We start from the raw sequence: 72,089 nt of genomic DNA, 5'->3' as shown, positions 1-72,089 counted from the left end.
CAGCGAATCATATGATTGAATCCTTTCACCTAGAATTTGAATTCTACTCGTGAACCTTCTTTTATTTCCATCATTGTTGCTTCGATGCACGGATTGAACAGTAAGAACGAAAGACTACATTCCTATCTTACACCCTTTTTAATCCGAGCGCTTCGTTCTTGCTCTCTCACTCTTATTATTCCCTCTTGGTTTTGTACATATTATACATTACTCGTCTCTCCCTATAGCTTATCCTTATTGTTCTCAGAATTTCGAACATCTTGCACAATTTTACATTGTCGAATGCTTTTTCCAGGTCGACAAATCCTATGAACGTGTCTTGATTTTTCTCTAGTCTTACATCCATTATGAACCGTAACGTCAGAATTGCCTCTCTGGTGTCTTTACCTTTTCTAAAGCCAAACTGATCGTCATCTAGCACATCCTCAAGTTTCTTTTCCATTCTCCCGTACATTATTCTTTTCAGCAATCTTGATGCATGAGGTGTTCGATGATTGTGCGACAATTCTCGTACGTGTCAGCTCTTGCAGTCTTCGGTATTGTGTGGATGACATTTTTCTGAAAGTGAGATGGTATGTCACCAGATTCATACATTCTACACATCAGGGTGAATAGTCGTTGGTTGGCACCTCCCCAAATGAGTTTAGAAATTCTGATGGAATGTTGTCTATCCCTTCTGCCTTGTTTGATCTGAAGTCCTCCAAAGCTGTCTTAAAGGGAGCTAGAGAGCCCTATCCCGACGATATTTAATTTAGTGACTTGGCTTCCTTGTATTTCAGGAACGACTGTAGCCATTGACATAAAACTTTTACAGGACATTAAATTGTATGTTCTGAGTCTAATGAACTACAATAATTTCATTTCAGCTTTCGGAAATACAATTTTTTAATTACGTGGTTAAAATTTTGTTTACCTTTTTTGTACGTTATCCTACATAATTTTAATTATACATAACGTTATGTTCTTATTTTAGTTCAGTAGACTCAGGATATGTATGTTATTACTCACTGAAAATTTTAATTCTCTACTCGAAGTGGTTTCTGAGATTTAGGAAAAAATGAAACAGAAAATGTAAATTTTCAGGATCGGCTTCTACAGTTCAAAAGATGTTAACTCACTTAATATGTGCTTAACTTTTTTTTAATTTTTAGTCGCTCAGAAGCATCCTGCACCATACTGCTTACCATCCTCCTGATCATTTTCCATGTTTTTTTTTTCTTTTTTTCTTCTTTCTGGACTCGTTAGTGGCCAACTGTGCTGCATATTCTGCTTTATCATTGCGAACCTTGTCCATCCATTCAAGTTCTCTGTTGCAGTTTGCTCCAGGATGGATTCCCATATGCTGTAGCACCTTCACCCTACTAATGTTCCCATGATTAAAAGGAATAACAGCATTACTGACCCCCACTTTAGTGTCTTCATTCCAACAAAAACATTTTTTTGTAAGCGAGTCCATATAAGATTACTGAATGACTCATGGGAATATTTAATCTGGCCATGCAGACACTTCTTGAGAAATTAATTATTTGCCAGGTCTCTGTAAATAGGTTTTATGATATCCATGACTGCTGCTGGGATGGAATGTTGATGGTTGTATGAACTGTTTGAGTACTGGGCATTGTGGTAATCGCACTATGAACCAGGTCCAGGAGGGAAAAGGTGGTGTACTGGTTTTTCATCAGTTGACAATCTGTGAAAGTAGGTATCCCATACTACCTGCTTCATTTTCAACAAATCATCAGTGTTATTTCTAATGGCCATCCCATAATACTGCTGTAGTTAATCAATCATTTTGTCTGTCAGCCTGCCACTTATGGTCTTGCCATCAGGAAGTTTCTTGTCTCTCAGGCCTTGCTTCAACTTCCACAACCTGGTGCCCATCCTCTTCTGGACATGACCAACGCTTTTAAGTTTATAACACAGCAATCCATACCCTTATATATAAAAATTTCCGATTTTATTAGATCTTGAGGTAATGCACATAAAAATTTTAACATTTTCAACTGGTGTAGATTATATTTAAAAATAAAATAAAATACTTACCACGTGAGTTTGTAAGTGATACCTATATCATCTTACATGGAAAATTGCAAATTTTATAATGAGATAAAAGGCCGAAAATGTGTAAAAATATTTTTTTGCGTTCTAACTCCCCTTAAATTTTTATTCTAATACTTATAAATCAACTCCTGTTTCTTCTTCTATCACATCACACAGACCTTCCCTCTCATAGAGGTTTTCAGAGTACTGTTTCCATCTATCTGGTCTCCCTTCTGTATTTAATAACGGAATTCCCATTGAACTCTTAATGTCACCATCCTTGCTTTTAATGCCATTGACAGTTATTTTGACTTTCTTGTATGCTGAGTCAGTCCTTCCAACAATCATATCTTTCTCAATTTCTTCACATTTTTCATGCAGTCATTTCACCTTGGGTTCCCTGAACCTCTTATTCATTTCATTCCTCAGCGACTGTATTCCTGAATTTCCCTGAACATTTTTGTACTTCTTCTTGCCACGATCAACTGAAGTATTTCTTCTCTTAACCCTTGGTTTCTTCGCAGTTACTTTCTTTGTACTTATGAGGACTTCTCTGCGTATTGATTCTTCCTGACTAATCTCTTTAACTTCAGCCTACTCTTCATCATTACTAAATTTTGATATGAGTCTGTATCTGTTCCTGGGTACACCTTACAATCCAGTATATGATTTTGGAATCTCTGTCATATTCTGATGTAATCTTACCGAAATCTTCCAGTATCAACAGGTCTTTCCCTAGTATACCTCCTCCTCTTATGATTCTTGAGCTATTAATAGTTGAAATTTATTACAGAATTCAATGAGTCTTTCTCCTCTTCCTCTCTCAGTCCTTGTCCCAAACCCATATCCTCCTGTAACCTTTTCTTCTAGTCCTTCCCCTACAACTGTATTCCAGTCCCTCATGATTATTAGATTTTCATCTGCATTTATGTATTATATTATCCTTTCAATATCCTGATATACTTTCTCTATATCTTTATCTTCAGCTTGAGACGTCGGCATGTATACCGAACTATCGTTGTAGGTGTTGGTTTGCCGTCGATTCTGATAAGTACAACCCAATCGCTTAACTGTTCACTGTAACGCACTCTTCGCACTACATTTCTATTCTTAACGAATACTACTTACGTTGCGCCATATTGTGCTTCTGTTGATTTTACCCTATGCTCACCAGATCACTAATCCTTGAGTCCTTTCCATTTCACTTCACTGTCTCCTAGTATGTAGGGATTGAGCCTTTGAATTTCCTTTTTCAGATTTTCTAACTTCCCTGCCACGTCCAAGCTTCTGAGATTCCACACCCCGAGTCGTAGAACGCTGATTATTCAGTCTTTTTCTCATGGTCACATCCTCCCTGTGACTCCCCTCTCGGGGACCAAATGAGGGACTGACACTTTTTCAATTAGAGGCCACATGTCCTGTGCATACACATTATGTGTCTTTAATGCAGTGGTTTTAATTGCCTTCTGCATCCTCATGCCAGTGATCATTTCTGATTCTATCGCATTATGGACAGTTTCCCACACTAAAGACAGGAGAGTGCGCTGAACCTCGGTCTGCTCCTACACCCTTTTTGACAAGGCCGTTGACAGAACGAGGATGACTTCGTATCCTGGAAGTCTTCGGCTGCCATTTCTGGTGATTTTGGTTCAAAATTTAAGCGGTGATGGGGATCTTTTTGTATTGCATTTGATCGTGACTGACGTCATATGACACCCCTTGACGTTCGTCGTTGATCCCTTCACCCAATTATTTTTATTACAGAGAGGAACCAGTTCTCTGATCGAACATGCTGAGCTACCGTGCCATTACGCTACCCTTAGACCACAGGTGAGCTTCTTCCGATAAAATGTGAATTACACAATACAGTTACCACTCGAGTACACGTCATATGCTATATTATAATTGGATGTTTTTAACAAAATCAAACTATGTGGTTCCAGGGACTTTTTCAAGTCTCAAACAAGTGTGACGTATATCTACATACTGAAACGAAGAATGAAAGTTTGCACTAAGGTCGGAAATAGAACCTGGATCTCCTGCTCATTAGGTAGATGCACTACGCCACTCTGGGGCAGTAGCTTTTCACAGCTGCAAAGACTACCTTAGCACAACTATCTCATTTCTCTATGCCAATGCCGTTTGTGCACCTCTACAATGCTGTTGAAGTTTACAGTAGCTACCGGTGGGCTGAGGGATGAGTGGGAATCTGGATGGAGGAGGGTGGCATGCTAGGATAGTTCGTGCGGTTATGTTAAGCCAGTGTGCGAGGTGGAAAAGTGGTTAGCGCATCTGCCTAGTGAGTGAGAGACTCGGCTTCAAATCCCGGCCTTGGTACAATTTTACATTCATTGCTTTCGTCTCCATATATACATCACAGATTCTTGAGGCTTGAAGGTCTCTGGAATAATATAGTTTCATTTCATTATAGATCCTATATTTGTGCTTCAGATGGGATCCTTCGTTTTTTTCAATGCTGAGTAGATACTCCATTCAAGTTGGAGTGTCTCCACGGGTCGTCCATGTACTTGTACAAAGCCGCTGTGCCAGGGTGGCGCAGTGGTTAGCCCATTTGCCCCCTAGTGAGCAGGAGACCCGGGTTCGAGTCCTAGTATCGGTACAGGTTATCATTCGTCTCTTCATTGCGCATAAATACATCGGATGTTTTTACCTCGGTTTTCTTAACTACTCACTGAATTTCAGTTTCTCTTTTCACAATGATCGCGGGTGGTGGCTTTTTAGGCGCAAGAAAGTAGATACTAGATTCCGCTGTAAGAAGTACATTGCCTGGTCGACGCAGTCCTGGTTTCGTCGCCACCTTCACGAAATGTCTTGCTTGTTAGCTCTTTGAGTCCCACATCCGTAATATTACGTTGTGTTCAACGTTGGAAAAAATGCCATACTCGTAATATTACGAACACATCATCTTACAAGGGAACCTCCCCATCGCACCTCCCTCAGATTTAGTTATAAGTTGGCACAGTGGATAGTCCTTGAAAAACTGAACACAAATCAATCGAGAAAACAGGAAGAAATTGTGTTGAAGTATGAAAAAAATAAGCAAAATATACAAACTGAGTAGTCCATGCGCAAGATAGGCAACATCAAGGACAGCGTCAGCTCAGGAGCGCCGTGGTCCCGCGGTTAGCGTGAGCAGCTGCGGAACGAGAGGTCCATGGTTCAAGTGTTCCGTCGAGTGAAAAGTTTACTTTCTTTATTTTCGCAAAGTTATGATATCTCCGTTCGTTCATTGACGTCTCTGTTCACTGTAATAAGTTTAGTGTCTGTGTTTTGCGACCGCACCGCCAAACCGTGCGATTAGTAGACGAAAGGACGTGCCTCTCCTATGGGAACGGAAAACATTTGATCGCAAGGTCATAGGTCAACCGATTCCTCCACAGGAAAACACGTCTCATGCATTCTACATGACACTGGTGACGGCATGTGCGTCACATGACAGGAATATGTTGTCGACCCACCTAACTTGTACACTTGGCGAATGGGTAGAAAGATTCTTCTACCTTGCCCGATTTAGGTTTTCTTGTGGATGTGATAATCACTCTCAAAAAAGTAATGAAAACGTAAGAGTTCGTCACATAAACTGCAACAAATGAGTGCAACAGTTTCACAGTCGCACAGTTTTCCCTGTGCTCTGTCAAAACATGTTTTTAACGTTTTCAAATTTTTCCGTGTGTAGACAGTCAAATCCTGCATATGTCCAAGCAAATCTGAACATGTCCTGGAATTTTGGAGAGCGAAGTTGATTATGCGTGAGTGCCTGAACTTTGGTAATTGTCTGAAAATAAAAAAATTAAAATTTTTGCTCTAGGGAAGATTCGATCCAACAACCTCTTATTCCGCAGCTGCTCACGCTAACCACGGGACCACGGCGTTCCTGAGCTCACTCTGTCCTCGAAGTTGCTTATCATACCCATGGACTACTCAGTTTGTATATTTTGTTAATTTTTTTCTTAGTTCCACATAACTTCTTCCTGTTTTCTCGACTGATCTGTGTACAGTTTTTCAAGGCCTATCCACTGTGCCAATTTATAACTAAATCTGAGGAGGGTGCGATGGGGAGGTTCCCTTGTTAGTAATGAACGCTACGCTCGTTATACAGGGTGTTTCAGAAGTGGTGGTCAGTATTCAGGGATATGACAGGAGCGATCATTCTGAACAAAAAAGTCAAGTAAACATGGGCTGTAAAATGCATACATTAAGAGCTATAACCAATTCTTGATCTTCGAAACTGTGAATCAAATCTCTTCTGCTACAAGCTCTTTGCTTTCGATATTGTGGGCAGTGGTAGTATGGACCAAAACAAGGAAAAATGTCCAGTAAACATGTGCTCGAAAACGCATACCTTAAAAGTTACGAGCACTTGTTCATTGGAAGACTTGTTTCAAAATAGTGAAGATGAACAAGTGCTCGTAGCTCTTGTGGTATGTATTTTAGAGTACATGTTTACTGGACATGTTTTCCTTTTTCTGGTCCATACTACCACTCAAAAATGTGGAAAACAAAGAGCTTGCAGTAGAAGAGATTGGTTTCACAGTATCGAAGATTAAGAATTGCTCATGGCTCTTAAGGTATGCGTTTTAGAGCCCTTGTTTACTTGTCTTTCTTGTTTCGAACGATCAATCCTCTCATATCCCTGATTATTGACCACCACTTTGAAACACTCTGTATTACGAGCATGGCACTTATTTCTGGTATATTTTGCCTGCAGTGTTACAAGTATGGAATTTTTCCAACATAGAAGACAGCTTAATTTAATATTATGGGCAAGGCACTCAAAATGTTAACCTTGCAAGTCAACCGTGGACACAGCTATTCGTGTCAGCTTCTTAAACGTGCGTTTGTACTCAGGCATTGATGTTTCAAAACTAAAAGCGCAATGCAATCTTGTAGTAGTTATATTCCAGATCTCTGAGTATCATTTCTTATTTATTTCAGCTACACAAAGTACAACCTGTTAGAGGCGTGTAGAATTATGTCATTGTATTAACAGCACAGTGCGTTATGTCTGAATACATACTACACTGTATCTGAACGTTTCACAACCAACTGTGAATACAGGGCAAGAACAAACCCGGAAGGTCACCAAAATTACTCCTCTTTTGCACAATTGTACAACATACTTTCATGCCAAATGGTGCTACACTGCGATGCACTTGACATGGAATTCGAGAAACTGAATTTCAAAGACTTTAGAAGCTATCGAATATATTACGGAAGGCCCACCCCCGCGCAATATTTGCATCTCTACAAAGAATTATGTTTCTTCTGAAAGGAGAAATTATACTAATAGATGTCATTCTGATCCTCTCGAGGCAAGGTGTAATCGAGGTTTAATAAGAAATCATGTTGAAAAGAAAATTAACTGTCTATCGATATATTCAACGCAGTGGGATCATACCAGACTACATCTGCTTCGAATGATGTATGCTGTGTGGCGTTGGAACATCAGAATTAGACAGCTCTATTCGTTATTCGTTGAATGGGCCATTTTTGTCCGCTCTCCTGTCTACTGTGTTGCGGACATAAATTTCGAAACAGAAAAATAGACTGGTAACTTAACTCACCATGAGAACTCAAGTGCTCGTTCGTTGATGTGCACTGCACAGGTAAATTTTTTTTATTTTTTATTTTTTTTATGGCTCTGAAACGACGATTGTGGAAACATTTTGAGGGTTTTTAATGGAGAATTAGAACGAAAGATGACTTCTAAATATCGCTTCTCGACCGTTACCGCTCTCGTATGGTATTAAAAATGGTTCGCAACATTTTCAGCCACGATTTCTCGGAGAACTTGAGAAACACACCGAATTAGAGCATATTTGTTAACCTAAGTATGTACCACAGTCGTGTGAAAGATTAATGAAATTGTTGATTCGTTGAATGGATACCGTCATTGTCGTTTTTATTGTGCTTGCTGGGCTCTTCAGACCGAAGACTGATTTCATATAACACTGCACCTGTCCAAGGCTCTTCATCTCCAAATAATCACACACACACACAGCATTAAAATATTTATTCCTTGCCTCAGAACGTGTCCTGCCAATTGAGTCCCACTTTTAATCAAGTTTTGACATAAATTCATTTTATTTCTAATTCAATTCGGTAAGTCCTCACTAGTTACACGATCTACCCATGTCATACTCACCTTTCTTTTTCAGCGTCGCATTTTCGAATATGCTCTCATTGTCAGTGTTATTAAACCCATACTGGAGGGTTATGTTTTTTGTATATATTCGAAGGCCGTTACTTCAGTCTTTTTTTCCGCTGTATGTGTATTGACAAGAGAATCTTCGTCAGTTCTATACAGTATGATATATCATACCCTAGATCGACCTCAAACCACACACACACACACACACACACACACACACACACACACACACACACACACACAGGAAGTGCAAAATGTTTAAGCAGGGATGGCTAGAGGACAAAGGTAAGGAAGTAGAGGCTTATCTCACGAGGAGTAAGATAGATACTGCCTACGGGAAAATTAAAGAGACCTTTGGAGAAAAGAGATCCACTTGCATGAATATCAAGAGCTCAGATGGAAAGCCAGTTCTAAGCAAAGAAGGGAAAGCAGAAAGGTGGAAGGAGTATATAGAGGGTCTATACAGGGGCGATGTTCATGAGGACAATATTATGGAAATGGAAGAGGAGGTAGATGAAGATGAAATGGGAGATATGATACTGCGTGAAGAGTTTGACAGAGCACTAAAAGACCTAAGTCGAAACAAGGCCCCGGGAGTGGACAACATTCCATTAGAACTACTGACAGCCTTGGGAGAGCCAGTCCTGGCAAAACTCTACCATCTAGTGAGCAAGATGTATGAGACAGGCGAAATTCCCTCAGACTTGAAGAAGAATATAATAATTCCAATCCCAAAGAAAGCAGGTGTTGACAGATGTGAAAATTACCGAACTATCAGTTTAAGAAGTCACAGCTGCAAAATACTAACGCGAATTCTTTACTCACGAATGGAAAAACTGGTAGAAGCCGACCTCGGGGAAGATCAGTTTGGATTCCGTAGAAATGTTGGAACGCGTGAGGCAATACTGACCCTACGACTTATTATGAGGATAGATTAAGGAAAGGCAAACCTACGTTTCTAGCATTAGAGAAAGCTTATGACAATGTTGACTGGAATACTCTCTTTCGAATTCTGAAGGTGGCAGGGGTAAAATACTGGGAGCGAAAGGCTATTTCCAATTTGTACAGAAACCAGATGGCAGTTATAAGAGTCGAGGGGTATGAAAGCGAAGCAGTGGTTGGGTAGGGAGTGAGACAGGGTTGTAGCCTATACCCGATGCTATTCAATCTGTATATTGAGCAAGCAGTAAAGGAAACAAAAGAAAAGTTCGGAGTAGGTATTAAAATCCATGGAGAAAAAATAAAAACTTTGAGGTTCGCCGATGACATTGTAATTCTGCCAGAGACTGCAGATTACTTGAAAGAGCAGTTGAACGGAATGGACAGTGTCTTGAAAGAAGGATATAAGGTGAACATCAACAAAAGCAAAACGAGGATAATGGAATTAGTCGAATTAAGTCGGGTGATGCTGAGGGAATTAGTTTAGGAAATGAGACACTTACAGTAGTAAAGGAGTTTTGCTATTTGGGGAGCAAACTAACTGATGATGGTCGAAGTAGAGAGGATATAAAATGTAGACTGGCAATGGCAACGAAAGCGTTTCTGAAGAAGAGCAATTTGTTAACATCGAGTATATATTTAAGTGTCAGAAAGTCATTTCTGAAAGTATTTGTATGGAGTGTAGCCATGTATGGAAGTGAAATATGGACGATAAATAGTTTGGACAAGAAGAGAATAGAAGCTTTCGAAATTTGGTGCTACAGAAGAATGCTGAAGATTAGGTGTGTAGATCACATAACTAATAAGGAGGTACTGAATAGGAGTGGGGAGAAGAGAAGTTTGTGGCACAACTTGACAAGAAGAAGGGACCGGTTGGTAGGACATGTTCTGAGACATCAAGAGATCACAAATTTAGCATTGGAGGGCAGCGTGGATGGTAAAAATCGTAGAGGGAGACCAAGAGATGAATACACTAAGCAGATTCAGAAGGATGTAGGTTGCAGTAAGTATTGGGAGATGAAGAAGCTTGCACAGGATAGAGTAGCATGGAGAGCTGCATCAAACCAGTCTCAGGACTGAAGACAACAACAAAAACAACAACCTTGTTGTTAACCTTATTTGCAATTAGTTCCAAATAAAGTATAAGTGAAGAAAAAATTGATCAACCAATGGTAACTGAGTAAGGCCCCGTCCACATTTAAATCCTGTCTTCCCTATTGTATTGTATTGTATGTCAACCGGGGACCTAGAAACGACGGAGAGGCTTCGTCCCCGCCGCAGCCGCAGTGGTCCACAACCCCACGACGACTACTGCAGTCCACTTCCCCCCTCCACCGCCCCGCACCGACTCCAGGGTTATTGTGCGGTTTGGTCCCCGGTGGACCCACCAGGGAACGTCTCACACCAGACGAGTGTAACTCCTATGTTTGCGTGGTAGAGTAATGTGGAGAACTTGTTTGCGCAGCAATCGTCGACATAGTGTAACTGAGGCGGAATAAGGGGAACCCACCCTCATTCGCCGAGGAAGATGGAAAACCGCCTAAAAACCATCCACAGACTGTCCGGTTCACCGGACCTCGACACAAATCCGCCGGCTGGATTCGTGCCGGGGACCAGGCGCTCCTTCCCGCCCGGAAAGACGTGCGTTAGACCGCACGGCCGACCGGGCGGGCATCTGTCTTCCTTAAGTCCCATGTTTCACCACAGACAGAGGAAACACTGCGTTTTTTCTCGGCATAATGTCCTATTTGTCCGATTGCTGGCTTTGTCCTTTGACTGATAATTCCATGTTGATCCGCTGGGTTGAGTATCCATTTTACCCCTAAGACTCCTCTTAGACCAGCTAGCTGCTTATGCCAGCTCTCAGAATTGGAAACTGTGTGCATTCTATGTACAAGTGGCTTAAGCATACTCACGTCAACTCAAAGAATAAGTGTAGGTCCGTGTGACTGGCCCACAGAATCATCATTCTTATATCTAATCTGAATATACAAGAACGACAGACAGCCATGTTTTCCTGTTCCCACGGTAAAGCTAGATGTTTTTGTAAACGGAATTGTGATGGTGCAGAAACTGCGTTAATTTGTCCTTTTCATGTGGCCATACTATGAAAGTGTCATCAGCATACCTACTAAAACAATTTAAGAGCTGCTGATTTAAGGGCTCTTTCCACAAAGTTTCGTATAATAAATATAGACATCACGAAACAGCTTGAGAAAGGACATGGTGGAATAAGGCTGTAATGACTGAAATTTGTTGCCACTTGGTTACGTGGAGTCTGTGGTATGAGCGTCCTAAATAGAGAGATTACATAGTGGCCAACGAACTAATGTAAGTTACTTAAATTAAGGATTCCAGGTCTAGCGGTGAATTCCGTCGAGATGTAAATGTGGTGCGAACACTTTACCACAGATCTACTCCATAATGTGGCAAGATGTTCTGCCAAATCCTATTTAGTAACACCAATATTGCTTACTATCGGTCGCAATAGTAGACCTCCTCTATGAACATTGGGAAAATCATATAGTCAGCGTCAAACACAAATATTTGGTTTTAGCCACTTGACTATTATTTCCCATAATGAAGAATCCTGGGATGCTCAACTTTTCCGCTGCACTCATTGTGTAGGGTCGCGATCTTCAAAGTCCCTCGACAAAACGCACATTTTGGTGACACAGGGGTACGAGGTAACAGTAGCGTCGCATTGCCTTTGGCGGTCTTGGTATTATTACGTCTGGATTTTCTCGATGGCTTCCTGCGGAGGTTATATTGCTTCATACAGTAGGAGTTTTCATAAATTCATGGCGAGTTCCCATTTAATCTCTTCTGTAAGGCAGTCAAAGAAAGATGTTGCACATCTTCGCCAATACCATTTAACAGCATCGCATCGTCCGAAGTTTTCTCTCTAATCACTGACTGTTGCGACGTTATATGCTCTAGGGGTGGCTGCACTTTTGTACTATTACTCGCACGTCTAACGCTTTCAGCAGACTGAGGTACACACTTTGCGGAAGGACATTATCCACTGATTTCTTTTATTTTATTAGTGAAACCGAGACGGTCCTAGTCGAACGCAGAGAGTCTCGCTACCAAACTACGATGTGTCGGTCGGCGCGAGGTGACGAGCGTGCAGAGCCAAAGCTTGAAAGTGGTAATCAGGGACCGGCAGAGACAGTTGTGAATGTGGATGTGATGATGTACAACCAAGTGGGTTGCAGTTCTTCGTCAAAGCTGAATGTACGGCAGTCACGAGGTGGTGTGGAGGCGAAGTATTCTTTAAAACTTGTAGTAGACTGCCGAGGAATGTCGTGACGTGTTATTAAGTCGTCGTGTACGAGCTTAAATAGAGAGAAGGCGCTCGGCGTGAAGGTAGTTGACCGCTGCAGCGGTTTGAGTTGGCCGTTGTAACCGTACTAAACGGCGGCATTTGGTGGTACGCTGAAAGTGGATTACAATCAATGCTAAGCGCCTTCAGTTGACGTCACATTGGGAAGCCATTGTGCACTGACGGAAAATATTTTTCTTTGTTTCAGCATGATATGAGCGAGCACCTGCAAGTCTATAGAACTTCGTTCATCACCCGGGCTTTATTGTTTTAATTTGTTTTGCCTTGCTTCTAACACCACTGCGCTGAGTTAGCTTTATGTTAATTTTGTACGTCTCTGTGCTGGTTGATTTTCAACAAGGTATTTTATTTTCATAAGTATATCAAGTTCCTTTTAAAGCTTTTGTGTGGTTGTTTTTGAGTTATATTAAACGGGCCGAGTTTATCGAAAATATTGTTGTTTAATAACTTTAAATTTACAATCATTGGCCCATTAGCTAACCACAGCAACAGTCCACTAATTGTTTGTTATTGGACGGTTATTCTTAGAGCGTGTGTTGCCTTTTCGAGTAAAATAACTGCTGAGTATTCGTGCGAAAGCTCCATTGACAGTCGCCCTGTAAATTTTATTTGTCGTGTTTGTTATTGTTGAAAATATTTTATCAATTATAGTTATCGCCAGTGTGTTACGATGCCGACCTCGGAGCGGGTTATCGGCTTGTGAAATCGTTATGTCTGTTGTTACTTGTATGTCTATTTCCTGTTTTACAAGTTTCCTGTACCAACCTGTAATCAGAGCGTTCATGATACGGCAGGCAGCAGCTTGGCATAATGTGGGACCTGGGAGCGTGTTGTGCCCGTTTGTAGCATCCATTGTAATTAACAATGTTTTTTTGGTAACAGCTATTTATATTGCATTATATATATATATATAATGTGTGTGTGCGGTAGTTTCAAGGAAGTTTCACATTTTATTATTCTATTTTGTTAATGGAAGGGGGGAACCATTCAAAATCGTTGCGTCCTTGTAGCATCCCATTCTCTTCATATCATTGTTTCTTCGTTTAAATGAATGAAGAAGAAATTATTAGTAATGCTACATTCTACACAAATTCTGTTCTTCACTGGCTGTTCCAGTAACTTTCCGAGTTTTTCTGTTTCAAAGCTTCATTCGTTTAATTACATGTTGCTCTCCACTTTCAAAAATGGCTCTAAGCACTATGGGACTTAACATCTGTGGTCATCAGTCCCCTAGAACTTAGAACTACTTAAACCTAACTAACCTAAGGACATCACACACATCCATGCCCAAGGCAGGATTCGAACCTGCGACCGTAGCAGTCGCGCGGTTCCGGACTGAGCGCCTAGAACCGCGAGACCACCGCGGCCGGCGCTCTCCACTTTCCACCACTGAATCTCCTACTACAATGCCTGCAGAATGCTGACAAGTAACGAAGGTAACATCGATTGTACGGGATAGAAACATAAGAAAACTGAAAAATTTGCTTATCTATTTTTCCAGTTTTTTATTTTTGAGGCATCATCCCAACATCCATCTTTTAACACATGAAAATCGAAAACATTGCATTATACAATCACCATTCAAATTTAAATTTAATAATTATTAAAATGCTCGCACACACACACACACACACACACACACACACACACAGAGAGAGAGAGAGAGAGAGAGAGAGAGAGAGAGAGAGAGAGAGACCTTCGGAATGTTTGAATCTAGGGTGCAACTCTTAACATATTTCTTCACGATCTGGCAACTACTAAAACGATGAATGTCTTTTTACATGTAGCCATATCATTTTTGGCTCATACAGTTTTCACACCGGTAGGACATTGCGACCCAGACTTCACTAAACGCGAGTTTTCTTAAAAATCCAGAGAACAGCGAATGACAACATGTCCTCCGTAATGTACTCGGACAGTAGTGACTGTGTTCGTTGAAATCGATGAGACGGCGGAGGGTTATTACGATATGAACTGTCAGATAGGATTAGCAGAACGCTAAAAATTTCTGCTGATAATACTACTGTCTAATGTTTGTGCTGAGGGTTTTCGTGACATTCTCTAGGGGTGAGATTAAACGCTAGATAATGCCCACCAAGAACAGAGTGAATTCAGTGCTATTGAGCTGTATGCTTAGCTATACACTCCTGGAGCCCGTCACACTGCACATATATTTAGATGTTAAACTTAAAAATGGTATGAAACTGAATGAACAGGTGAATTCAGTTTAAGAGGTGTTGAACGGCATTGATATAGAAAGTGTCATGCGTCTGTAAATGAAATCACGTTGTCGACACTATAGGGATTACAGGTTGACTCTTACACAGAAGATCACAGCAAATAAGCCACTTTTTACAATGGTATTTATTTATTTTTTTAAACAGCGCCGTTACCGGTTTCGGGCCGATAGGTTCATCTTCAGATGGCTAGATCACGTTTTACAATGGATTTCGTGTTTTGTTTCCCCACCTGACCAAACTTCCTTCGGGTGGTGATGCCCTACAGCCAAAATAAGATGTGGGACAGTGTCTTTTTACTTGTAATTGTACCTCACGATTATTTTAAGTGATGTAAACAAATAATTATTATTATTAAATGGAAGATGTTTCAGTTACTTGCAATGAAGAATCCGCGCCATTACGTTCCAGTGCAGGTTGCTTATCGTCTTGCAGCACTGGAACGTAATGGCGCGGATTCTTCATTGTAAGTAAACGAAACATCCTCCATTTAATAACAATAATTTGGTTACATCGCTTAAAATCGTCGTGAGGCATAATTAGAATTAAAAAGAGGTGGTCTCGCATCTTGTTCTGCTTACAGGGCATCACCACACCAAGGAAGTTCCGTCAGATTCGGAAACAAAACACGAAATCTAATGTAAAACGTGAACTAGCCGACTGAAGATGAACCTATCGGTTCGAAACCGGTAACGGAACTGTTTAAATAAATAAATAGCTTTGTAAAAAGTGGCTGATTGCTGTAATCTTCTTTGGAAGAGTTAACCTATATTTTGTACACAGCCACGGGCCAAAATGTCAGTTTTTGACAAAATAGCACTATAGAGATTGTTTCTGCGATAGTACAGCTGTAGAGTTTGGAGTCTTATCAGCCAGAGACGGCAGCAGATGTCGAAAAATTTCAGAGATACATGACTGCCCAGAGGAAATACATGTCAATGTTTCACGATTACGTGGCCTTAATCTCGCAAACTCTTGTTGGAGAAGTTAATAGAATCCGGATTTTAAAAAATACAATACATAATTCTGTTCCCTTCATCATATACTTCACGTCAGGTCAGTGAAACTGAGAGCAGAGAGATTAGAGTACTTGCGGATTCCTACAGACAGTTTCATTCGCAAATGGAAGAGGATCAAATGTGTATAATATTAAATATGAAGTAGCGCCTGTTCATGCACTGTACATTGATTTGCAGGGTATAAGTGTGGATGTAGGATCGTCGGTGATAGTTATGAATGTGCGTGTTTACAAGCTTTACTTTTTCTATTTCTTATTGCCGCTTTCTCATACATCTTTCATAACGATGGCCGAAGACTTATCGTTAGGGGAGACCGTGGCATTGTATGTTCAGAAGATGTGCTTCAAGCGACGGTAACTACACCAGGTGACCGCCGGCAAAACTGCTGGTCGACTGGGGAACTACGAATGTGTTCGCAAATCTGTCAGAAGTCACTGCTCCTGGGGCAGCCACCTCAAGCAGATCATCGCCTTCAACGCAAAGCCTTCTTATTCTAACGGCCATTGCCAGTGGCCTCTGAATAAGAGATCGCTCCATTCTGCTGCCGAATTCGTCGTTCAGCCTTCTGTACTGTTGCCGGGACTTTGTATTCTGTCAGCAGTCTTTGACTGCAGATTACAGACTACGAAAAAAGTCCTCCAGATCGCTGTGTTACAAAAGCTTATGACGTGTGGAACACTATGAACTGCCTCATGCTATTAGCAGGTGTCACCAACTGCATACTGTAATAAACTCTGAAGGCCTGGAACTTCAAGTGTCAAATTTTGCAAAATACCCGTTGACTACAACCGTGATTTTCATTTGAAGACAGTTCCTTCTCAGCAAACCGAGTTTGAAGATAGAAAACGGGAAGAAGTCTTTTGGGGCTACATTTGGCAAATATGAATGAGGAACCAATTCAAAATCCAGTTCAGGCACTTTCGCCTTTGTAATACCTTATGTGTGAGCTGGCGCCTTACCCTGATGAAAGAGCACTTTTGCGTGTCAACCTTGGTCTTTTTTCAGCCAACAGAAGTTTCAAACATTCCAATAACGAAGCATAATAGGGTTCTGCCTTTTTCCAAGTGATCTATAAGGAATATTTCTTGTGAACACCAAAAAAACAGTCTCATCACGTTACCAGCTGACAACACGGACTTTGTTTTCTTTGGTGCGCTTTCATCAGATTTCGTCCATTGTTTTGACTGCTATTTTTCTCTGATCTGTAATGATGGATCCAGATTTCATCAAAAGGCACAGGTCGACCCAAAATGCCTTACAGACTGGGATTCAACATTGTCAGACATATTGTTGAAATGTTACGCCGGATCGATTTGGTCGAGTGATCAATCCCGTCCCTCACCTCGGACACAGTTCCTTGACAGCCAATTTCCCATGCTGAAAATTACGCACTCGCTCAGTTGAGAAGCCTACTGCTTCATCAATGTCGTAAATTTTTATCGATTCCGTCAATGGTTTCCTTTGTGGTGACCTCAGTTGGACGGCTGGAGCACGATTCTCCTTCATTGCTTGTCCAAACCGGTTTAAATTCATTAATACAAACGTAAATGGTCTTAAGTGAGGTGCAGAGCTCGGATGAACTTCACTCACTTCTGTTTTGATCTGTATGGCAGCCCGACACTTCAAATGAAAGCATTTAACGTTGTTGTTGTGCTCTTCAGTCCAAAGCCTGATTTGATGCATCTCTCCATGCTACGCTATCCTGTGCAACCCACTTCATTTCCGAGTAGATACTGCAATCTACATCCCTCTGGATCCGCTTGCTGTATTCATCTCTTGACTCTACGATTTTACCCTTCCGCCCCCCCCCCCCCCCACCCTCCGCCCTCACCACCGCCCGCCATAATTACCTCCAGTACTAAGTTGGGGATCCGTTGATGCCTCAGAATACGTCCTACCAACTGATCCCTTCTTTTGGTCAGGTTGAACACAGATTTCTCTTCTCCCCAATTCTATTTAGTACTTCCTCTTCAGATACTTGATCTACCCATCTAATTCTCAGCATTCTTCTGTAGCACCACATTTTAAAACCTCCTATTCACTTCTACACATGGCTGCCCTCCATATAAATACTTTTACAAAGGACTTCTGGACACTTACATCTATACTCGATGTTAACAAATTTATCTTCCTTAGACACGCTTTTCTTGCCATAACCAGTATACATTTTATACCCTCCCTACTCCGACCGTTATCAGTTATTTTGTTTCCCAAATAGCGAAACTCATTTACTACTTTAAGTGTCTCATTTAGTCCGCAGCTCGTGGTCGTGCGGTAGCGTTATCGCTTCCCGCGCCCGGGTTCCCTGGTTCGATTCCCGGCGGGGTCAGGGATTTACTCTGCCTCGTGATGACTGGGTGCTGTGTGCTGTCCTTAGGTTAGTTATGATTAAGTAGTTCTAAGTTCTAGGGGACTGATGACCATAGATGTTAAGTCCCATAGTGCTCAGAGCCATTTGAACCATTTTGTCTCACTTCCTAATCTAATACCCTCAGTATCACCTGATTTAATTCAACTACATTCCATTATCCTCGTTTTGCTTTTGTTGATGTTCGTCTTATGTTCTCCTTTCGGGATACTTTTTATTGTGTTCAACTGTTCTTCTAAGTTGTTTGCTGTCTTTGACAGGTTTAAAATAGTCACCGGCAAACCTCCTCCAAATTTTTCTAAAGTGTCGGCAGAAGTGCCAACACCGTGTTGTTTGAGGAAGCCGAAATGCACGCTATAAGCTCACGCAGGATGGCGTGAGGTCTGAAACGGGATACTTAATGAATGCTATAAAGAAAAGTATGTAGCTTCTGGAATACTTAACTTTAATCCACAATTGGTGAACATTGGTCTTGTTACTGTACATGCTTCATTAGATACATAGCAAAGGATAAATGGCGCCTTGCTAGGTCGTAGCAATTGACTTAGCTGAAGGCTATTCTATCTATATTCTCGGCAAATGATAGAAAGGCTTCGTCAGTGTTGTCGCTAGCAAAGTCGTCTGTACAACTGGGGCGAGTGCTAGTAAGTCTCTCGAGACCTGCCGTGTGGTGGCGCTCGGTCTGCGATCACTGACAGTGGCGACACGCGGGTCCGACATGTACTAATGGACCGCGGCCGATTTAAAGCTACCACCTAGCAAGTGTGGTGTCTGGCGGTGACACCACATTTCCTTTTGTTTCTTTTACTGCTTGGTCAATATACAGGTTGAATAACTTCTGGCATAAGCTGCAACGCTGCTTTACTATCTTCCCAACCACTGCTTCCCTTTGGTGCCCCTCGACTCTTATAACTGCCGTCTGATTTCTGTGCAGCTTGTAAATTGCATTTCAGTCCCTGTATTTTACCTCTGCCACCTTTAGAATTTGAAAGACAGTGTTCTAGTCAACATTGTCAAAAGCTTTCACTATGTCTACAAATGCTATAGAGGTAGATTAGCCTTTCGTTAACCTATGAGAAGTCGTAGAGTCAATATTGTATAGTGTGTTCCTACACGTCTTGGAAATCCAAACTGACCTTCCCCAATGTCGGCTTCTACTAGTTTTTTCATACTCCTGTAAAGGACTGATATTAGTACATGGCAGCCGTGACTTATTAAACTGGTGATTCGGTAATTTTCATATCTGTCAGCACCTGCTGTCTTGGAATTGTGATTATTATATTATTCTCCAAGTCTGGGGGTATTTCGCCTGTCTCATACATCTTGGCCACCAGATGGAAGAGATTTTGTCATGGCTGGCTCTCCCAAGACTATTAGTAGCTCTAAAGAAATGTGGTCTACTCCCAGGGCCTTGTTTCGACTTCAGTTTTTGAGTACTTTGTCAAATTCTTCACGCAGTATCATTTCTGCGTCTCATCTTTCTCTACGTCCTCTTCCATTTGCATAATATTGCCTTCAAGTACATTTCCATTGTATAGACCCTTTATATACTCCTTTCACCTTCCTGCTTTTCCTTCTTTGCTTAGGACTGGTTTTCCACCTGAGTTCTTGATATTATTACAGGTGACTCTCTTTTCTCTAAAGGTCTGTTTAGTTTTCCTGTAGGCAGTATATATGTTACCCTAGTGATATATGCTTCTGCATCCTTGCATTTGTCCTCTAGCCGTTCCTACTCATCCATATCGCACTGTGTCGTTTCCACTTTTTAGACGTTTGTGTTCTCTTTCGCCTGATTCACTTACTGCGTATTTATATTTCATCCTTTCATCGATTAAAATCAATATCTCTTGTGTTACCCAAGGATTTCTACTAGGTCTCCTCTTTTTACCTACTTGATCCTTTTCTGTCTTCAATATTTCATTTCTCAACGCTACCCATTCTTCATCTACTGTTTTCCTTTCCCCTGTTTTTGTCAATCGTGACCTAATGCTCCCTCTGAAACCCTCTACAATCTCTGTTTCTTTCAGATTATATAGGTCCCATCTCCTTAAATTGATACCTTCTTGCAGTTTCATCAGTTTTAATCTCCAGTTCATAACCAATAAATTATAGTCAGAGTCCACATCCGCGTCTAGAAATGTCCTAGTATTTAAATATGGTTCTTAAATCTCTGTCTAACCATGATATAATCAATCTGAAATCGTCCTGTGTCTGCAGGTCTCTTCCACGTATACAACCTTCTCTTATCTGCGGAGCTAGTTGGCATATAAACTTGCACTACTTTGGTGGGTGTGGGCTTCGTATCTGTCTTCGCTATAGTAATGTGTTCACTATACTGTTCATAGTAGCTTATTCGCGTTCCTATTGTTTTTCTCATTATTAAACCTACCCCTGTATTAGCCCTCTTTGATTTTGTATTTATAACCCTGTATTCACCTGGCGAAAAGTCCTGTTTCTCCTGCAACCGACCTTCACTAATTCCCACTATATCTAACTTTAACCTATCCATCTTCCTTTTTAAATTTTCTAACCCACCTGCTCGATTAAGGGATGTGACATTTCACCCTCCGATCCGTAGAAAGCCAGTTTTGTTTCCCCTGTTAACGACGTCCGTCTGAGTAGTCCCCGCCCGGAGATCCGAATGGGGGACTGTTTTACCTCCGGAATATTTTACCCGAGAGGATGCCATCATCATTTAACTGTACAGTAGAGCTGCGGGCCCTCAAGAAAAATTACGGATGTAGTTTACCCTTGCTTTCAGCCGATCGCAGTGCCAGCACAGCATGGCCGTTTTGGTTGATGTTACAAGGTCACATCAGTCAATCAACAATTTAATAACAGTGCGAAACTCGGCGTTCTCCAATTTTGATGGCAGTCGACACACAAATCAGTTCAGCCGGCTGTCAAAAACGAACTGTGTGTTGTAAATTTTTGAAGTTTTTTATACGATCCTTGGAATAAATAAGCTTACCAACTACGAAGATACAACAAAAGTGTTCCATTCTTTCACGGAAATTTACCAAACTCTTCAAATCACTATAGTATTATTATTTGTTGGATAGAAAGTATTGTAAATATAAAAGAGTTTATTTATTGCTATAGGTTACAGCACTTTATTTACAGAACTTAAAGCTAAGGACTAGAAACTTGGTGCGTATGACTTGTGGTTCAGTGTCTTCCGCTCTACCGCGGCGTCAGGCGGACGTAGACACCGTTGACTGGCCTCAGCACCAGCTCGCCCACCACCCTCAGGTCCTCCAGTTTCTCCACCGTCTCTATACGGAAATTGCGTAAGATGTATGACAGCACTGTCTTCTCTTCCAGGATGGCGAACCTCTGACCTGCAAAAATCCCATAATCATTGGCCAAAATGGTACTCATTGGTATTACTTAACCTTACTTTAAAAAAATTGAGCGTTTGGTATGTGTAATTTAGGAGTACCAGATAGCACAAGAGTCTGTTCACTACCGTTGAAACCAACATGTTTTGTATGAATGTGAAACGCGCACCGTGAGAGATTTTGAGAAAATGAAACTGGAAACTCTAGTATCTGTGGTGCAGAAGGACGTTAAAAGTTAGGAGAAACTGCGCGTGAAAAATGACCAGCAATTTGAGAAAAATACGTCTGCTCTATAGAAAAGTGCATTTCATGCCAATTACAAAAAATGTATAGTTTATAAACATTTTCATTTCCCGGTTGTTCGTATAGTTAGTTTGAACGTAAAGTTGCTCAGGTTCCACGTCCGTATGTCATTTTAAAATGCACCAGAATCCTTGATGCCTTCTTCTTTTCATTACTTTTTCAGGTTTTAAATATGGGTCGTAACACAGTCGTATTCTAGAAGACTCTGACTATCGGAACCCAAGTATACGCGTATCTAGAAACCTGTGACGTATTTGGAATCAAAGATCTTATGACAAATTTGTTTACTTCTTGTTTTAGGCATATGAAACACAGTGAATGGGTTTTCTGTGGTAGAAATGCCGAATAGAGAAATTTCACCCCGAACGGATGTTTCGAGCCAACCAGCTCAAAGCAGCATCGAATAACGCTCATCATTTGGTTCAACAGCCACCAACAGAAATTCGGTGTACAGGCATACAATACATTCGCAAGCATTCCTTGCTGTTATTGAGTCTATTAAGCCTAACTAAAACCGCTGCATAGGGAAGTGGATACTGGAAACTCTGTTACTGATCAGCTGAGAGTAACCGAAGCCGAGAGAGCTGCAGAAGCTATTACCAAGGGAGCTAGGATAAATGAACGAAAGAAGAGAAAGAGCATGGAGGAAAAAGAAACAGGTGACGAACAGGAACATGGAACTTGAATGTTCTAAAACAGCGTAGTGCTAAGCTAAGAAATTTGTAGATCCTCTTTTCCGATTTACCGGAAACCTGAACTTTTATCATTCAGGCACACATTCCTCTTAAATGAATGAAGTTAAATTCACCAAACTTGTGAAATAGTGTTCTGTTTTTTAGCCTTTTGTAATTTGTTTGTCAACACCATAATATAATACACATGTAAACGATTTTCTCAAAAATACTTTGCCTAATATCGGTAATTATTTTTACAAAATTGAGCTACTTGTGCGTTTTATATCAGTATTACTGTGAGGGGGTAGGGAATTTTAAAAAAGCCGTCGGTTCAGGGACGAAGCCCCTTAAGTGCCGAAATGAAGACGAAGTATGAAGAAAGGTGAGAGAGACGGTCAACAAAGCATGTCGCCGGAAAATATTCTCCTGAGGAAGCCTCCTAGTGCAGCTTTGTAGTTACAGAAGGGATCTGTTACACAGAATACGAGCCCAAGGACTGGGAGATTTGTGTTTCCACGAAATATGGAAACTTGCAGATTCAAACAATGTAATAATCTGAAAAGCTTCTAGACAGAACTTTTCTTTTTTTTTCAGAAGGAACTGACCAACACGTAATTCAAACGCCTAAATGAAGGCTCTGAACAGGTCAATCAGACAAATCATATGCCTTTAGGATATATTGTCGAGCAACAACGTAGGGGACACTTCGCTACCAAACCTAACTTGAAGCAGTTTACTGCGATTGCGTTGACTTTCCCGGCGTAATAATTCTTAATAGTCTCCTCGGGTTTGCTACCGGATGCTAGTATCCAGTAGCTAAGCCGAGGAAACTACCAGGAACCATTTCAATGTCTGCCTGAAGGTCGGTCAAGGCACTGGTTCTTCGATGGGCAACGTAGCTATTACTACTCTAGCCTTGCCTAGTTAGGCTGCAATACGTGCCAACACAACAAGCTCCTGGAGCAGATGCCGTTCTATTTACATAGTATGAAAACCATAATTTGTTCAGAGCCGCACATATCGCCAACTTGTGGTGAAATACATTAATGCCTTCATCATAACCATCATCTCCTTCCAAGAGTTAGGTATTATAGTCTTATGTTCCATCCACCTCTTAAGACGTTCGTCTTGTTATCGCTTTATGATCGGCCGTTACTTTCTTTGGCAATCCAATTTCTGTCATTCTATCAACATGATCCTTCAACTTATTTCTATTTTCTGTTATCTTGTCAGTAACCGAAACGATTTTTAAATCTAATCTTATTGTTTCATTCTTCATTTTAACCTTTTTATTACAATTCCTTACATATCTTGTGAGCATCACTCCTACTGTCTATAAGCGTGATTGTTCTGTTTTCGTTACTGTTCATGATTTGGAACCATATGCAAGAGTACGTATAGCCGTATTTTTATAGAGAAGACAGCTTGAAATTTATTAACCTTATTCTAAATGTCTTTGTCATCGTTGAAGTCAGTATCACATCCTAGATAACTGTAGTGTTCTAACATTTTCTCATTTTCGATCTGACTGGATTCTTCCCTGTAAAAGCCATTGTCATTGTATTATTTACAGATATAGTGAAATAGTGTTTTGGTTAAATGTATATATTGTTCTTTGTAAGAACAATCAGCCTTTAGGAAAACCTATGCAATGATAAAATATTTATGATAAGGAAACCATTGGAAACTGTTGAAAAACATAGGTAATTTGACCAGAGACACAGTTAAAGTTTACTGTCTACAGAAAACCTTTGATAGAGCAGAAAGGCCCTAATTGTGAAAAAAATTAGAATAAGTTAATTTACCAGAGTACAAGTCACCCTGCCAAAGTCCTGGTTGTCTGAAAGCAATAGTAACAACTACTAAAGTTACACATTGATAAGTTTTACAAGGGTGCACATATTATTGTTTTATCTTCAATTTTAGTGTATTATGGAAAGATGTGTTGGATGATGCACTCAAGAGTAAAGTGACCCTATGATTAATTTTACTAGAAAAGCAGTGTTTTAGTCTCAAATTAGTTATGGTGTATCATGGTAAGGTGTCGCTTATTTTGGATTTAAAATAAGTAAGTCATTGTTTAGTGTGTACTTTCCATCAGTTTCGCCACGGTAAACGTAGATATATTTTATAAGTATGAAATAGTTGTATTTTACTTTAATTACATCCTTCCAATTGATGTACCTAATACTATTATTGATCAAAAATGTCACATTTAGGTACTGTGTTAATGATCCATAAATATCATTGATGTAAGTTAGCCTTTTAAGGTGGAAAACATAATAAATCCATCACTAAATAAATAAGTTTCTAAAGTTTCGTAAAGGAGTGCACTACATACGTAGATGCCCAACATAGGACTAATTATTACAATGTATAACGTATCTCGTATTTGGGGAAGACGTCGGGGACTTGAGCTAAGACAGCCTGCAAAGACCTCGTCACACAAAGAAACAGCAGAAAATATGGATTAAAATCTGCAGAGATGAAGAGATTAGCTAACACATTTAAGATTGTATATAACATGATGTAATATAAATGTTTCAAAATGAGGTATCGTAGAGAAATTATTGTTGTCTTCATCACTGATGTTACAAGTTTGTGGCAGATTACAAACTATAGCTCTTAAGATACGCATCAGACACTGTCTCAATAAACAAGCAAACAAGAAATTGGCCACCACTACGTCTACTAACTACTTTCTCAGTCTCATGACGTGACGTAGTGGAATTAAAGCTTTATCATGTCAATTTTTTTAAGTACATGGAGTTGCTTTGTAACAGTATGTAATCAGAGCCTACCATAATATTTTAATATAGAGCCCCTTTGTGGTGCAGAATGTAGCAACGTTGTCGTTGGGACTGCTTACCTATGCAGTTACGAAGTCCAGCGCTGAAGGGCACGTAGGAGTAAGGGTGCCTTCCCTGGGCGTTCTCTGGCAGGAAGTTGTCAGGGTTGAAGCGGTCCGGGTTCGGCCAGTGTTCAGGATCGCGGTGGACTTTGCGGATGTGCAAAAGTATCGTTGTTCCCTTCGGAATGTGGTAACCACCTGCCAGATGGACAAATCAAACATGAGGCTTATCATCACCATACATCACCATGTTGAAATTAAACCGCTGTGCGATAAAAAAAATTGAGATGGTCGAAGAATTCAAATATCTTGGAGACTGGATCAGCTGGAATGCCCTCGAGAAAAAGTTAATGGAGTCAGAATAAGTAAAAATGAATGACGTTCCAGCTCACCCAAAACACATATAACAAAAAGTCCCCGTCATGGAACGTAAAAATACGCATTACAATAATGCCAAAAACTACACTGAAATGCCGCGCAGGATTAGCCGAGCGGTCTAGGCGCTGCAGTCATGGACTGTGCGGCTAGTCCCGGCGGAGGTTCGAGTCCTCCCTCGGGCATGGGTGTGTGTGTTCGTCCATAGGATAATTTAGGTTAAGTAGTGTGTAAGCTTAGGGACTGATGACCTTAGCAGTTAAGTCCCATAAGATTTCACATACATTTGAACATTTGAACATTTTACACTGAAATTTTTACACCGGAAGGATACACAGAAAAAATGCTCTGTACAAATTAATGCTGCTAAGGCGCACTGCAGTATTCAATTTACTCATTTCTGCTGCACGAAGAACCGCTTATGAAAGCGGTTTGTGGAGTGCTAGTGCATGAATCGGCGAATAAGCAGATCCAGCCGTGACAAGCGAACGCAGCGCCATGTAGAGCGAAGTCAAAAGTGCAGACGAACGAATTTTAAGCACTTTATCAATGCCAAAAATGTCCCAAATCATCGATTTTTTGAATAACTAGCATTTCATATAGTCAATTAAACAATGAAATTGTTGTAGATTAATTGTTGCTCAAGCGACTAGCAGAGGAAAAAAACAAGGCAATTTTTGATGTTACAGGCATCTCCCACCAATGGGAACTTGAAATTGTTGACATTAAATATTTTATAACAATTTCTGTAGCACAGTTATTATGATAATTTTTGAATAATTTTTCATTTTACTAACAATGAAACAGCTCAATGATTATTATATCCAGTTGTTACAAACATACAAGGTGTCTGTTAGATCAGTAAATAAACATTTTACTTACATCAAGCACAATTGACAAAAGAAAAAATTTATGCTTACAGATACTTCAGTCATTCCTAGGTTCAGTTAGGCAAGATTTGAATTGAGTAAGAAATGGTCATAGCGTTGTTCGGCGTATTGTGCTGCATGGCAGGTGTACTGGATGAAATTCGTAAAATATGGAGATGCAAACATACGATGAAGAAATGATTGAAGTTAACTGTCTGATAACTTTCTGAATAATGCTCCTCATTACTGAATTTTTTCATTCTATTTTTTTAAATATATAATTTATGCGGGGCTGAACCACGCTATTACTTCCAGATGGTATCGGAATTTCTTTTCGTCGTCTTCCTAAAGACAGGGGTGTCATTATGTCAGGCCAACAAAAGCAATGACTTATTTTCTGTAAATGGTAAGGTAATAATAATAAAAAAAGTTTACTGAGTAATAATTTGGCAGCATGCAGGTAGTCATTCTACACAGATTTTGGCTTTCTGCACAATGCAACGTAGTATGGCTTACTAACTGTGAAATCATGAACACATGGGGTTGATGGCAAACCAAGGTTGGCAAATCATTCGCAACGAAAAAATCATTTTAAGAGTTTATTTATTTTTTCTCTTTTCTCTTTTTTTGTAAGTGAACCAAACCAACCAGGAAACACAATGGGTTGTGGGTGAAGCCTATATATTACATATATTACTGTTAACAAAGATGTCGAATATTCAGAAAAATAATCACCAATTAATAATGCGTATGGGGTGTAGGCAGTCGTTCTACGTGGATTTTAATGTAAACACAACGCTACATGTTATGTTTTGGTAGCTGTAAAATCATGAGCGCTTGGGGATGATGGCGAACAACGGTCTCCATACTGGACGCAAAGAAAAAGTCATTAAACTGGGATAAATTTCACCCAAATTTATACGTGAGCATCTATGGACAAACTACTAATGAACTATGAATCCTTATTGATCAACGCATGAAATATCAGTGGTTCAGTCTCACACGATGTCAATAGCTCACACTATACTCTTGCCGGGAAGTTTACTAAAAGGAGCAAAATTAATGTACCTAAACGCACTCCTATAGCGAAAATGACGCTGAAAGATACCTGAAACTTAGACGAGACAGCCCTACAGAGAATGTCCGTTACCTTACCACGCCGAAACCATAATCCCTGGCATCACTGATGCACAGAAACGGCTCCACTTTCTAAAGAATGGAGGGGGAAAGGACGCGTTCGGCCTGACCAATCATCGCACCACAAATAAGTAACATGACGTATATCTTAGACTCATCTCCCAGCAGTCACTCCGTGCTAACCTTGCTAAATTAGGGTTATCAATGGCTCTAATCTACTCGTCCTCTGTGATTACCCACGCAAGCGTTCAAACTTAAAATATTCTCATTTTCATTCAGTCACGACTACAGAAAGCGAACACAAACGCGGAAAGGATGTGTATCAATAAATAAATGAACGAGTAAGCCCAGCCATTCTCCGGAAGCTATTGGTTTGCGGAATAATTAAATACGTCACAAGAAAGTCTCCGTTATAAATAATCAACATGCCTCAGAGAATGTAATCGTAATGAAACGGTACTTACGAAACCCTTTCATGTAACAAGCTGGTACAAGGTTTCAACTTCATGGTCGGCATTGTTTACTTCTGTTCTAATAGCAGACAGTGGAGACTTGCAAACTGGAATACCAGTAGGCAAGTGGATTATTTGACAAATAACATAGAACGTTAAGGCATATTCATAACTAATTATATTCTGTGAATGTTAACGACATTCTTCCTGAACGTACGTACTGCAAGTGGTACGCTCATTGGTGAAAGAGTCGACAGATGAAATATTAAACAAAGTGTTTTACATACCTACTTCTACTTCCTGGGTAACCTTTCGGCCTACGAAAGGCACGCTGGGATAGAGCCTGAGCGATTCCTTGATCACCATCTCCAGATACTTCAAGTTGTTGAGGTCCTGCATCGATGGATTCCGCCGGGCATCCCCTCCGAAGACATCGTTTAGCTCTGCGTAGACTTTCTCCTGCAATCATTATTGCAATTGTACGGATCAGATAGTGAGAGAAGGAAGTAATGATTACGCAAAAGCGAACAGTTGCTGTAATATGCAGTATTCATCCGTGGTTATGTCGTAAGCTCCTCCGCAAGGTACTATATAGCCTGTAGTATGAATTATTAATGGTTTTTCCTACAATTAAGGAATACGTTTCCCTCAAACGTGTTACATTTTATTTATAAAGTTTCTGGTTTGATCACTTTGAAGGTGTGGGTACATAATACATTGACGGCAAAAAAATCCCAGCAGCAAGAAATAATTAACGTAGATTACAGACATTTCAGGGATTCCTTTCTCTAGGTAATGTGTTTAATTGATTGACATCCTGGGTTACTGGAAGCTCGAGCTAAGTCATTGTAAGTCTGAAATGCTGGTACAAGAATAACTGGTGTAACGACCAAAATGTTGAATGCAAGCCTGCAAGCGTGGATGAGTTTTGTTGTACAGGTGGCCGAGGTCAGTTCGTGGCATGGAGTTCCAAATGTTCAAATTTGAATGAAATCTTATGGAACTTAACTGCTAGGGTCATCAGTCCCTAAGGTTACACACTACTTAACCTAAATTATTCTAAGGACTAATACACACACCCATGCCCGAGGGAGGACTCGAAGCTCCGCCGGGACCAGCCGGATGGAGTTTCATGCTTGTTGCATTTCGTCCGTCAAGACAGGAATGGTTAATGCTGATTCTGCATGGCGCTGGATTTGTCTTCTCATTATGTTCCTCACATGCTGTGTTGGAGACAGATCTAGTGATCGAGTAGACCAATGCAACACGACAACAATCTGCAGAGCATATTGGGATACAATAGCGGTATGTGAGTGAGCGTTATCCTGTTGGGAAACACTCCCTGGAATTCTGTTCATGAAGGCAGCACAGCAGATTGAATCAGCAGGCTGACGTACAAATTTGCGGTCAGGGTTTGTAGGATAACCACGAGAGGGCTTCTGCTGTTATACGACATCGCACCCCAGTTCATAGCTTCAAGTGCACGTCCAGTGTGACTAGGACGCCGAATGCTTGCACATGCTCACCTGGCCTCTTACTAACAAACACATGGCCATCACTGCCAGCGCGGGAGAACCAGATTTCATCAAAAAACACAGCAGACCTCCACTACTCCCTCTAATGAGCTCTTGCTAGACTCCACTAAAGTTGGAAATGGTAGTTGTTTGGGATCAGTGAAATGCATGTTACAGGGCGTCTGACTTGGAGCTGCCCTTGAAATAACCGATTTGTAACAGTATCAGCTGTGTCGGAACCGCGCGACCGCAGGTTCGAGTCCTACTTCGGGGAAGGATGTGTGTGATGTCCTTAGGTTAGTTAGGTTTAAGTAGTTCTACGTTCTAGGGGACTGATGACCTCAGATGTTAAGTGGCATAGTGCTCAGAGCCATTTGAACCATTTGAATCAGTTGTGTCACTGTGGTTCCAACCAGTGCTCGAATCCCTGCCATACACCTCTCGGTAGCGCCACGTGGCTGTCCGGAACCCGGTCTTCTCGTGACCGTGCCCTCCCGCAACCACCGCTGCCAACAGTCACGTACACGGCAACTAACACTTACGACCATTACAAGGTGTAAACCTGATTTACATCCTGTAAACATAAGTAACGCCACTCTTGTGCGACTGTTGCTAAATTTGAATATATATTATTTTTCAGATGTAAAAACAAGCCTACCAACTTTCGTTTGTGTCACTAAACTCTTTCTTCGTGTTGGGATCTTTTTACCGTGTTCTGGTGTTTTAGATGAAAAGCAGTGCTTCTTTATAAAATATGCGTACATTTCACTTATGGCATTCTTGGCTCTTTTTTACCTATTCTGAAAGCCACTGCTTTTTCCTTCTTTTTTATCCTAGAATCGAAAAAACGTCGCAATTTTTCGCGTTTTTTAAGCTCCTTGTTTCTCACCCAGTGTTTATGTTACCTTCACTTCGTCTCACTTTTTAATACTTCACAAGAGAAAGACTCCTTTAGTTTCACTTGTTCCGCACTCACCACAATATTTATTTTTATTTGTTTGTTCTCTTTGTAGGTTGACAACTTGTGAATGTGATAAAATAAACCTGAATAAACCACAAACACCAACGTCAGTGTATTAGTAGTGTAACGTAGATTAGTGTCCGGAGACGCTCTCTGGGGATGGATCCTGTGACTACGGACACCCATACTCCTATTTATTGGCCTTTGGAATTAACTATTTAGCCAGAGGACTGAGTAGCTACACATTTGATATACAGTGTGATATATGCAGCGTAGACATTGGAAATTAATTCCAGGTAAATTTCATGGTGCACTTTGTACGTTGACGCATTCAGTGCAGTCCATTTACCACAACTTCTTACTCTGTAGCCTTTATGTCTGACTTATAAATGTGATATCCGCTTCTTGCAGAAACTGAGCAGTACTGACATAGTCTGTTGTGGTCAGCTGTCGAAACAGGTCCGTCACAGATGAGGGTTTGGAAATTAAGGCTCTGATCAAGGCCTTAAGAAACTTGTGCCGGTACCTATCATAGCGTGAACACCCTAGTGTTACATGGTTGAGGTCTGTAATCTCAGTTGTGTGGACTTTGCAATTTGGAGATGGCTGAACTTTTATCTTATAAAGATGTGAAGGGTAACAGCTGTGACACAACCGGATGCACATATGGTAATAGTATGACGTCTGGGTAGCTTTATTTGAAAGAACCATGTTTTTCGCGAAATATTCTGCATTTTTGCGACATAACATCTTCCTTTGGACTGTTGTGAGTTCTCACACGTCTGTGAATGTGCTAATATATGTAACACTACTAATCACGTAAATAGGTTGTTTAAGAGCCGAGAAATCGGTCGCGAATAAATTATCAGTTAACATCGGTGTGTATCTGTTGACAGAGGGAGAGAGAGAGAGTCAGAGAGAGAGACAGAGAGAGAGAAGAGAAAGAAACAAAGAGATTAGATTGTGGCAAAAGGGGGATAGAGAGAAAAGTGTGTGAGTGCGTATGTGTATGTGTTTGGGTAGGTGTGGGCGACTGCAGAGCAATGAGGATGTCTTAGATGTCCAGCAGAGATGTGAGCGATGGCGGTGGGACAACAGTTTTAGGTTCGATTGTAGAAGGTCGGAAGGTGATTATGGGAAAGAAACTACGAGAAGATAGTAGAGGTGAGAGGGAGGAGAGGGATGGCGTTGGTGATGGTGGGTGGATGACACTTATAGAGGTTTGAGCATATGGCTAAATTTTATGTTGTATTAATCGGTCTATTAGTTTAAAAAGTACATGGTTAGCTAGGTTGGTCTCATCGTTTATGAGTTGTTTCTTTTCTGTTACAATTGAGTGAATTTTTTGGTAGCACTTTGTTGGGCGACAAGCTTTTTGTTTGTTGTTTATCCTTGTGTTTCTGGTTGTAATTTTGTGTTGGTAATGGTGAATGTGTGATTTGTCCTCTACTTCCATTCTCTTACATGTTCTTTGTAACTTATGTCAAATTTTCTCCTAATTTGACCTATACATTTCCCATTACACATTACATTTCAGTTGGTGTAGTCGTGATTTATGGTACAGACCTGATTTTCTGCTGATTTTGGAAGGAATTTTAAAAATGAATCCCACTTTTTATGAGCTATATTCACGCTTTTGGTATTTGAAAATATTTCATATCATGTTGTTGTATTTGTATACTACCTTCTGTTTTCGTTTTCATTCTCACTGAAGTATAATATAAAATACAGGTATATGATTACATCTCTACATATGTCACCCACTGACTGTCGCTCCAACCCTCCCACTCAGTTCCTTTTCACCACTACCATCTTCTTCCAGTTGCTCTCCCTATAATCATTTTCCCACACGCAAATTCGAACTACTACCCTCGCTTCCCACTTCACTCACATCTCTGATGAACTTATAAGACATATTCACTAATTTACGCTCACAAACACAATTTCCCCTCTCCCCCGCACACACACACACACACACACACACACACACACACACACACACATCCACACACACACACACACGCACACACACACACACACACACACACACACACACACATGATTATGACAAAAATCATTATACCCACTTCTCTGCTGAACATCTCAGACATACTCACTATTTTGCACTCATCACACTTCCACTCCCTCGCCGCCCTCACAAACAAGTCTTTTCTCTCTACTGCCCCACCACGCAGTTTAATCTTTCCCTCTATTTCTCTTCTCTCTCCACGCGCGCATAAACACAAACACACACATAGAAGACTATGATGAAAAAACAGCGTCATTCACAGGTTAGTAGCACTCACAACATACACGGAAAACAAATGAATAAACATGAACACTGAGCTGAGTGTGAAACACGTGGAAGTTTTACAAAACTGAGGTGAAATGGAAATAACACCAAAGCATCGTCAGCAAAAGTGGTTTCAAAAAATGCGTAAAACTGCCGGGGGTTAGTGTGTAACTGAGTTTTGTTTCGACTTCACCCTCCGCTAAAAAAGAAGGAAAAAGCAGTAGTTTGCAGAATATGTGAACAAGAGGCATGACCACCGTAAGCACGCTAAACACAAATTTTATGCGGAAATTAAGTTTTTAATACAAAAATACAAAAATGTACCAACATATTATTTGTCCGTATTTGAAGAATGACTGCAGAAGATGCTTTATTAGTAAAAACGAAACGCATCTGGTGTAAAATACCATTTTATTGAAGTATGGTTCAAATGGCTCTGAGCAGTATGGGACTTAACATCTATGGTCATCAGTCCACTAGAACTTATAACTACTTAAACCTAACTAACCTAAGGACGTCACACAACACCCAGTCATCACGAGGCAGAGAAAATCCCTGACCCCGCCGGGAATCGAACCCAGGAACCCGGGCGCGGGAAGCGAGAACGCTACCGCACGACCACTAGCTGCGGACGACTGAGGTATGCTTAAGACGGGAAAACAATTAATAGTTGATTATATCAACTGTTGCGGAACATGGACATGGAAGCGAACATGTAATCTATCACATTTTGGGAAGAGTGTTAATGTCCACAGGTACAACACCTGGCGTAAAAATGAAATTCAGTATCCATAACTAAGTTCTCAGTGACTAAGGATGGAGTTTAATACTTATCTTCAATCATTTGCCAAATAAAATAAACTTTACGAGGGGTAGCAAACAAAATTTTGAATCATATCTTAATTAATTTTTTCGGAATAGTTCCTTTGGTTCAACAGATAAATATTTTGTTAGGCAATGGAAGCATCTTTAGTGCAACAGAAAATAGTTTTCCATTTTTAACATGAGTTAAGAAGAGGACTTATATATTGGTTGTTATTAATTATTCAAGAATCGTGCTGCTCAGTAACACAAAAAAGTCATATATTAGTGGTCTGTAAGAAGTCACATTTCTGATAACTTCGACAGAAACTATTCACGTATCTATGACACCTACTAAAAAGGGAAGTACATTACTAAGGAAATGTACTCATGTATTTTCCATTTCACCACTAATTTGCTCACCTGAACATCTGGATGATGGCCCAGCAGAAAAAGCGTCCAAGCCATTCCAACCGACGTAGTGTCATGGCCCTGGAAAACAAAAACACTGTGTTACAGTCGGCGGCTCCACGTCATTCATGAGGTAAAACTGTAATAATTGTCTATGTAATGATAAATTAGACGTGAAAATGTTTTCAACCGCATACGAATGAAAACCACATGATCAATTAAAACAGATACCTCATCCTCTCGGAAACGACTAAGCTAACTCCTGGAGGAAATACAATCGATATTCACTGACCCCCATGTATGCTGCATCATTTAAGACATGAACTTACGGCATGAACAGTGTTGCTGTTCTCGCATAAATTACAGGCAGATGGAATCCTATTGTATATCGTGGGTACATCTGCCTGAAACCTATCGAATGGATGACTTCGACTGAAAAACGCTGTCTGTCGTTACCACCCCCTTCACAAAATGTAAACGGTCGCTTGGCGTAATGGTGTAGTGGTTATTACCACAACGTTATAAAGAGCCAAATTGGTTTTAGCTATGGATATTTTACTTTTTGTGTGTTTTTAGAACTTTACTCATTTATATCCTGCAAGAGAGCCCACTCCTACTTTTTTTTTTTTTTTTTCGAGGGTAAAGTGGAGGTCCAAAGCATTCTAACCGCAGGTTTTGGACGCTCTATTTTAGTACCAGCCTTCCCGTTCATAGGGCAAAGATTAAATGTCAGTGTGACATTAGTAAATAACTGCCTTTTCATCGAGCAAAGGTAAATGCAGAAATATAAAGATTAAGTTTACCTGCAGATGAAGAATGGCTGTTATTTATATTTCTTGTGTACCGCCGAATAATACGAGATGATAACTGCACCTCAGTCCTCTGGGCAATGAAGTTGTGCTTGGAACTCGACACGTATGAACTGTTTCTCGTTAAACAACGCGAGAATTAATGTTTTAGATTACCATGGCTAAATACGTAACATGATAATCGATATTTTCTTGATTTCATGTCCGTATCGCTTAGATATACGGCTGGCAACACTTAAGAGTCCTCACTTAAACGTTATCATTAAATACGCCCCGCAGACCAAAGGAAAAGTATGAACTTAGTTTAGTTTGAGCTATTGTATCTTTACAGATCCAGCGAGTGAACATTGTGCCTGAACTGTGGTGGACGACCTGCTTAACTAAGGGTCTACGGGTAACTGAGAGATTAACGATAGTGATATGAGAATCTAATTAATATCTCATTGAGTTCAATAGTGTTCAAGATATTTAAACAATGCTTCTTAAGTAACTCAGTCGTATCAGACAAAATGAAACAAGAATGCCGAAACCAGGGTCAACGTGAATTTCGAATTAAGTTTCATTACATATAATACCGTCTATATCTGGTGAACGTTTTAGGCAGTCCTGTACGTTACAGACAAAGAAAAGGATAATCTTCCTCTCAGCGATGGCCACCGTTAGATTTCAGAAAAAATTATTCTCTTAAGTTCATTTGGTATTGGTAGAAACAAGTATTCTTCGCTGACCTCAAACATGAACGTGTCGACTTCCTCTTGTATCGCCTCATCAGTGAGTTTCTGTGATACCTCAGAAGCTTCCAGCAGCATGTCCAGAAACGCCACTCGCCGCTTCCTCCCTGTAAAAAATGATATCATTCGTCGGAGAACTTCACGTAATTTCGCTTATAAGACACCAACGGAAGTCGACTTACCAAATTCGTCAATACTGTCTGATGTTGTCTTCTGCTTATTTGATTGCCTCGACAATCTCCTTTCATTAATTACCTGAAAATGAGAGAAAAAGTTATTTAGCAATTTATTGTGAAACAATGGACGTTTATGGGCGCAGGAAATTGAAAAATAACCTATGACTCTAAAACTCCATGTAACTCATTGGAAAAATAAATCTTTCTTAAGTAATTCTCTTTGAGCCTGTACGAGATGTATGATGGACGAAGCAAAAGTGAAGCACAATCTACCTCGAGTACCGGTGCTCTAACTTTACTCGTCAGTGTTTCGCGCAAAGAATGCAGCCCCTCAACCGTATAAGTTCATTGAACATTTCCGTTGGGCTTTCTTCCGGCCTATACTGACGGACGTGTTACGATCCTGTTAGAGTGCTCTGAATTCATCCGATGTCTTCTGTGATTCCTGGCCGAATTAAATTCCAAAGACTTTACTGACACTCCATAATATCTCGCAGTAGTGTCTTGCATGCTGTTAACTTTACGGATGTACCGCAACATTCACGAATACAAGTGTTCAATTCACTTTCCCTACGGCTAATATAATTCTTCGTTCCAAAATATGTAGCTTACAAATATTACTCCTACTGTTCTAGAAACGACGAAACTTTCTTTCTTTATTTTACATGCATCAGAACGGAAAATTAGGTCCAAACACTGGTAGACACCACGACACCAAAGGTTCTGAAATTCAGAGACTAGGATGAGAATTTTTGTGCTCCGGTCAGTTTGCTTCTCTCAGTTTATGTGGTGAACACTCTGAGGAAATGAGATGTGGAAGGTTTTAACTTTAGAGAACGAATTCCATGTAAGACGTACTAAATGAAAAGAATATTTAGTTAGATTGATACCGGTGTAAAAGAGAAACGTTGCTCTTTCTGCGGAGCTGTGACCATAACTTAGTGACAGCGCGGCTTATAATTTTGTAAGTAGAGCATTATTTTACTCTATAATGTATCACTGAAAATATTTGAGCGTAGGTTGCCTAGAGATTAGTGCGTCACCACTCGCCAGTCACACAGCAGATGATATTTCGTACTGAGCTGCAACACGATTGAGTAACATACTAAAATCTATATTTCAAGCTCAGTTCGACGTGTTGCTCTGCAGGGTTTGAGAAATTTTTGCTACCCACACATGACTTTTGTTATCATTATAAACACAGTCCACGGTTTCTTGCGTTCTTGAAACACGTCGCAGACATTCAGCTTGCTGTATGCATTCTGAGTATTTACGTTAAGCTGTACATTCGGACATGCTCTGCTTACTTGTGGCGTTTTAGTATGAAAGTACCTTTTTAGTGAACCCTTGTAGGATTTCCACATTCTTAAAGAACTGTTTTCCCGTAGCAGTCTTCTTGTAGATAAAATCGCTGTGTAGCCACGGCGACAGACCTCGCTTGATAGTCATCTCACTGGTACTGAAAAGAAGTAAAATTTCCCTCTTTTAAAACTATGATCAGTTTATGGTTGCTCCGGTAAATCTTTCTGATACTACTGGCATATCTAGAATCAGCTCATTTAAGGATTTGCTTATTCTTATAAATGAAGTTTCCGGGTACTGAATCTTGACATGTGATTAGATGCAAGTTACGTACAAGTTCCATCTCTTTCCGACTTACAGGGTGAATAGGGTGCTAAGACGAAAGTATAAATTAATTCATAGACGCAAGCAAAAAGCTGCGAAAGCTTACCTGTAGACGGCAGACACGTACGCAGACTGAGAGCCTCTCTGGGCGTCTACAGAAGTTCCCATCGCCGATTCTAGAAAAAAAAGACAAATCAGCTGTACAGTTAACATTACCACTCCAAGAACTTAAAAAAAAATTGGGAACAGCTGAATGGGTAGCTTATAGTGGCAGTCGTTATAGAGAGTGTCCGGGCTAGAGGTATACAAAAACATTTGATAATATTTATTTCGGCTGGAGCCATAGTAATCGTAAATTTTTTGAATGATGCTTCCGCCATTTGGCTATAATAATTTTTATTTTATTGTTATACCATCGTTAGAAATTGTCTGGTATTACTCGATCATTTAGCTTGTCTCATACGTTGCCAGTTTAATGAATAACCTACCGATTTAACCACTGAATTTTTAGATACTATTATCAGAGTGACCGAACAATTGTTGTTTTATACTTGAGAAAATACTTTATACTGTGCATTTATTTTCTTATAGAATTTTACCATTTTCTTAACCGCATGCAAATTGCAGTGCAGATGTTGACGAAGAACTTACTCAAGCTATTTCACAATGCATGTTATGGATGAGAGTACACTAATTTGATTAGTACTTCAATAAGTTTTATAACATGGACTCTACAGAAGTTTTATTTATTCGTCAGATAGAATGGATTTGAGTCCAATAATCTCGTGAATTTTGGTTCCCATCCTTTGGGGACCCACTTCTTCAGACTACCCCTTCCCCCTCTGTTCCCTGTCCCTCCCTTCCAGTGTCACGTCTATCTGGTTTGAATTACTTCTCACTTTCTGTTGACTCCACAGCTGCATCCATGTTCTTCCCCCTTCCCACCATTCCGTCACCACTGTGTTGTGGTTTTCTTGGTGGACTGTGCTGCTGAGAGGGACATTTGGGAGTGTCTGCGTACTGCTGTTGCTGTTTGCAACGATACATATTACTACTCGCCTATACAGCGCATCATGATTTACACAATTAACTGTATTATAAGGTAGAAATTCCATGTTTGTTACAAATATATCATGACACGACTCTTGACGATGTTTACATGTGAACCCTAATAATGGACCTCCATGTAAACACTGTTAAGTACCGATAAATACAGAGATAACGTAACCATCACACGAAATAAAAAGTTCAGCTGCCTTGCTCCCTAGCACACCACATATCACATTGGGCACACTGCGATGTCTCTCTGACGATCTCTGGAAGATCACTTCATCTATGCCCATGTCACTTGTTTTCCACAAAGAATACTGTGGCGCATACCTGTTTACTGGTTAGCAGTTCATATAACAGCTACGCTTTAGGGTCCAGAAATGAAGGTCTGCAATGCATTCAGGCATTTTAGACTTGTTCTCACTTTTATTAATTACAGATCGGGCCTATGACCAGGTACGCTTTATCTACAAGAACTTGTAATTCATATCTGTCTGACGTATTTCGAAATATAAATGAGATAAATAATCACGGTATTTTTATAGTATTTTTCATGGTTACCCTGTTTCTTGTTTATGTGAATTATACTTCTATTGTTTTTGTACTTGCCTAAGACTGAAATCTGGATCGTATAATAATAAAATAAAAATTATTAGAGTCAAATGGCAGCAGCATCATTAAAAAACTTCTGCCTATATTTCAGTATCTGTTGAGGTTTGTAACCATATTTCTCTAACATTGCACGCAGGACCTCAAACATTTTTACGCATGTATGTACACTTCAGCGTGGGCACCGTCTGGAGCTCGACAGGTATCGAAACGGTACTCCATTTCGAGCACATGTTCATAAGCATGAGGGTGTTATGGCCTCTACTGCATCGTAGATCCGTTGTCTCTGGTCTGCCAGATATCGAACAGTTTCCTCAATAAGCTCCCACGCACCGAAATCCAGTGGAGTCAGATCGGAAGACAGAGGGGACCAGGAAATAGGATCCCCCTTTTCTGCCCCAGCACCGGAAACGTCTCATGGAGCGATATGGTGACATCACCATAATAATGGGTCGGGGGGTGGGGGGGGGGGGGGGGGTGGCACCATACTACTTGGAAATGACTCGGGAGGCATCTGTGGATCTGCATAGTTCACTGACATGTCGAGATAATTGTGCCCTCTGATTCGTGCGCATACGCCATACTACTCAGTGATGTACATGAAACGGCGAGGAACACGTCTTGAAGAGTCTCCCTACCAACAGTGTATTTACCCAACAACATAAAATATTCATTTCTTTCGTTATAAGGAGTTGTTTGTATATACCTCTATCGCCGGCCGGGGTGGCGCTACAGTCTGGAACCGTGCTACGGTCGCAGGTTCGAATCCTGCCTCGGGCATGGATGTGTATGTTGTCCTTAGGTTAGTTAGGTTTAAGTAGTTCTAAGTTCTAGGGGATTGATGACCTCAAAAGTTAAGACCCATTGTGCTCAGAGCCATTTGAACCATTTTTTATAACTCTATCCCGGACACCTTTTACCTGAAAATATTCTCATCCACGTTATGCCGCATCGGTGGTAAAGAAATCAAACATATACAGGCGAGAAAAAGTGTTACTAAAAGATCTGTAAATATGGACGTAAATTGTTACTTCAATTAGAATTGAAGGTTGCTTTATGTATAGTTTTGAACAAAAGGATAACGATTAACTTCGAGAGGTTATAGACAGCGCCTTCAGAAACAATTTGGGAATAGGAACCAATGGCCGACAACGTCATCCGACAACTCCACATGGCGTCGAAGATACAGAGGCCAACGCTTGCCGCTATTCCACCATTTCGTTAGGAAAATTGCGTTTGTCCACTGGCGGACTGCAAGAGGAATTTTACAGTGAGACCGATAGTATTCAGGACCTAAGACAACTTAGAAAGCGTTCGTGCCCGCCGCAGCAATGCTGTAAAGACCACTTACTGCAGTTGTTACGCCAACATTGTGTTTCACGTTTACTGCATAAGGACAGTCTAGAGGCACGTACTGCATCCTATAACTATCGACACCGGATAACACATGACGTACAGTTTGAACCTCGAGACAGCTCGCTACAGCCCATCTAAGTTTGTCGATATCCGCACAACGTCAGCGTTTAGGGACACTGAGCGTAGAGGAAAGGTGGAACGTTAATCTCCGCTGCTCTGGCCAGAGACTGTTATTCGGCACTGACAGAACGCTGGCACTGAAGGAACGCTGTGTTTTTCTCCGCCAATGACTACATTTTGATGATACGTGGGGTCAGCACACCGCTCTCCGGGCCGTTGTCGGTTTTTCAGTTGGAGCCGCTACTTCTCGATCAGGTAACTCCTCACGCCTTTCGAGTCTTCCTATCAAGGGAAAAGCCCTGGCAGTGCCGGTAACTGAACACTCTCGTACGGGAGGGAGGGGGGGGGGGGGACTAGTTGAAACATACCTATGGTTATATCTCGTAAGGCCGGTCGTCCCGTTCAGCACATTTGCTCGATGGGTTTTCTGTGAGAACTCTCTGAGGAAGTCAGTCCTTTGGCAGTGTGCTGACAAATTGCTGCAGACAGTCGTGTATGAAAAACACATGCTCCATCTCCAACATACAAGTACAAAAAGGTTGTTCTCAGTTTCAATTTAAGACTGTCTTGCGATACTTGTACTCTCGATCTGTATCTCTAAACAGCAGGAGCACTTCAAACTAAGGACTCGATCGGTTTTCACGAGGTGTCCCACTCGACTCTTTTATATAAATCATCCATGTGGCAAGTGATTCTACTCGCCTTAAGTTCTGAGGGAAAATCGAATCTCCCTCTGCAATTTACAGTCAGTTGTTACTAAATAGTGATGTTAGTATAGTTGTTACGAAGATTACGATTATATTCAGGTCAGTCTTCTACGAACTACTGGGACCTTTCGCCTGACTGAAAGCGGTTGTCTAAAACATGTCACTTCCCGATTTCTGGTGTAAAAATAAAGTGAGACACAATACACTTATTGAGTCGTTTACGGAAAATATCCATTGCCTAAATCTGTAAGTCCAAACAGCTGTTTGAAGATCTCACAACGAGAATTTCACTCCATTGAAATCATCATCAAACGAGCCAACTCCGTTAGTAGCGTTGAAGGGAACGATTCTTTGATCTGTTGCAGCTGAAATTACTATCTACAGAACCACTTCTTTATGCCCCTCCCGTTTCACACTGTTTTACACAGCACACACACACACACACACACACACACATATATATATATATATATATATATATATATATATATATATATATATATATATATATGAGGGCTGTCCAGAAAGTAAGTTACGATTGATCGCGAAATGAAAATCACAGTGAAAATCAGAAGTGTTTCATTTGTAACAGTTAGCTACACCTTTCAGCTACTTCTCTACGTAGTCACCGTTCTGACTCAGACATTCGTCGTACCGTTGTACCAACTTTCTAATACCCTCATCACAGAAGGCAGCCGCCAGTGCTTTCCGCCAATTCTCTACGCTGGGCTAAAATTCGTTGTCTGTGCCAAAATGTTGTCTTCATAGCCAGCGGTTCGTGTGAGCAGAGATGAAACTCCGTGGGAGACAATTACGGGATGTATTGTGGATAACCAAACATTTCCAATGAAACGATGCAGGAACATCTTCATTGCCCCTGCAGAATGAGACTGAGAATTGTCTTGAAGAAGAAACCGCACGACAGTTATGTAATGTTGGTTGCATAGCTTCAGGGGAAAATTCTCACCAGGCCCTCGTACTTGGCGGGAGAAACTATTTTCTATAACATCTTTACGCGCTTACCAAGAGCCCAGGAATGAAAAGAGCGGCATAATTCTACCTAGAGTCATACTAGAGACACTGCCCAACACATCTTTGCAAAGCTTTATCGGATTTTCATAGTCGTTTACATTTCGCGACCGATCGAGAATAACTCAGGAAGTATGATAGGAGCTAAAAAGTTTTGGGGGGACAAGAGTTGCATGGGGCAACGGGGGCTGTAAAATGACGTTGGTTTTTCGTTGCTAGGTGGGGTCGCTTCAGAGATCCGAAGGTCATCCTTGTTTTTTTTTTTTTTAATGAGATGCTATAGTTTGAAACTTATTTTCAGATAGCGGCTACCGAGGCGAATCCAGTGATGTGTAACTTGGGGTTCTTGAAGGTCAACGTCCATTTACAGAAGGTGTTCGAAGTGATGAGCATTGGTATCAATGCAGTGCTTCATCTTCTTATCATGGATTTAGTGGTATTCCTTACCACATCGGCCCTTAGCGAAGAACATGCTCTCACAATTCTCTCTCAAATATCGACAGGTGTAGTTGGAACGTCTTTATAAACAATGACTTTTACGAATCCCTACAAGAAAAAATCTAGAGGCGTCAGGTCCGGCGAACGAGCCGCCCACGATACATCTCCTCCGTGTCCAATCGAGCGTTTTGGGAATTGCCTCTGCAACTCATTTCTAGTAATCAGCGAAAAATGTGCCGTACACCCACAGTGTTGATACCACATTCTGTTCCTTGTTCCTAAAGGTATTTCTTCCAACAAGAGACCTAATGTTTCTTGTAGGAATGTGGTGTACTTCGCACCATTAAGATTTCCTTCGATGAAGCAGGGGCCTATAGTTCTCTCCTCTAAAATCCGACACCATACGTTCACCGACCACGGTTTTTGGTGTGCAGCTTGCCGCACCTAACATGGATTTTCAGTTGCTTAGTAATGCATGTTATGCAAATTAACGTTTCCATGGTTAGCGAGTGTAGCCTCGTGAGTAAATAAGATCAAATTAATAAGTTGAGCCCATCGGCAGAATTCAGTGCGACGCATACAATCCGTATCAGTTTATTCTTGGTGGAGACTGATGTGGTAAGGATGATATTTATGGCGATGGAGAACACGAACAACACTTATCTGTCTCATGACAGATTCCCTTGCGATTTGAAGCGAACTAACACAAGAATCTCGAACCACCGTGGCAAGAATACCAATTTCCGTTTCCTCGTTAGTAACTTTCCTTTGCCGGATGAGTTTCTGATGCGTTAAAGATCCAGTTGTTCTTAATTTATCATGCACATATTTTAATGTACGATGAGTAGGGCGAGTAAGTTGAGGATATCTTTCAGCGTATAAGTCTCTAGCTCTAACCGAATTTCGTTGGAATTCTCCGTAAATGTGAAGCAAATCGAATTGTTCTTCGAAGGAATACATCAGTCACATTCGCTTGATTCGGTGATACTAGTCTTACCGTTCATATTAGTGCTGTATTGCGAAACCGTCGAATGGTGTTTACATGTCAATGCCACATTACATGAATATACCGCATTCGGCGAATATTTACTATTTGCACGATATACGAGAGAGAATTGTCAGAGTAAGTGCTTCGATAAGTGCCGAACTGATAAGGAATATCACCCAATCCATGATAAGAACTGTATTGATACCAATGGTCGTTCACTTCGAACACCTTCTGAAAATGGACGTTCATGCCACCTTTTTGACCTTCGTTGACCTTCAAACAGATTACTGTTACACATCAGGGGATTCGTCTCGATAGCTGCTATCAAAAAATAAGTACCAAACTATAGCTTCCCACATAAGAAAACAAAGTTAACCTTCGTATCTCTGACGCCACCCCATATAGCAGCAAAAAGCAAACGTCATAATATGGGCCCCATTGTCCCATGCAACATTTGTCCCTGGAAACTTTTCAGCTTCTATCTTATTTTCGGAGTTATTCTAGGTGGCAATAGTTAGTGACTCACCCTATATATATTAATTTTTGTCTAGGACAAAGGACTACATTGTCCCAGAAATAAAGTAAAATAATTGTGATCCCACAGTCTGACCGAGATTTTCGGTAAGTTCCCCTTGGTCACCAGGCGAATGCTGGAACTGGAAATAGCCTCCCGCATATTCCCAATTGAGATTTTCTCTGTTCTCTTCCACCCTTATGTGATATTTGGCTGAAAATAGGTTCTAAAACAGATTCCCCCCCCCCCCCCCCCCCCTGCTCTCGTGACTTGCGATTGAAAGAAGTAAAAAAAAATGTTTGAGCTGCAGGCTGACAATTATTATTATTATTAATATTATATATTTGAGTTTAAACAATTATTTTGAGTATTTTAGGGTACATGATTTAGCCATATCTAATATGTATCACTAATGTCATATTCTTGCTATCGGTTTATTGTGGAACGTGCACAGTCTTTCAACGGATCATAACTTACCACAGATAATATCCAGAGCACATCGGGTGATATATGGATAGATATCGAATGGTTTTCCATCAGCTTTGGTCGTCAGTATGTCGATCAGTATTTCCGACTTCTCTGCGAAGACATCAATGAAGTTGTCTAGAATTTTGAAATGGAAAGCTGGCGTGATCATCTTCCGCCGAGAATGCCATTTTGCTCCTGCCACACAACAGTAAATTCGTTAGTTCTGGTACAGCCAACACTGCTACATACAAGTACAACCAAACAACAGGAACATTGGTAAAGTTCGTGAATGACATTGAGTATTGGTCATCAACGAGTCTATTTAAGTAGTAGTAATTATGTTAATTAAAATTGTGATGATCAGCTTTAGCAAACTGAAAATAACTTTAGAAAAACAAACTGATTATTGTGACTTTTATTTAAAGTGCTTTACCCGATGTTTGGTAATTATGATCTAGTGCAAGACAGTTTGATAATAAAATTGTGTGACTACTAAAATTTATTTGCGTCTGAACAACCTCCCGTCATTTCTACTCCTCAGCCGATTGCTGCAACTAAATTAGACATTTATTAAACTCTCACGAACCTATAGAATATCGTGTCGCCTCAATTATTGAAGGGAACTACTCAGAATCAAAGATGTAGAATTGATTTAAATCATGAAAAACAACGAAGAAGGGATGAGAAAGGAATTGTCACGGTGGCTCATAGATTCACGAAAATCTGTTCCGTACGTTATAACGAATGCTCCAAAACATGTGACTGACTGAAGAGATTTCAGAAGATTCTAAGTACACATTAACTGATTGTCTACATTAGGCAGGTGATGGAAGTGACGTCGAATACAACAAAGAGGTCTCAGCTTTGCAATTATTTACAAGAAACTTTCAAAGGACTACTTAGCAGACTATAGAAACGTGTAGATGACAGGAATAGGGAGTATTAAGGGGAATTTTGGAACTAAAAGTCTTATTAGGAGCACATCCTAAGTGTTAAGCTCACAATCCAAGACATAATACTAAAGTTCTTCTTCCACGCTTAAGTGTCTGTGGGCTTCAAAAAGGCATGGACTCTATTGACATTACTTCTGAACTTTTAAAACTGTAATAGTTTGCTGTGAGTAATCATACAATTACTGATAGACAAAAATTTAAGTTTTTTTGAAGTACTGAGGTCCTAACGGATGTTAATCAAGTACATGATCATTCACCATCTTATTCGATTATGTCCTTCAGAAAGTAATCCAATAGGTTGCAGGAGAACTAAGAAATAGCGAACGGAATAACGAAATGGAACTAGGCTAAAACAGTAGATTATTAGTATTCGGTATTCGGGATTAGTTGACATCCTTGCAACATAGTCTGGAGGTACAGCTGTGGAACGTCAGGGTTCCAAAAATAACTGCAGAAAGAAAAAAAAACAGATCTTCAGGTGTCATACACAAAGACTGAACATATGACACCAATTATCCAGGCTGCAAAAAATGGATAATATAAATATGAAAACACAAAAATAATGCCCCTGAAGCAGAAATTGTACAGTAGAGTTAATTATCTTCTTTTTAGCATTCTTCTATCCTTTAGGTATTAAGCGAATTTGCCTGTTAACTGTAAGCCACCTTCGCCGGGTTCTTCCCCTATCTCCTCTTCCTTTGCGCATGTAATTTCTAGCCTTTAAGGGGAGTCTCTAAATCTCCATTCTTCGTATGTGTTCGTTCGATTTCTTCTACAACTTACATTTTATTAAATTAGACCTCTTTTTTAGTTCTTCTCTGTTATATTCATTTCTTAATCTGACTTCTATTGTGCGGCCTTTATCGCTTCTCGGAAATTTCATTTCTTGTGTCTGAACACGGCTTTCTCGTTTCTTGCTAATCACCCAGAAAATTTAATTACAGCATCTTCAAGGTTTCTATTAACTGAATTTAATAAGCTTAATTGTCATAAATTTGTTGTAGCCACTTGTCTCCTGGCATCCAAGCTAACTGGAATGGTTTACTCATCCTAAGATTTTCTGATTCATCACTACTTTTGTTCTAATGTTTTCTTTCTCAATCAAGGCTATTATCTTAGTGTTTTCTGTTGAGATCTCCATGTCACATTAAGCGTTGACGGTTTCAGTTAGTAAATTTCTTTCTGGATGTAATCTTCTTGACCTGCTAGGATCACTGACAGAAAATGATTTACAAGAGTCCTTCTGTCTAGGTATATATCTTTTCAAAATTCGGTTTTCTATTGTACATGTACGTAAACATTAAACAAACATGGAGAGATACAGCACTGTTGTTGTAATCCTTTGTTCGTTGGTATCTCATTACTCGCTTTTCTGTCGAGATCTGGAATGATAGTCGTGTTCCGATATAAACTTTATACCACGTTTATTAAATCTTCCAGGTTTTCGCGATTCGTCAATATCTTCCAAAGTTTCTGTGTACTGACGTTTTCAAAAGCTTTTTCTTAAAAAAATCGGTAAGAGCGGTGTGTGTTTCTTTACAGCATTTTAGACTTTTATGTGTTTATACAGCTGTAAAATAAATACTGCTTCAATCATCGAGCGTCCTTTTCTAAAGCCCATTTGTTCCTCATGCAGTGCTACTTCCAGTCTGTTTTTAAGTCTTGTGTTTATAATCTTGGCATATATCGTGTGTGCTGAGTCCAGCAAACTTTTATTCCTCTGCAGTTACTGTATAGGCTTTTATATGCTTTTTTGAAAACCGATATTTCTTTAACAATGTTCTAGTCTTTGGGGATACTCTTGTTCTTCCAACATTCTTTTAAGAGCTGTGGCAGTCTTATAAGTAGTATTCCTTCGTGTTTTAACAATTCACCATAATATCATCTCTTACTGTTGCTTCTCCGTTCGTAAATGACGTCAGGGTAGATGCTATTTCGTCTGCCTGTATTTCATCTAATCCCATCTCAGTTACTGGTTCAGTTTCAGTTTCTTGTGTTGTACCGTCACATCAAAAACCTATTTAATAATTTAACCATTGTTTTTCTTCAATATTGTTTATTAGTATCTTCTCATTTTCCATTGTGTTTAAAGTTTTAAAGAACTTATAGGAAATTTAGTCTCCTGTGAACATAACTGTCGATATTAGAAATAAATCTGTTCCACTGTTCCTGGTGGGTGCGTGGGTGTGTTTTTTTCTGCACTTTACGATATTTCTTCTACCGTTATCGTATTGCTTCTCCTCAGCTGTGGGGTTGTTCGAGTATTATGGACATGCATTCTGGTTTTCTTTAACAGCTTTCATGTTATCAACATTGCAAATTTTTAAGCCCTTTCTCTGGCTTATTGTTTTCTTTTTGCTGAGAGCTTCTCCTGCTACTCTACATATCACATTACTTAGATTTTGCCATTCTTCTTCTATATTATCATTAGTTTGCAAATTTCCTAGCTCTTTATTTCATTTGCTGTCTAGAAGATGTTTCTTGCTCGCCTCTTCAAACAAGTCCACTTCATAAATACTTCGACCTTATTGGTTACTCGTTTATTTTGTCATTTTCTTCCATTTCGCAGTAAGATCTATTCTGGAAATTACTACAAAATAATATTAATCTATATCTTGTCCTTTACAAGCTCACGACTTGCCTAAATGTAGCGAATTATTGATCTACGTTCTCTACTAGCCCAACTATACTTATCTATGTCTCTTTTCATAGAAAAGGTGAGATTATTATTTTTATATTATTTATTATTATTTTTATGTTACTCAAAGTGGCAAAAGGCGCTGTATTGTTCGTTACTGGGATGTTTCCTGTTCTGGTATTGAAATCACCCATCATTGCAGTCTGGCCAGTAACACTGTAATTATTCTTAGTCTTCTGTAGTTCTTCATAAAATGTTCTATACTCACTCTTTTTGCTTCTTCTGGTGGATACGTGCTTTTAACGGTGGCGTTGCCTCTTACCAGTCTGACTGTATTCATTCGTTTATGTATGTTTCATCCTTGATCTGCGTTGCCCATCTCTTCTGCAGGAGTAATACTACACCTTTGCCTCTCTTTCACTTCGCTCAACATAACGTAAACTTCTATATGTCTATTAACTCTCATTTTCATTATTGTTTCTGTGATTGCTACACCATCGATTTTTAAGTGTTTTAGTACGTCTGAAGTCCTACCTATGACATTCTAGATTACTACTTTGATGTACCCGCTGATCTATTTTAGTTTGCCTCTTTTCATAGTTTTGTCATTTACATTTGAAACCATCCTTTTTTCGAAGCTCCTTGGGGTACTAGGAGTCGTGCGTGTTTTCCGAAAGTTTGTTACCAGCCATGTGCAGTATACCCCTTCTAGCACACCAAATATTTTCTTTCGGAGTTATCTCCCGTAGCAGATGTGTTAGTTAATAGCATCTAATATTAATAACAAAATCTAACAAACTGGTAGGTAGTCGTTCATTTAACTTCCAACGTTACTTACCAGTGCTCATGAGTAGCCCGTCGCCAAGCCAAGGCTGCAAAAACGTGTACATAGGGGCCTTCGTGATCAGTTCGCTGCTCGTCATTATTTTCTGAAACAGGAATACAGTAAATGTAAATCTCAGCACAATGCTAGCCAAGTCCGACGGTGCATCCCGTAATAAATTTTGCCATGTCTCTGTCATTCACGTCGTATAGATACATTATCTGAAGTGAGCTAGCTACTCGTTATACATATAATACAACACTCTGGATTTATGGAGTCAATTCAGCATCTGGCCTTCTCAGATATGAATCCAGTGTATTAATCCTATTTGGTCAATATATGTAGGAGCGAAGTGCCTTGAAGAGCAGCTGAACGGAATGGACAGCGTCTTGAAAGGAGGATATAAGATGAACATCAACTAAAGCAAAACGAGGGTAATGGAATATAGTCGAATGAAATAAAGTGATACTGAGTGTATTAAATTAGGAAATGAAACTCTTAAAGTAGTAAATGAGTTTGCTATTTGGGGTGCAAAATAACTGATGATGGTCGAAATAGAGGTGATATAAAATGTAGACGGGCTATGGCAAGGAAAGCCTTTCTGAAGAACACAAATTTGTTAACACCGAGTATAGACTGAAGTATTAGAAAGTCTGTCCTGATAGTATTTGTCTGGAGTGTAGCTATGTATGGAAGAGAAACGTGGACGATAAACAGTTTAGACAGAAATAGAATAGATGATTTTGAAATGTGGTGCTACAGAAGAATGCTGAAGATAAGATGGGTAGAACACGTAACTAATGAAGACGTACTGAATAATTGGAGAGAAGAGGAATTTGTGGTACAACTTGACCAGAAGAATGGATCGGTTGGCACGATATTTTCTGAGGCATCAAGAGATCACCAATTTAGTACTGGAGGGAAGCGTGGACGGTAAAGGAGGGAGACCAAGAGATGAATACGCTAAGCACATTCAGAAGGATATAGGTTGCAGTAGTTATTTGGAGTTGATGAAGCCTGCACAGGATAGAGTAGCATGGAGAGCTGCATAAAACCTGTCTCTAAGCTGAAGTCCACAAAAACAACAACAACATGTAGGAATTCATTGCTCACAATAATGACGGGACTAATAAAGAACAAGAGACGGGCAAAATTATTTTAGCTACCTACCTCAACGTATTCTGCCTTCATAAGGTGAACTTCGGGGATGTGGCCAAGCCAAGTACGAAACATCGGCCAGTACTGTTTACTTATGCGGTCGAACACGTTCATCATTTCTGCAACAGACAAGATAGTTACGTTACACAGCGTTATTTAAGTTACTGCAGAGTTGAGTCAGTGGTTCTCAAGGTCAGTGACTCCCAGGTTAAGTGATAATACACTCTCATTTCTTCGTCCTACAATGTCAGTCAATATTTGGAAATGGTCCACTGTGAACAAGCTGCTCTTAGAAGTAAATATACATTCATGGCTAGCTTCTACACTTGATGGATTGAGATCTAACGGTTCTTATGCAGTTTGCAATAAATGTTTTATGAATTGAATACCCATAGCGAGTGGTAGGTGATATATCACTTGTTTCACGTTCTCTCTGCCCCCTTGTGAAGTAGAGACGTAAAGTATTATTGCAGTTTTGGGAAATACATTATTTCGCAGATATTCTTCAAAGAACTTCAGAAAGTTCTTTTTCATTCCTTCTCTCCAATCATTTCCGTTTTATTAACTGCATTTCAGAATCGTAGTATCAGCTATACTGACATTTAAAAGAATTTTCGTTCTAGTGTTACTTAGTTTTCTACGGGACATATTAACTGATGAAAGAGATGTGTGTTTCAAATAGTTCAAATGGCTCTGAGCACTATGGGACTTAACATCTAAGGTCATCAGTCCCCTAGAACTTAGAACTACTTAAACCTAACTAACCTATGGACATCACACACATCCATGCCCGACGCAGGATTCGAAACTGCGACCGTAGCGGCCGCGCTGTTCCAGACTGAAGCGCCAAGAACCGCTCGGCCACAACGGCCGACTTTGGGTTTCGTCATACAACTTGCTCACAATTCTTTTTCTCATTAAATTGACGTTACAACTTTTCACGTCCAGTAGAAGACCTTTCCGAACACTTTTACTTTATTTGTCTTAGTCTATCGTATTACGATTGTGCTTTGCCTTACTAACTGATTTGTTGTACTTGAGATATTCTACCCTTTGATTATCTTCGTACATTTGGCTTGTTGCTTAATTCCTTTGTTAAGTGATTACTCGTTTAATCTATAGTTATAACGTTGTTATTCTCTAAGGCCATAAACGTATTGCTTTATTTGACCTTATCCCCTCCTGTCCACAAATGTATTCTAGTAATCAGTATGTCTTACCATTCTGTGAGTCTTTCCAAACGTGTGTCTGTTTTCATATTTATCTTATGAGCATATGATCACCAGCACTTCAGAAGTGGCTTAACACCGTTAACCTTAGTACAGTCTCCCTATTTTTATAAAAATTATGTAATTAAATTTTCGTTCTTTTTACTCCTGGCCTAGTCCATTCTATGTTTGGTTTCTTCTGATACAGTGACGTGTGAAGGGCAAGCCTACTGACACTTACGCCCAATTATATTAATGTAAGCTGTTGCTAGTTTTATTATCACTCCCAGAGATACAAACTAGGGTACTGTTCCTTACTTTAAATCCTAATTTTTCGTTAAAATTTTCTATTTCTCACCTGATAATGAAATCAGGATGTAAGTTGTTAGGAAAAGCAGAGGAAAAAGATTCGTCTAAGTGCATTGCATAAAGTCATGAAATTATTTTCCGTATGTTATTAATATATGGCTGTATTGTAGTACTACTGCAGCAGTACACATATAATTAATTAACATACGATTATTGAAATGAGGTCGCCCTAGCTTTCAGCTCTTACTGTTTTTATTTTACAGCTGACATTTTGGCATTTATGCCATTTTAAAGCATCTAGAAAACATAATACTACGTATTCAGAACCATTCAGTATGGCAGAGGTTGAAAATCTCGCTACAGATGTAAGGTTCTTTTATTTAGGACACTTCACTGATCGCCATGCAACTACATTGAGTCTTAAGCATTGGTTTTTTATATTTTCTTGCTTCCCTATCGCATTCAGACTTCTGACACTCCGCGCCCCGAATCATAGAACGTTATCCTTTCCTTGGTTATTCATTCTCTTTGTCTTGCTCACCACCCCCTTCGCAGTCTTCTCCTGTAGATCCAAAAGGGAGACCAGTTCGGAATTTTTCACCAATGGAGAGATCATCATGTCACTTTTTTAGATACTGGCTCCATGTCCTGTTTACACACATTACGTGTCTGTAATGCAGTGGCTTCCATTGGCTTCTGCATCCTTATGCCGTTTATGATTGCTGATTCTTCCGCCTCTAGGCGCGGTTTGCCATCAAATGTGGTACCGAGGACGTTTGATTACTAATCAAAGACACTACCCCTAGAGCATGTGTCTGCCACTGCACTGTTAATAAGGTTACGTCTGGCAAAGGGAAGTCTACTGGTATAAAATATGGGCCTTAACCTGAGGAAATGTCTGAGAATGTATGTTTGGGGCACAGCATTGCATGGTAGTAAAACGAAGTGTTCGGAAACCTGGAAAAGAAGCAAATCGAAGCGTTAGAGATGTGGTTCAGCAGTAGATTGTTGAAAAGTAGGTGGACTGGTAAGGTAAGGAATGAAGAGTCTGTGGAGAGTCGGCTAGGAAAGGAATGTATGAGAAACACTGTCAGAAGAAGGGACAGTAAGGTAGGAGATCTATTAAGACATCAGCGAATAACGTACACGGTATTAGAGGGATCTGTAGAGGGTAAAAACTGTAGAAGAAAACTGAGATTCGAATACGTCCAGCAAATAACGGCGGACGTAGGTCGCAAGTGGAATTTGTGGTAGGCCGCATCAAACTAGTCAGAAGAGTGATGACTTAAGAAAACGCCTTTCAGTAAGGCCCACTGGTTTTTCCCCAAACCTACACACAGCCGAAATTAGGTCGAATTCTGGCTGGTGTTACTTCACCTTCCTGCACAGTTATACAAGATTTCATAGCTAGTCGACCATCCTTAATCGTGGTGTGTTAGTGGTGACACAGAGCTGACTGATTAAAAGTCCAATGACGGGACGAATTAAATTAGCTTAATATTTGGCTGAGACAGGCAGGAATAGTTGTGGCATAAAATTCGTGAATACTTGTCACCAGCGGCACCAGCTTGGGGTAAGTCGATAACTTCCTCTTAAATAAACTCCCAGTAATACCTCATAGCGCTGATGGTTATCAGTAGATCTTATAAGGTTGTTACCCTCGGTCGTCCTCGGTCATTGTAGGGAAGCAGTCTGTTTGCTTATACGAATTTCTTTCTGTTCATTTCACTGAATGCTGTCAAAAGCACTGTACAAAACACTATGGTCTACAAGCACTCATGTAAGTCCACGATGTGATGTCAATACATTTCTAGAGCTTTAAAGGAAGTTTGAAAAAGGCACCACCTTGACCAGTCATCATCATCATCATCATCATCATTTAAGACTGATTATGCCTTTCAGCGTTCAGTCTGGAGCATAGCCCCCTTATAAAATTCCTCCATAATCCCCTATTCTGTGCTAACATTGGTGCCTCTTCTGATGTTAAACCTATTACTTCAAAATCATTCTGAACCGAATCCAGGTACCTTCTCCTTGGTCTGCCCCGACTCCTCTTACCCTCTACTGCTGAACCCATGAGTCTCTTGGGTAACCTTGCTTCTCCCATGAGTGTAACATGACCCCACCATCTAAGCCTGTTCGCCCTGACTGCTACATCTATAGAGTTCATTCCCAGTTTTTCTTTGATTTCCTCATTGTGGACACCCTCCTGCCATTGTTCCCATCTACTAGTACCTGCAATCACCCTAGCTACTTTCATATCCGTAACCTCAACCTTGTTGATAAGGTAACCTGAATCCACCCAGCTTTCGCTCCCATACAACAAAGTTGGTCGAAAGATTGAACGGTGCACAGATAGCTTAGTCTTGGTACTGACTTCCTTCTTGCAGAAGAGAGTAGATCGTAGCTGAGCGTTCACTGGATTAGCTTTGCTACACCTCGCTTCCAGTTCTTTCACTATGTTGCCATCCTGTGAGAATATGCATCCTAAGTACTTGAAACCGTCCACCTGTTCTAACTTTGTTCCTTCTATTTGGCACTCAATCCGTTTATATTTCTTTCCCACTGACATTACTTTCGTTTTGGAGATGCTAATCTTCATACCATAGTCCTTACATTTCTGATCTAGCTCTGAAATATTACTTTGCAAACTTTCAATCGAATCTGCCATCACAACTAAGTCATCCGCATATGCAAGACTGCTTATTTTGTGTTCACATATCTTAATCTCACCCAGCCAGTCTCTTGTTTTCAACATATGACCCATAAATAATATGAACAACAGTGGAGACAGGTTGCAGCCTTGTCTTACCTTGACCAGTGGGTCTAACAATTTAACTAACGGTCACCGACCTCTTTCTAATTACAGATTTTTTCAGGTTTTCATGATCACTATTTGACGTTTCTCCTCTTTGTTTTTGTATCGGAATCTTCGCCCAACCTATTCTACTTGATCTTCTCGATTTTTCGCCAACATGAATGGCGGCGGTGTCAAAGATTCACCATCCATTTCCTTTAGTCTACCACCAGCAAAAGAGTGTTCATCTCTCGCGCTGTCGAAATGTGAGAAACTCACTAAATAAATGTCGGCCCAAGATCCAAGACGGAAGGCAATGACTAATTCCTCTATCTTATCCATTAGTAAAATCAATTTCTTTTATCAGAGGGAGACTTGCAGCGGCCTAAATACCGCTTTTAAGCCATCGCTTTGCCAGTTAAATGAATTAAAAGAAAGACAAAGTTCTCGTTCGGGCTCCAGACGAGCCAACCTGGCCCGATCGACCTCCGAGTCACTCTCAAACAATAACGTCGTTTGGTGCGGCATGGCCGGGCATGTGGTCAGCACACCGCTCTCCCAGTCCTTGACATTTGAAACGCTACAACATGGCCGAGTCGCTCCTCAGCTGGCCTCACAAGATTGAGTGCACTCTGTCCCAACCAAAACAAAAGCAGGTCTACGTTGCAGTACCAGGAATCGAATCCGGGTCCCCCGCAAAGTATTCAGCGGCACTTACCTCTCGACTACGGAGGCGGACAATAAAATGAATACAAATCTAAATCTTGTGACAATAATACATTGATGAAATGCATAAGGTGATGGTGGAGCTGTGCTTTCTTTCCGTGCAATACTGGTGTTACGGTACTCAGTCCAAAGACTGGTTTGATGCAGCTCTCAGTGCTGTTCTATCCTGTGCAAGCCTCTTCATCTCCTAAGACCCTACATCTTTCTGCATCCGCTCATTGTATCCATCTCCTGGTCTCCCTCTACAATTTTTACCCCGCACCCTTTTCTCCAGTACTAAATTTGTGGATCTCAGAATGTGTCCTGCCAACCGAACCCTCATTTTAGTTAAGCTCTACCATAAAATTTCCTGTCTCCATTGTTCTATTCAGTACTACCGCAATAACTACGTGATGGACTCATATACAGTGTGATTCAAGATGATATGCAGATATTGTTATGTGTTATTCTATGAGTAAAACTAAAGAAAAACGTTCATATTAACATAGGTCCGCAAATGTTTTGTTACGAAGTTACGGCTAATAAAAGATTTTGACTGAAATTTAGCAACCTCGCTTATATGAACCATCGCAAAACTGCACGAGGTTAAAGTAAAGCGCGATTTCCATTTATTTCGTTGTTATTGGTCTGGTAAATCTAATGAAACATGTCCCAGACGTCTATCTGCCGTAGTTTTCCAGAACGTCGAGAGAACCAAAGATGTAATTTCGTAAAATTTTTAATTTATTAACTACCTGGCCCAATTTGTTTTTTTTTTAAATTCCAGACAATTGCACAATGCTTTCAACAGAAATTGCAGAGAATTAGATTTTGGAAAAACGATGGTAATAACGTTAACTAAAAGAACAGTGTCGTGTGACTGCGGCCTCCCGTCGGGTAGACCGTTCGCCGGGTGCAAGTCTTTCGATCTGACCCCACTTCGTTGACTTGAGCGTCGATGGGGATAAAATGATGATGATTACTACAACACAACACCCAGCCCCTGAGCGGAGAAAGTCTCCGACACAGCCGGGAATCGAACCAGAGCCCTTAGGATTGACATTCTGTCGCGCTGACCACTCAGCTACCGGGGGCGGACATAAAGTTAACTGAAACTGTATGAATGTGTCTGATAATCTGCTTTTATTAATACCATATCACAGCACATGTGAATCCATGTTAAACCGGAAAAGAACCAAGTTCAGTGTTAAGGAAGATGTAATTTAATATATTTCGCTTTCAGATTTTCTCAAGGTTGTGAGATAATATCCCAGGCAGAAAGGCCTGGTCACAGGATTTCTAGTTCTAGTATAAGATTTCATCTGCAAAAGATTATGCTTGTTATCTTACATTGGAATTTGAGACGAAACCACGACCTGGAGTACCGGGTTTTATTACTTCACATTGAACGGATCTACGAAGTATTATCTGACGCTATGAGTACATGAGTTTTAACTAAACTTTTGATATATATATTGTGCAATATCTGTGATAATTCAAGAGAGAGACGATTAATTGTATAATCCTGTAACCACCCTGAGCACTGAGTTAGTTTGCTGATTGCTGATCAGCGTCGGGTTAAATTAAATTACATTACAATGTTCATAGTGTTATTAGAGTTATTTCTCTTTTGTTTAGATGTCTCTTTATTAAAATCTATCAAGCGTATATAAATTAAATTCACGAGCTGCAACATAGTCGCCTATACGAACAGTAATCCAATACTGTCAAATCTTTTTTATTCCAGTCTGATGTTGTACTGATTATATTTATCTGTTTTGACGATGCGATTATGGCCTTATCACCTTAGGACATGGTGTAAAAAAGATCTGAGGATGGTCATTACAGATTGAAACCGATCATCGTCAAAAGAATTGATATTGTGATCAAAGACTGGAATAAAAAGCATTTTATAAATTAAATTAAATTACATTACAGGAGTCACACCGGATGGTGTGAGACTCACTTTAACGGTGGCAGCGTTGCGGCATGCTTCAGGAAGGCATAGTAAGTATTTGTGTTATTAATAAAGGCATCTTACCTTCTCGTGGTCGCAAGGTAAAAACATTGGTGGTTGCTACGCATGGATGGAAGAGGGAAGGGTCTAAGCAACTTTTCGATGGCCCTTATTAGGTACCGAGCACTCAGGGTGCTGGCCACATAAACGGCGACCATGTACGCTACCACTACCACCAGCAACATCACCAAGGTTTGATGATTTCTCTGTCACGCTCAGTTCGGCCCTCGGAAGTGGGGCTCCGGTCAGTGTCTGCCAGCAAATCTTGTGCTGGTCACTTTATCTACAGTTCGGGTCACTGACCTTCGCCGTCCTCTTACGCACAGGGAGTGAAAAAATAAGCTCCATTATGTCATTTTCACTGACGAGTTATCTGAAGAACGTCTCAAATCTTCAGATTGGGAATCGCTTTAGTAATATCATAAGGTCGTCGTGTGTAATCTTCCGCGTAGTTAACGGGTTGCTTGACAAAAACGAAGGTTCAGCTGCAGTGAATTGTTCTAAGATGGCGGGCGGAGAAAATCCTATGAGTTACTTTGTGAGACTTAAGCCTAAGCGATGCTCGAGATTGATGAGTTAACCATGCTTTCCTCTTCTATAAGTTTACTTCTGTTTTCTTTTCAGTCCTACGATAAACACATTTCTCGGTGTCTAAATGTGCATTTTATTCAATCTGTAAAGTAAGTTGGTTACATCACTCGGTACACGTATATTAAAGTCGTCAACAAATAAGGTTACGGTGTAATTAACGGACGATGGAGGCAATTGTAGTTCTCCTCGTAACGAATTTACATTGATGAATTGCCTGGTCTGCTGCTTACTGTTGATACAGCTGGCATTAAACTTACCAGAGTGTTATGCAAACCCACATAGTATTTAATTTCATGGTTGTGAACTCAAATGAGTAAGAGTCTAAGATACGACTAAGGTGTGTTCCTAAGTTGGCATAACCTTGTATCTGGTCATTCTTACAGGCTTTTCCTTTAGAAAAATATCATCATAATCCTGTGTCATCCTTCAGAAAATCGTCACGAAGCAATCTTCTCTTTACAGTAGAAATCAAGGAACCCAGAGAGTAAAAACCTTCGTATAATTTGCTTAGGTAGACAATCACAATGAAACCAGTATTCCTTATCTTCCTTTACCCTTCAACATTTTCCTAGTCTTCGGCAGCCAATGTTTCACACTTTGATTCATGATATGTATGTCTTATGAAACAGCTGTGAGTCCTCTTAAAAGGGCATTAGAACCGCAAATCCCTCTGTAAAATACTGAACTGGAGAAGCATTTCTATAGTAACAGGTTCCTCAAACTGTTCGGTGACATATTCTGTTATCTTCAAGGCAGTAGGAGAACTGATTTCTGTGAAGGCTCTCTACTACACACGGTTACTTCTGTGACGTAGCAACGATTCCGATCACAAAGTCGGCACTGGATTTGATTGTGCGGCTAGATGCCCATCAATACAAAATAAACAAGCATTCTTACGTTCTCTTATTACATTAAAGTGTAAGGAAAGTAAAGGCTATTTTGAACATTTGGCATTACGTATCTCGATCTGACGTTAACTTCTTCCGTCCTAAGAACCAACGAAACAGACAATTCGGCAAGATCTTACAATTTAATATTTGGGTAATGCGTGATCATGAGTTTGTGGTATTATTTTCTGGTATAGATAAATTTCAACGGCGAATAGAGAGAATTAATACAACGAGCTTTAAATGGTTCTGAAACACAGTTAAAATAACGCTAAATGAAGTCTAAGTCATAGATCCAGTTAACGGACATTTGGATATATGTTGGTTGCACAAAGCGGTTGAATGGACAGAACTGAAATGAACAGAAGAGTGGAGCACTATTGGTGAGCTAAGAGAAATTTTCAAGAGTGAGCTTCAGATGTGTGTGAAAAGGAAGGCGTATATCTGTGTGTATCACCAGCATTAATTTATGGCAATGAATACGGGTATTAAAACAGAAAACAGTTGAAAAACTGTGGATTATTTGACACGTAATGGAGAGATATGTATTCGAAATTACTACCAGGATTCCAATAAAAGTGCAATTGGAGATGAGAGGGACGTGTAGCGAGGCTTACAGATAGAAGGTGATGAATTAAGTTACATGCCGAATTCCAAGAGACAAGAAAATACTGCCGCAAGGATGTACAGTAAGATGAATGAATGAAATTAGATAACATGCAGTAGTATCTTCCGTGCCTCTATCTAGGACAACAGGATAGAAATCTAGTTTGAGAACTGGCCTAGAAATGCTAGAAATGAATAAAGACGATGTGTGATTTTCAAAGAAAATCACAGAAAGCTTACAAGTTGAAATTAAACCTACTTTCAGAAACAAATATTCTGTGATAAACAGTTTCAAAAAAAACATAATAATGTTAAAAAGCGAGAGAGAAATTGTCAAAATACATGAGAACTTGAAACACTGAAAAATTAACAGTGGGCTCACTTATCATCCGATCTTTCTTTGCTTTGCGAGTTATTATATGGTTCTTTTCATTCGACCCCAAATTTCTTAAAAAATATGACACTGTAGCCTCTAGTTCTCATGTTTGAGACAAAGGATGTTATAAACAAATGCACAAAATCGAGAATAGGGATCTAGGTACTCAAATCTCAAAATATGTTAATAATATACGGAAGCGAACGTATAGATTTTAATTATTACGTTTTTGCTTGTTAGCTTCCATCATAGTTATGCGGTTCCACAATAATAATATATGTTGTGGTATTTGTATTATTGTTGTGTCATCAGCGTATGGGTTGTACTAAATGTCTGTTATTCAACGTTTAGCTGGCTAAACAGCCGTTAGCTGCCGGAGGCAAAATAAATAAACAAATAGTTTGTTCACAAATTTACGTTTCTTTGGTTAATGAGGTGGGGCATGACCGCTTATATTTCTACAGAGTCAATATTTTGAAACAGATTGTACCTGCAGTCTTCTTCTGCAGAGGTGTCATGATACGTGAGTCAACAAATACAGGGCCTTCACTGACGAGTGTGAAGTTTTTAATGGTACATGCGAGTGTAATAATATCTGAACCGTTACCACCTTTGCAGAAAATGGGTAAACAAATCTGTCATCGTGTATACTACAACAATTCCCTGGCTGAACTGTGCCAAAGCAGTAAACAAAGACTTACGGTTTTCAGTACTTGCTCTCACCAAATTTTTATTGTAACTTCTCACTTCCATTATAAGACAATTCTAAACAGTTTCATTTTATTCACCAAAGTCTATCATTACCTACGTACACCTCGATTTAATAGATATTTTGTACATTAGAATGGTTGTTTTCTTTCCTTGTCTTTTTAAATTACGTTGTTCATTTACAGTAAGTATTTTTGTTAAGAAATTGCTCTTTCGTAGCCATGACTTTGCAGAATGCTTAACATATCGCTGAATTTAATCGGAATCGCTTCCTTTTTACTGGTATACCTGTATAGTCGGCATCTGTGGTGTCCTATTCGACAGTTCTGTTTCATTTCAGTTTTGTATACGTTTTCACACCATGTGTCATGAGTCTATAATAACCTGCCATTCAAAACTGATTTAGGACAATTAAAATATCTTCAGTTTTAGATAAAAAATTCTAATTCAATTTTAGTTCCATTTGGTTTTTGCGAAGTCCATTACATGTATATTAGTTCGCTGTGGGTATATAGTGCTCTAAAAATTGTGTCAATGAAAAATTTGTTGTTGTTTTCGGCAGACTCTTCCAACGTAAACAGCTGCCACTTCTGTTAATACTTCTAATGTTCCCTGTTAGAGTGCAGTTCTTTATTTTATGTTCCCATTTTTGTATTAAAATTACCAAATTTTATAATGAAGGGCTCTTAGTGATTTTTAGTAAAACAGGACTGCATTGTAGAGGACAGCAGGATTCTCTTTTTTTGTGTGTGTTTCCACTAATGCTTGAAATCACCGCAGTGCTATCGTGGCAGTGCACATACCACTGTCTGTTTACATGACTACATTTGTTTAATAGATGATTAAATTTTACATATAATTAAATGAGAAAGTGAAACACAGGTGCAAATGACATACAGAACCTAAGAGAGCGAGAAAGGAGTCTCCTACTTTGTTTCCAGTTACATATGTACCTTAGTGAATGGCTTTAATTGTTGCTGTCATTTCAGTTTTAATTGACTCAATTGTTTCAACTGTGCTTAACAGTTACGATCTGTGTTAGTCCTAAGTTTTTGGTGGTACGACAGACAGTGTGCCAGACTTGTTGATTTGCTAAAACGAAAAATTAGGTCATAAAATAAAGAACAGTACTGTCGTTTGAAAGTTGTGGACTAATAATAAGAATAGCCATGGTATACAGTTGTACAATTTGCCGAAAGCAGTGAAGAAAACATTGGAGAATATGTGACATTAAAAGGAGATGGGGTGCATGTGGGAGGAATAACTGATTGTGGGGATAAAGGACTCAAGAAGATTCACTCCAACCTTGTCAGCTGTGCGAAATGTACCACAGAGAAAATTCAGTACTTACGTTGCCTGTAGCGACATCTTACCTTCTCGCGGTCTAAAGGCCACTAAGTAGGTTGTTCCCACGAATGGAAGAAACAACGGTCCCGGCAGCTTCTCTATGGAGCGTACCAGGCGCCAGTTCTTGAGGACGAAGGCCACAGAAACGGCGACCACGAAGGCCACCAGCACGAACACAGCCAAAGCCATCTTGAAATGTGTCCGGAGCGACGAGTTTGGTGCTCACAACTACGAGATCCGGCGACTGTCTGCCAGTAAAACGTTTGCCTGTCGGTTTATCAATAGTTTGCGCCGCCGACCTTTGCCTCCCTCTTACCCATAGAGAGATTAAAAACGGAGGGGCATCATGTAATCTTTTACCTATGAGTTATCTCGCGATATATAAATATGAGCGTCGATTATAATCTACTGCGTAGTTAATCGCTTGCTTGACAACGTCGACAGTTCGTCCAGAGTGAGTAATTCGAAACTTACAGATGGGAAAAACCTTGGATGCATCCTGATACTCAGGCCTCTCTTTGAATAAAAGGCAACTTCGTCTGAAGAACAATCCGCGTTTTCCTCTTCATTAAATTTACTAAAACCTTTAGTATTAGTTTTGCAATAAATGTACTTCCACTCCTTATACAGAAAGTAAATTGCTTCACTCACACTTCACACAACAAATAATGTAAAGAAACAGCACAATGTACCGAAGATGGAGGCAATCGTTGTTACCGTTGTAGTGCAGTTTTGTTTATTAGGAGTTTGGTAGTTGGCTGTTTACCTTCGTTACAGGTGATATCAATCCCTTCAAAGAGTTATGCAAGGTGTAACGGGAATAAGTACAGTTATTTTTATATGTGATCCGTTTTCCGCGTCCAAAAGTCTTTCCACAAGCCCATAGCGTAATATACTGCCTGATGTTTAATGCACAGCCGTAACTGCAACAGTAACTGGATTACGCCTGCAGTATAAACTAATCATTTTGCGTCCATGTGTTCACACTTTAACACGTGACCTGCTGCCCAGGAGAAAATAAGCAGTAATGGCTTGCTCTTTGCAATGTACTCAGAAGTACTAACTAACCTAAAACATACTTCTCCTAATAGCTATAGTTATTAGTCTGCAAATGAGATAGCTACTGATGTAATATTGTTCAATAAACTGTCCTCAGTCACTTATAGAAATATCTGCACTTGCATCCATTACACCCAGTAAAAACCTAGACCAGTGTTATAAAGTTTTTTCCACAGTCTGTATCCACTCTGAGGCAGAAAAAGGACACAATTCCAGTCTACCTTTTCAAACAGTCACCACACTGTCCAATATCACCATGATCATGAACTCAAAAACCTGGAAAATTTAGAGTATAACCCACATCGACGGCCTGCTCATTAGCTGGACATAACGCTATATCTGCACATTGGATATGCTATTCCCTTCCATTAATAATCACTAGTGTCCTACGTTACTGTTCATAAGTTCATCATGAAGCAGATTTATCTTCTACGGAGTAAATCAAGAAACACATGCCATAAACACTTGGTTTAAGAGTGTTCGTAAATCCTCACAGCTATCAAAAATGTTATTCTTTTTCTTTCTTATTTTATCATCGATTACTTTGATTTATACTTTCATTCATAATAGTAATTGAGCCATGTATCGACTCGTGCTACGCCTTGTGTTTAGATTGCATTGGTTTTCCTTATCTTCCCCTGACATGTTTGTTTGATATGTTGTCTGTCATTAAGTGGCTGCTTGGTTGTCTTTTCCCTCTGCTATCGATATCTATGTTGCTCCCGGGAAACTGCTATGGAGGAAGTGAGATCTTTGACCGGTTGTAACCTCGTGTGGTCGCGCGGAAGTAGGTGCCTTGCGCGCAGAGAGTGTGGTGTATACGGGAGGGCAGTGTGGCTCTCCAGCGCTAAGCAGGCGTGGTCGGTTGTACCGAGTCGCCACGTGATGTATGTCGGTTGTGTGTAACGAGCGGGTCGAGTTGACGGAAGAGCTCCCCGCGTGTTGGTTGTATACAGAATCGCCCCACGAGTAGTTGCTGTTCATTTCGCCTTGGTGGGACGTTAACAAGCTTCTTTAAATCCTCCGTTTCAACTCTGGAGTTTAAAATCAGACACCTAACATGCAGGAGTGGTCACTACCCATCAACGTTGCACAGAAGACGTGAACTCCGGCGACAGAGCGTGTTGTCGCGTGACCGTGGCGTGTTGGGTACGCTGGCGACGAGTGCGCTGTTAGATATGTGGATCCTAGCCATCGGAGGTCGTGTACTGCCTGTTCGAGCATAATTGCAAGTTAAGTTCGAGGAAGGTTTAATCATTAAGTCATAATTTTGTGTCACTAGCGTCTCTTCTGCCTTGTGGCCTCCGGCGACCGGGTTTCCGGTCTCTGGCACCGGTGTAATTGAAGACAGTCATCTTTCCTCCTCCTCTCGTAACTGTTCGATGGGAAGTGTAGCTTTGGCAGGTTGTTTCGCTATTCTGTCGTGGGTTATGAGTAAATTCATGCTTCTTGTTGGTTGATCATGTGGTCGCTCATTCAGGACTGTCTGGTGTAATATTTCCTTGCACGAGGTTAGCTCTAATTCTGTCAGCAAGTTAAGCCAACTTATAACAAGTTTTCGCTGGCTAAAAGTCGGTGCAGTGACCAGCCTGAAAGTGGAAATTGTGTTTACGGGCGTATTTAAATTGGTCAGTATTCTGCCTAGCCTGAGCATCCTTCAGTGGGTGATTTGTGGCCGCCTCACACGGGTCCGTCATATCTGTTATGTTCTAATGATATTCCAGAACACTTTTGTTTAAAAAATTGTTAACTTCCTCCAAGTTCTTAAATTCCTTTTATTGCCATTAATCGTGTTTGCTAAGACCTTTTTAATTTTTTTAATGGCGGTGTTGGTAGCTTCACTACCTCACCGTACTTTATTAACAAAGTTCCGTACTTACTTTAGTAGCCTGTTTACTAATGTTCTTTAATTTTTTAAATTGTTGTATTGCTATAAATTACTTGATTGCCGTTAGCGGCGTGATTAAAAGGCTGTTTATTGCCGTACTGCTAGTTTCTGTAAGATACGAATAAATCATTTGTGAGAATCTCAACTCGACAGTAAACTACTAGAACTTTGGCCTTGTTTCCCAACCTGTGGTGAGACTTGTGGTAACCGTAACCACTGTGTGTCAGTAATGTACAGTAGTGAGTCTTCTGTAAAAGGAATTTTAATATTGAACTCTCCTTAAAATGTCGAGTTTTAAACGCGTTTTTTATGGTTATTAATAGTAACAGGTTCACACGATGTTTCGGGACACAACAACTCTGCTACATCGATGGAACAGCTTACTTTGAGAACTCTACTCATGTTAAGTTACTTGTGTGACGTGAGAACGACTTTGATCATAGCCAATACTGGACGTCATGTCCAACCGTCATCATGGGCTATACGCTCTTCGAAAATCCGTATAGTATGATAATTAGATTCTCCTACTACATCACAAAATCGTGAGTGAAGGATATTTAGACGCTTACGCCATTATCTAGCAGCAATGGCTTGACTTCACTCTCATGCATCCTATGGAAAACGACCCTAACCAATTCTGGTAGATCTCAGTATTAATCAGTCTTCTAAAGCAGGTCTGTAACTCAATTACAATAGGATTAAGTTAATTTAGTCGACAGACTGAAACGAAAATAAAAATTAAAAATGAAGTCATGCAACCATACGATGATTACTTTTGGTGACTAAGGTGAGATTTTTATAACTAGTATTTGGATGTTTCTGAAAAAAAGGCATAGAATCAGTTTCAGTTTACGGTAGTCAGACATAAAATGTGAAGCGAATACTGTTCATAAAGGGACGGATATTCAGTGGGACACAGATATTTAAGTGAGACTAAGAGAAACGGGAAAACTAGCAAATGAAGTGGAAGTCGTTGGTAGGAATGTAGCGGACATGAAATGGAGATGGGCGAGACATGTAGCTAGTAAAATACACTGTGAAAAAAAATTAAAACGTCTCGTTCTTGAAGCCATGTCATTTCCCTCACTACAAAGCACAAGTGCGAATTTGGCGCAAGCGTGCCTAAAACCTTCTGCTGTAGAGGTGCAAAAGCGTGGCGTCCTGAAACGTCACCCTTAGGCTCGGCGACAAGTCAAACACCAAGGTGTCAAAGCATGCGAAGACCGGATCTCATTAGTTCATACGACGTATAAGATAGGTTAATGATGGAACGGTGGCACCAAATTTCACCACATTTCTTCCCAAATCTACGGTGGACGTGTCACACGATGGGAACGTTGTCACAACCCCCCTTAACATCTCTTCTCTTCTCTTTATGCCTTTGGGCTGTGTATCGCAACCACGATATCCAGCGTGGTAATAAAACGGTTGTCTTACGCTCAGAATCGACATAACTGGAAGTGGCATGAAGGGCATCAATGAAACTACGCCATTCCTTGGGACATTCATTTACCCATGTATCAAGTTTGAAAACGACAGTTCGCTCTGCGATATGCATCAGAACAATGTTGTGAACCTTTCGTATTTCCTACGCCCAACGGAATATTTGCAACTTCACTAAGGATGCAGTGTGGCTGCAACACCACTAAACGTGACCTCATCGCTTCGAAGTGCAGTACGACAGCAATATTTGCTCTGGTATAAATCGTGAAACTACCGGGGACCGTGCAAAAAGGTCTACGTGAACCGAAGCAGCAAACGGCGTTTATGGTTTTTCAGCTTTCCGTTTTTGCACCCTCCTGCGGCGTGATGATGGTGGTACTTGACATCCAAGAGAACAACCAAAAATGTTACTCACAGAACTGATGAAACAAGAGAATGTGATAACTTACACTACAATGGGGTGACAGAAACCTTTTTAGCAGTCGGGAATCGAAATTACAATACCGACTCCGTTGCAGACGTTTTAGCAGCGCGTTTAGCTGTCAGCATAGAAACCGGACGACGGTATACACAAGCCATCAGCCGATAACGCTAAGCAAACACCACACTCAGGAAGTTTAGTTGCTTCCATATAAACCTTCCTGCTTGTACAAGAGATTTCGAAAAAAACGTGAATCCACACCGCAGCATGAAAGACAGGATTCCCCATACTTTTAAGAACATGAGTAAACAAAATTTTCAGCATGGAGTTAATGTGGTGGATCGAAGTAGAAGGCAGTAACAACTCACACTCGTGGAGCACGCCCAGTCGAACACTGGCACCTGACTGACCCGCTTTCGCTGCTCTCCGGTACATCAAAACAACCGCCGAATATCGACTGCCGAGGTGCGGCCGCGTCGACTGCACGTGGTTCCGTCAAAGCTTCTTTACAGGGACCCCCTCCCGTCGGGCCCGCAGATCCGTTCAAGCGCTAGGACAGAGGGCTTTTCTACTCTCGGAACGAGTACGTCCTCCTCGCTTTAGCTGCATCGATCAACTGCACGGCCGATTGACAGGTCCAATCGATAGTCGATTATCAGAAAAATCAAGGCAAACTATTGTGTCGCTCACACATCTTCACCAACTAAGAAAGAAAACCCTGGCTATCTGATCCGTCAGTGTGTGATTACCTTATTTTGGGAGCCCTCAAGAACTGCAACAGAACATTTCGGATGAGACTTCGGCGTATCCATCAGTCTAGCTTCGATCAGCCCTTAGCAAATTGTATACTATTGCCCAAAAGTGCCGAGAGGTGATTGGTGGTCTCTTTCAACATCTGCTACAGTCAGGTTAGTACCGTATTTTCTTTCCCCTTCTGTGGTCCAAGGAACACTAGAAGTTCCTTTTGGGTTTTCCAGCGGGGCGACAATGTTGTCGCGACTCTTAGACGTGGTACTGGGTGATATAAATTTCAAACCCTGTATAACTACTCGGCTGATGTAATGTTGTAAAACTTCCAAGAGCACGTCCAACATCTCGAACAGGTGCTGATCGGCTTCCGTGAGCCATCCAAGATTCATTGCCATAGAACAAATTTCCTCTTTGCGGCGTTTGATGTCAGCTGACGGTATTCGAATAGATAAAGGCAGAAAATTACCCCCTCCACCCACAAGAATATGAAGGGAGTCACGGCGTATGGCCTACTTCGTTAGGAAATTTGGGCATAATTTTGCCCAGTTGGCCGCCACAGTGATTAAACTGCGGAAGAAGGGAGAAATCTTCAGTGGGGAGAGAGTAAGGAGTCCGTCTTTGAATTCATTAAGGTAGCCCTTAGTAATCCACCTGCTTGGTCATTCCAGCTTTTGAGTCTCCTTCGTGGGTCAAACCGACGACTCGAATACTGGGGTTGCTGCTGTTTTTTTTTTGCAAGAACAGTATGGATATTGCCAGATGGTGGCTTGTGCTTGTACCCCGAGGGCCCTTACCCCAGCTCAACGTACTCAGTCTACCAATAGGAGGCCATGGTGGTGTCACTTTGTATTGGACGAGATTCTCTCTGGTGTCCCGTGGCTATCTGAAATGGTAGAGTAAGGGTCACGATTGAAACATAAGGGCGGAGCTCACCATACGAAGCATGGTTCACTTGACCAAATGCGGATCTTTGTTACAGAACCAATTGGAGGGTCAGCACCGGTCTCTGACGCTTCTCCACCATGTCATCTGCAGATCCCTTGACTGACGCTATAGGGAGAAGAGGTGTCAGGTTCCACTTGATAGGTCATGGGTCCATTACACACAGCAGACTGCTGTGCGGTTAGCAGGGGTGAGGTGGACTTGTAGGTTTTGTAGGCTAAACGTTCCTGGGAATTTACAAAACGGGCTTCAGCCCCAAATGCTGCAGGTCAGACATAGGAGGATGGTACACACAGAAACTATTAGTATTATAATTTAGCCCACCGTAGTTGCGTTGGGAAAGATCTATAGCTCCAGCCGCTAGTAGAAATCACTTGCAGTCAAATCGTTATAGGTACTGAAATATAGCTAAAGCTGGAGGTATGACAGCCTGACCTTTTGCAAAGAACCAAACGGTGTTCAGAAAGGCTTAAGTATAGTTTGTATTGCCGTGTTCGTATTGTCTGAAGTAGTTTATGTGGTAGTGAAACTGAAGAAGATAATTCCTTAGTTTAGAGTAGGTAGAGGTTATACTTGACAGCCGGAATAAATTAACAATAAGTTCCTTTTACCCTCCTCATTAAATTATAATTTTTGGTGATTTCGATTTACCGTTGATATGTTGTCCAATACACGTGTTGAAAGACGGTGGTATGCATAAAACATCGTCTTAAACTATACTAAAGGCTCTCTCCGAAAATTGTTTTGAGCAATTGTTTCAGGAGTCCACTCGAAGTGTAAACAGTTGCGATATCATACTCGACCACTTAGCAACAAATAATTCTGCGCAGATACAGTGTGTCATGACTGATACAGTGGTTAGTTATCATAAAGTCGTCCTGTCGAGACTAAATACCGTAACATTCAAATCAACCAAAATTAAACGAAATACACCTCTATTTTAAAATGCAGATAAAAGTTTCCTTTCCGCCTTCCTAAGACAGTCTCTGATCCTTCCAAACTATGTTAGCGTAGATGCTATGTGGCTTAAATGCAACAAAGAAACAGTATGATGGCAGTTGAGAGATTTATACAGACTAAATTAATAAGAGACATAAGAAATACATAGCAGCACACAAAACAGTTCTGAACACTGTTACAGAAGCAACGAAAAAGCATGCCATATTTAAAAACTTGAAATCTCTAAGCTTGGCGATGTTTCACAGGAACATGAAATAGACTTCTCTTGGCCATATATGTCCTTTTTCCCATTGCTGGTCTGCTTTTGATCCTCCTTGCTCCGTCCGTCATTGGTTATTTTGCTGCCTAGGTAGCAGAATTAACTTCATCTACTTCGTGGCCATCAATCCTGCTGTTAAGTTTCTCGTTGCTCTCACTTTTGCTATTTCTCATTACTTTCGTCTTTCCTAGATTTACTATCAGTCCGTATTCTTTACTGGTTAGATTGTTAATTCGATTTAACAGATCATGCAATTCTTCTACACTCACACAGGGTTGCAAAGTCATCAGTGAATCGTATCATTGATACCCTTTCACCTTGAAATTCAGTTGCACTCCCGAACCTTTCTTTTATTTCCATCATTGCCTCTTCGATGTACAGATTGAACAGTAAAAGACGTAAGACTACACTCCTGTCTTAGACCCTTTTTAATCCGAGGACTACGATCTTGGTCGTCCACTCTTATTGCCCCCTCTTGACTCTTGTACATATTGTATATTACCGGTCTCTCCCTGTAGCTAACCCCAATTTTTCTTAGAATTTCGAACATCTTTCACCATTTTAACTGTAGAAGCTTTTTCCAAATCGACAAATCCTATGAACGTGTCTGGATTTTTCTTTTGGTCTTGCTTCTATTATCTACCGCAACGTCAGAATTACCTCTGCGTTGCCTTTACCTTTCATAAAGCCAAACTGATCATCTAATAAATCCTCAATTTTCTGCTGTATATTATTCTTGTCAGCAATTTTGACACGTGAGATGTTAAGCTGATTGCGCGATAATTGTCGCATTTGTCAGCTCATGCAGTCTTCGGAAACGTGTGAACGATGTTTTTCCGAAAGTCAGATGGTATGTCGCCAGACTCATACATTCTACACATTAACGTGGATAGTAGTTTCCTTGCCACTCCTTCATAATCATTTTAGAAATTCTAATGGAATATTGTCTACCCCTTCAGTCTTATTTGTTCTGAAGTCCTCCAAAGCTCTCTTAAAGTCTAATACTGGATCCACTATCTCTTCTAAATCGACTCCTGTTTTTTTCTATCACATCAGACGAATAAGGTATACTGCCTAGAGAGCTGTTCCTTATTGCTGTGTCTATAGTGTTAGAGAACTCCAAGGGTATCTCGTCATTTCTTAGTACCTCCGGATGCCATTTGTTTGTGTATTGATTCTTCCTGAGTAATCTCTTCCAGCTTCTCGTCATCACTACCATATTGTGATCTGAGTCTATGTCTGCTCTTGGGTACGCCTTATAATCCAGTATCTGATTTCGGAATCTCTGTCTATGATGTAATCTACGTGAAATCTTCCTGCATCACCCGGCCTTTTACAAGCGTACCACCTCCTCTTGTGATTCTTGAACTAAATATTTGCTGTTACTAGTGGAAACTTATTACAGAACTCAGTCTTCTTCCTCTCTTATTCCTTGTCACAATTCCATGTTATCCTGCAACCTTTTCTTCTACTCCTTAGCCTACAACGGCATTCCAGTCCACCATGACTATTAGATTTTCATCTCATTTTACGTACTATATTTCCCTTTCAATATCGTCATATACTCTATCTCTTCGTCTTCAGCTTGCAACGTCGGCATGTACACCTGAACTATCGTTGTCGGTGTTGGTTTGCTGATAATTCTGATAACAATAACCCTATCAGTTAACTGTTCACAGTAACACACTCTATGCCATACCTTCCTTTTCATAACCAGTCCTACTCCCTATATACTATTTTCTGCTGCTGCTGACATTACCCTATACTCATCTGATCAGGAATCCTTACCTTCTTTCGATTTCACTTCACTGTCCTCTCCTTTGTTTATATTAAGCTCTTGCAATTCCGTATTCAGACTTCCTAGCCTCCCTACCACGTTCAAGCTTCTTACTTTCCACCCCTCCAATTAGTTTTCCTTTCATGAGGTTTTCAATCTTCTTCTCATGGTCACCTCCCCCTTAGCAATCCCCTCCCGGAGATGCGAAAGGGGGACTATTCCGGAATCTCTTGCCAATGGAGAGATCATGACGACACTTTTTCAGTTACAGGCCCCATATCCCGTGGATACACTTAACGTGTGGTTTCTATTGCCTCCTGAGAATACAAAATAATTTTGACAAGATACATGTATGGTGCGATAAGTGGCAACTTACTCTAGACAAAGTATACATTAAATTTCGGTTGCACGATAAATCACAAGATTGTATAGGATATCAGTTCAACTAAATAAGCAGTGATTTCAATTACAAGGTAATCGGAAACTCTCACATAGAAGATCTGCGGAAGGCGAGCCAGAAACTGAGTTTTATTGGCAGAACGCTTAGAAGATACAACAGATCTACTAAAGACACTACCTACACTATGTTCGCCCGCCCTCTCCTGGAATACTGTTGCACAATATTGGATTCTTACTAGATATAATTGACAGATTGCATCGACGAAGTTCAGAGAAAGGCAGTCCATTTTGTATTACCAGAAAATAGGGGAGAGGACTTAATGGATGTTGGGGGTAGCAACATG

General features: G+C 40.4%; 1 protein-coding gene across 1 annotated transcript; it reads right to left on the bottom strand.

The window, feature by feature from the left end:
• Window positions 1–21,304: 21,304 nt before the first annotated feature.
• On the bottom strand, window positions 21,305–62,036 carry LOC124805694 (cytochrome P450 4C1-like). Its single transcript, XM_047266264.1, has 12 exons — window positions 61,874–62,036; window positions 50,309–50,415; window positions 49,154–49,244; window positions 44,734–44,919; window positions 37,552–37,621; window positions 37,152–37,278; window positions 35,822–35,898; window positions 35,641–35,746; window positions 34,116–34,184; window positions 28,411–28,582; window positions 25,309–25,488; window positions 21,305–21,462 (listed from the first exon to the last, which is right to left on the bottom strand). The coding sequence occupies exons 1-12, from the start codon at window positions 62,034–62,036 to the stop codon at window positions 21,305–21,307; spliced, it is 1,506 nt and encodes a 501-aa protein (XP_047122220.1).
• Between the last annotated feature and the right edge of the window lie 10,053 nt (window positions 62,037–72,089).

This window comes from Schistocerca piceifrons, chromosome 7 (assembly GCF_021461385.2).
Source record: "Schistocerca piceifrons isolate TAMUIC-IGC-003096 chromosome 7, iqSchPice1.1, whole genome shotgun sequence".
Lineage (NCBI taxonomy): Eukaryota > Metazoa > Arthropoda > Insecta > Orthoptera > Acrididae > Schistocerca > Schistocerca piceifrons.
Note: the sequence above shows the minus strand (reverse complement) of the source record. Positions and strands in the feature narration are given on the sequence as shown.

What these genes read in the sequence shown, in the direction of transcription:
- LOC124805694 (XM_047266264.1), bottom strand. Translation starts at nt 62,036, where the DNA reads ATGGCTTTGGCTGTGTTCGTGCTGGTGGCCTTCGTGGTCGCCGTTTCT. An exon ending in GGCCTTTAGACCGCGAGAAG is followed by an intron (nt 50,416 to 61,873) that starts GTAAGATGTCGC and finishes TGTCTGTTGCAG; the next exon opens with AAATGATGAACGTGTTCGAC. An exon ending in TACAAGGGTTCACTAAAAAG is followed by an intron (nt 35,899 to 37,151) that starts GTACTTTCATAC and finishes TCTCATTTTCAG; the next exon opens with GTAATTAATGAAAGGAGATT.